Below are 72,089 nucleotides of genomic sequence, written 5' to 3' on the forward strand. Positions count from 1 at the left end.
GAAAAGCAGCAAGAAACGTAAGACAAGAAAGTCACGTAAAGAGAAAAACAGAAAGAAAAACAAGTAAGACAAGGAAGTCACGTAAAGAGAAAAACAGTAAGAGAAGCAGTAAGAAACGTAAGACAAGAAAGTCACGTAAAGAAAAAAACAGTAAGAAAAATAGTAAGACAAGAAAGTCACATAAAGAGAAAAACAGAAAGAAAAACAAGTAAGAAACACAAGTTGGAAACCCAAGAGTGGGAGGAGCCAAGAAAGAGTATAAAAGCCAAGAGAGGCACAGACAAGACAGAAGTCAAACAGACACACAAGAGAACACACATTGGGCCAGCCTGAGGAAGGCACAGATATGCCGAAACGTCGCGAGGGCCCAATGATGTACAATGCGCATACACCCAAGATGGGTAATTTTTTGAAACAGGGCAGGGGTATCACCACCCAGCCCCATCGATGGCCCGTGCACCTCAGGCTACCAGCTTGCTGGTGGCCTGTTTCTTTTCTAACACCTAACCAGCCAGTGCCTCGTGGGGTTGGGGATGCCCCTGCCCAAACCCAAGACCCTAACCCTAACCAGGGGGGGTCCCCTAAAAAACAGAAAAACCTAGAACACAAAGACAAAGAGTCACGTAAAAAACCGAGTAGGAAACAAGGAAAGGACATAAAAGGAAGGGGGTGCCAAAATCATAAACATGAATAAAGATCAAAGGACGGGATGTCAAAACAGCAGGGGGTGCCATGAAAAATAATAATAAATGAAGAAAAGTAGACAAAGAGAAAGTCACGTAAAAGAAACAGAGAAAGAAAAGTAAGAAACAAAGATAAAGAGATGAAAAGTAAGAGAAAACATAAGTACAGTAAGACAAGGAAGTCACGAAAAGAGAAAAACAGTAAGAAAAGCAGTAAGAAACGTAAGACAAGAAAGTCACGTAAAGAGAAAAACAGATAGAAAAACAAGTAAGACAAGGAAGTCACGTAAAGAGAAAAACAGTAAGAAAAGCAGCAAGAAACGTAAGACAAGAAAGTCACGTAAAGAGAAAAACAGAAAGAAAAACAAGTAAGACAAGGAAGTCACGTAAAGAGAAAAACAGTAAGAGAAGCAGTAAGAAACGTAAGACAAGAAAGTCACGTAAAGAAAAAAACAGTAAGAAAAATAGTAAGACAAGAAAGTCACATAAAGAGAAAAACAGAAAGAAAAACAAGTAAGAAACACAAGTTGGAAACCCAAGAGTGGGAGGAGCCAAGAAAGAGTATAAAAGCCAAGAGAGGCACAGACAAGACAGAAGTCAAACAGACACACAAGAGAACACACATTGGGCCAGCCTGAGGAAGGCACAGATATGCCGAAACGTCGCGAGGGCCCAATGATGTACAATGCGCATACACCCAAGATGGGTAATTTTTTGAAACAGGGCAGGGGTATCACCACCCAGCCCCATTGATGGCCCGTGCACCTCAGGCTACCAGCTTGCTGGTGGCCTGTTTCTTTTCTAACACCTAACCAGCCAGTGCCTCGTGGGGTTGGGGATGCCCCTGCCCAAACCCAAGACCCTAACCCTAACCAGGGGGGGTCCCCTAAAAAACAGAAAAACCTAGAACACAAAGACAAAGAGTCACGTAAAAAACCGAGTAGGAAACAAGGAAAGGACATAAAAGGAAGGGGGTGCCAAAATCATAAACATGAATAAAGATCAAAGGACGGGATGTCAAAACAGCAGGGGGTGCCATGAAAAATAATAATAAATGAAGAAAAGTAGACAAAGAGAAAGTCACGTAAAAGAAACAGAGAAAGAAAAGTAAGAAACAAAGATAAAGAGATGAAAAGTAAGAGAAAACATAAGTACAGTAAGACAAGGAAGTCACGAAAAGAGAAAAACAGTAAGAAAAGCAGTAAGAAACGTAAGACAAGAAAGTCACGTAAAGAGAAAAACAGATAGAAAAACAAGTAAGACAAGGAAGTCACGTAAAGAGAAAAACAGTAAGAAAAGCAGCAAGAAACGTAAGACAAGAAAGTCACGTAAAGAGAAAAACAGAAAGAAAAACAAGTAAGACAAGGAAGTCACGTAAAGAGAAAAACAGTAAGAGAAGCAGTAAGAAACGTAAGACAAGAAAGTCACGTAAAGAAAAAAACAGTAAGAAAAATAGTAAGACAAGAAAGTCACATAAAGAGAAAAACAGAAAGAAAAACAAGTAAGAAACACAAGTTGGAAACCCAAGAGTGGGAGGAGCCAAGAAAGAGTATAAAAGCCAAGAGAGGCACAGACAAGACAGAAGTCAAACAGACACACAAGAGAACACACATTGGGCCAGCCTGAGGAAGGCACAGATATGCCGAAACGTCGCGAGGGCCCAATGATGTACAATGCGCATACACCCAAGATGGGTAATTTTTTGAAACAGGGCAGGGGTATCACCACCCAGCCCCATCGATGGCCCGTGCACCTCAGGCTACCAGCTTGCTGGTGGCCTGTTTCTTTTCTAACACCTAACCAGCCAGTGCCTCGTGGGGTTGGGGATGCCCCTGCCCAAACCCAAGACCCTAACCCTAACCAGGGGGGGTCCCCTAAAAAACAGAAAAACCTAGAACACAAAGACAAAGAGTCACGTAAAAAACCGAGTAGGAAACAAGGAAAGGACATAAAAGGAAGGGGGTGCCAAAATCATAAACATGAATAAAGATCAAAGGACGGGATGTCAAAACAGCAGGGGGTGCCATGAAAAATAATAATAAATGAAGAAAAGTAGACAAAGAGAAAGTCACGTAAAAGAAACAGAGAAAGAAAAGTAAGAAACAAAGATAAAGAGATGAAAAGTAAGAGAAAACATAAGTACAGTAAGACAAGGAAGTCACGAAAAGAGAAAAACAGTAAGAAAAGCAGTAAGAAACGTAAGACAAGAAAGTCACGTAAAGAGAAAAACAGATAGAAAAACAAGTAAGACAAGGAAGTCACGTAAAGAGAAAAACAGTAAGAAAAGCAGCAAGAAACGTAAGACAAGAAAGTCACGTAAAGAGAAAAACAGAAAGAAAAACAAGTAAGACAAGGAAGTCACGTAAAGAGAAAAACAGTAAGAGAAGCAGTAAGAAACGTAAGACAAGAAAGTCACGTAAAGAAAAAAACAGTAAGAAAAATAGTAAGACAAGAAAGTCACATAAAGAGAAAAACAGAAAGAAAAACAAGTAAGAAACACAAGTTGGAAACCCAAGAGTGGGAGGAGCCAAGAAAGAGTATAAAAGCCAAGAGAGGCACAGACAAGACAGAAGTCAAACAGACACACAAGAGAACACACATTGGGCCAGCCTGAGGAAGGCACAGATATGCCGAAACGTCGCGAGGGCCCAATGATGTACAATGCGCATACACCCAAGATGGGTAATTTTTTGAAACAGGGCAGGGGTATCACCACCCAGCCCCATCGATGGCCCGTGCACCTCAGGCTACCAGCTTGCTGGTGGCCTGTTTCTTTTCTAACACCTAACCAGCCAGTGCCTCGTGGGGTTGGGGATGCCCCTGCCCAAACCCAAGACCCTAACCCTAACCAGGGGGGGTCCCCTAAAAAACAGAAAAACCTAGAACACAAAGACAAAGAGTCACGTAAAAAACCGAGTAGGAAACAAGGAAAGGACATAAAAGGAAGGGGGTGCCAAAATCATAAACATGAATAAAGATCAAAGGACGGGATGTCAAAACAGCAGGGGGTGCCATGAAAAATAATAATAAATGAAGAAAAGTAGACAAAGAGAAAGTCACGTAAAAGAAACAGAGAAAGAAAAGTAAGAAACAAAGATAAAGAGATGAAAAGTAAGAGAAAACATAAGTACAGTAAGACAAGGAAGTCACGAAAAGAGAAAAACAGTAAGAAAAGCAGTAAGAAACGTAAGACAAGAAAGTCACGTAAAGAGAAAAACAGATAGAAAAACAAGTAAGACAAGGAAGTCACGTAAAGAGAAAAACAGTAAGAAAAGCAGCAAGAAACGTAAGACAAGAAAGTCACGTAAAGAGAAAAACAGAAAGAAAAACAAGTAAGACAAGGAAGTCACGTAAAGAGAAAAACAGTAAGAGAAGCAGTAAGAAACGTAAGACAAGAAAGTCACGTAAAGAAAAAAACAGTAAGAAAAATAGTAAGACAAGAAAGTCACATAAAGAGAAAAACAGAAAGAAAAACAAGTAAGAAACACAAGTTGGAAACCCAAGAGTGGGAGGAGCCAAGAAAGAGTATAAAAGCCAAGAGAGGCACAGACAAGACAGAAGTCAAACAGACACACAAGAGAACACACATTGGGCCAGCCTGAGGAAGGCACAGATATGCCGAAACGTCGCGAGGGCCCAATGATGTACAATGCGCATACACCCAAGATGGGTAATTTTTTGAAACAGGGCAGGGGTATCACCACCCAGCCCCATCGATGGCCCGTGCACCTCAGGCTACCAGCTTGCTGGTGGCCTGTTTCTTTTCTAACACCTAACCAGCCAGTGCCTCGTGGGGTTGGGGATGCCCCTGCCCAAACCCAAGACCCTAACCCTAACCAGGGGGGGTCCCCTAAAAAACAGAAAAACCTAGAACACAAAGACAAAGAGTCACGTAAAAAACCGAGTAGGAAACAAGGAAAGGACATAAAAGGAAGGGGGTGCCAAAATCATAAACATGAATAAAGATCAAAGGACGGGATGTCAAAACAGCAGGGGGTGCCATGAAAAATAATAATAAATGAAGAAAAGTAGACAAAGAGAAAGTCACGTAAAAGAAACAGAGAAAGAAAAGTAAGAAACAAAGATAAAGAGATGAAAAGTAAGAGAAAACATAAGTACAGTAAGACAAGGAAGTCACGAAAAGAGAAAAACAGTAAGAAAAGCAGTAAGAAACGTAAGACAAGAAAGTCACGTAAAGAGAAAAACAGATAGAAAAACAAGTAAGACAAGGAAGTCACGTAAAGAGAAAAACAGTAAGAAAAGCAGCAAGAAACGTAAGACAAGAAAGTCACGTAAAGAGAAAAACAGAAAGAAAAACAAGTAAGACAAGGAAGTCACGTAAAGAGAAAAACAGTAAGAGAAGCAGTAAGAAACGTAAGACAAGAAAGTCACGTAAAGAAAAAAACAGTAAGAAAAATAGTAAGACAAGAAAGTCACATAAAGAGAAAAACAGAAAGAAAAACAAGTAAGAAACACAAGTTGGAAACCCAAGAGTGGGAGGAGCCAAGAAAGAGTATAAAAGCCAAGAGAGGCACAGACAAGACAGAAGTCAAACAGACACACAAGAGAACACACATTGGGCCAGCCTGAGGAAGGCACAGATATGCCGAAACGTCGCGAGGGCCCAATGATGTACAATGCGCATACACCCAAGATGGGTAATTTTTTGAAACAGGGCAGGGGTATCACCACCCAGCCCCATCGATGGCCCGTGCACCTCAGGCTACCAGCTTGCTGGTGGCCTGTTTCTTTTCTAACACCTAACCAGCCAGTGCCTCGTGGGGTTGGGGATGCCCCTGCCCAAACCCAAGACCCTAACCCTAACCAGGGGGGGTCCCCTAAAAAACAGAAAAACCTAGAACACAAAGACAAAGAGTCACGTAAAAAACCGAGTAGGAAACAAGGAAAGGACATAAAAGGAAGGGGGTGCCAAAATCATAAACATGAATAAAGATCAAAGGACGGGATGTCAAAACAGCAGGGGGTGCCATGAAAAATAATAATAAATGAAGAAAAGTAGACAAAGAGAAAGTCACGTAAAAGAAACAGAGAAAGAAAAGTAAGAAACAAAGATAAAGAGATGAAAAGTAAGAGAAAACATAAGTACAGTAAGACAAGGAAGTCACGAAAAGAGAAAAACAGTAAGAAAAGCAGTAAGAAACGTAAGACAAGAAAGTCACGTAAAGAGAAAAACAGATAGAAAAACAAGTAAGACAAGGAAGTCACGTAAAGAGAAAAACAGTAAGAAAAGCAGCAAGAAACGTAAGACAAGAAAGTCACGTAAAGAGAAAAACAGAAAGAAAAACAAGTAAGACAAGGAAGTCACGTAAAGAGAAAAACAGTAAGAGAAGCAGTAAGAAACGTAAGACAAGAAAGTCACGTAAAGAAAAAAACAGTAAGAAAAATAGTAAGACAAGAAAGTCACATAAAGAGAAAAACAGAAAGAAAAACAAGTAAGAAACACAAGTTGGAAACCCAAGAGTGGGAGGAGCCAAGAAAGAGTATAAAAGCCAAGAGAGGCACAGACAAGACAGAAGTCAAACAGACACACAAGAGAACACACATTGGGCCAGCCTGAGGAAGGCACAGATATGCCGAAACGTCGCGAGGGCCCAATGATGTACAATGCGCATACACCCAAGATGGGTAATTTTTTGAAACAGGGCAGGGGTATCACCACCCAGCCCCATCGATGGCCCGTGCACCTCAGGCTACCAGCTTGCTGGTGGCCTGTTTCTTTTCTAACACCTAACCAGCCAGTGCCTCGTGGGGTTGGGGATGCCCCTGCCCAAACCCAAGACCCTAACCCTAACCAGGGGGGGTCCCCTAAAAAACAGAAAAACCTAGAACACAAAGACAAAGAGTCACGTAAAAAACCGAGTAGGAAACAAGGAAAGGACATAAAAGGAAGGGGGTGCCAAAATCATAAACATGAATAAAGATCAAAGGACGGGATGTCAAAACAGCAGGGGGTGCCATGAAAAATAATAATAAATGAAGAAAAGTAGACAAAGAGAAAGTCACGTAAAAGAAACAGAGAAAGAAAAGTAAGAAACAAAGATAAAGAGATGAAAAGTAAGAGAAAACATAAGTACAGTAAGACAAGGAAGTCACGAAAAGAGAAAAACAGTAAGAAAAGCAGTAAGAAACGTAAGACAAGAAAGTCACGTAAAGAGAAAAACAGATAGAAAAACAAGTAAGACAAGGAAGTCACGTAAAGAGAAAAACAGTAAGAAAAGCAGCAAGAAACGTAAGACAAGAAAGTCACGTAAAGAGAAAAACAGAAAGAAAAACAAGTAAGACAAGGAAGTCACGTAAAGAGAAAAACAGTAAGAGAAGCAGTAAGAAACGTAAGACAAGAAAGTCACGTAAAGAAAAAAACAGTAAGAAAAATAGTAAGACAAGAAAGTCACATAAAGAGAAAAACAGAAAGAAAAACAAGTAAGAAACACAAGTTGGAAACCCAAGAGTGGGAGGAGCCAAGAAAGAGTATAAAAGCCAAGAGAGGCACAGACAAGACAGAAGTCAAACAGACACACAAGAGAACACACATTGGGCCAGCCTGAGGAAGGCACAGATATGCCGAAACGTCGCGAGGGCCCAATGATGTACAATGCGCATACACCCAAGATGGGTAATTTTTTGAAACAGGGCAGGGGTATCACCACCCAGCCCCATCGATGGCCCGTGCACCTCAGGCTACCAGCTTGCTGGTGGCCTGTTTCTTTTCTAACACCTAACCAGCCAGTGCCTCGTGGGGTTGGGGATGCCCCTGCCCAAACCCAAGACCCTAACCCTAACCAGGGGGGGTCCCCTAAAAAACAGAAAAACCTAGAACACAAAGACAAAGAGTCACGTAAAAAACCGAGTAGGAAACAAGGAAAGGACATAAAAGGAAGGGGGTGCCAAAATCATAAACATGAATAAAGATCAAAGGACGGGATGTCAAAACAGCAGGGGGTGCCATGAAAAATAATAATAAATGAAGAAAAGTAGACAAAGAGAAAGTCACGTAAAAGAAACAGAGAAAGAAAAGTAAGAAACAAAGATAAAGAGATGAAAAGTAAGAGAAAACATAAGTACAGTAAGACAAGGAAGTCACGAAAAGAGAAAAACAGTAAGAAAAGCAGTAAGAAACGTAAGACAAGAAAGTCACGTAAAGAGAAAAACAGATAGAAAAACAAGTAAGACAAGGAAGTCACGTAAAGAGAAAAACAGTAAGAAAAGCAGCAAGAAACGTAAGACAAGAAAGTCACGTAAAGAGAAAAACAGAAAGAAAAACAAGTAAGACAAGGAAGTCACGTAAAGAGAAAAACAGTAAGAGAAGCAGTAAGAAACGTAAGACAAGAAAGTCACGTAAAGAAAAAAACAGTAAGAAAAATAGTAAGACAAGAAAGTCACATAAAGAGAAAAACAGAAAGAAAAACAAGTAAGAAACACAAGTTGGAAACCCAAGAGTGGGAGGAGCCAAGAAAGAGTATAAAAGCCAAGAGAGGCACAGACAAGACAGAAGTCAAACAGACACACAAGAGAACACACATTGGGCCAGCCTGAGGAAGGCACAGATATGCCGAAACGTCGCGAGGGCCCAATGATGTACAATGCGCATACACCCAAGATGGGTAATTTTTTGAAACAGGGCAGGGGTATCACCACCCAGCCCCATCGATGGCCCGTGCACCTCAGGCTACCAGCTTGCTGGTGGCCTGTTTCTTTTCTAACACCTAACCAGCCAGTGCCTCGTGGGGTTGGGGATGCCCCTGCCCAAACCCAAGACCCTAACCCTAACCAGGGGGGGTCCCCTAAAAAACAGAAAAACCTAGAACACAAAGACAAAGAGTCACGTAAAAAACCGAGTAGGAAACAAGGAAAGGACATAAAAGGAAGGGGGTGCCAAAATCATAAACATGAATAAAGATCAAAGGACGGGATGTCAAAACAGCAGGGGGTGCCATGAAAAATAATAATAAATGAAGAAAAGTAGACAAAGAGAAAGTCACGTAAAAGAAACAGAGAAAGAAAAGTAAGAAACAAAGATAAAGAGATGAAAAGTAAGAGAAAACATAAGTACAGTAAGACAAGGAAGTCACGAAAAGAGAAAAACAGTAAGAAAAGCAGTAAGAAACGTAAGACAAGAAAGTCACGTAAAGAGAAAAACAGATAGAAAAACAAGTAAGACAAGGAAGTCACGTAAAGAGAAAAACAGTAAGAAAAGCAGCAAGAAACGTAAGACAAGAAAGTCACGTAAAGAGAAAAACAGAAAGAAAAACAAGTAAGACAAGGAAGTCACGTAAAGAGAAAAACAGTAAGAGAAGCAGTAAGAAACGTAAGACAAGAAAGTCACGTAAAGAAAAAAACAGTAAGAAAAATAGTAAGACAAGAAAGTCACATAAAGAGAAAAACAGAAAGAAAAACAAGTAAGAAACACAAGTTGGAAACCCAAGAGTGGGAGGAGCCAAGAAAGAGTATAAAAGCCAAGAGAGGCACAGACAAGACAGAAGTCAAACAGACACACAAGAGAACACACATTGGGCCAGCCTGAGGAAGGCACAGATATGCCGAAACGTCGCGAGGGCCCAATGATGTACAATGCGCATACACCCAAGATGGGTAATTTTTTGAAACAGGGCAGGGGTATCACCACCCAGCCCCATCGATGGCCCGTGCACCTCAGGCTACCAGCTTGCTGGTGGCCTGTTTCTTTTCTAACACCTAACCAGCCAGTGCCTCGTGGGGTTGGGGATGCCCCTGCCCAAACCCAAGACCCTAACCCTAACCAGGGGGGGTCCCCTAAAAAACAGAAAAACCTAGAACACAAAGACAAAGAGTCACGTAAAAAACCGAGTAGGAAACAAGGAAAGGACATAAAAGGAAGGGGGTGCCAAAATCATAAACATGAATAAAGATCAAAGGACGGGATGTCAAAACAGCAGGGGGTGCCATGAAAAATAATAATAAATGAAGAAAAGTAGACAAAGAGAAAGTCACGTAAAAGAAACAGAGAAAGAAAAGTAAGAAACAAAGATAAAGAGATGAAAAGTAAGAGAAAACATAAGTACAGTAAGACAAGGAAGTCACGAAAAGAGAAAAACAGTAAGAAAAGCAGTAAGAAACGTAAGACAAGAAAGTCACGTAAAGAGAAAAACAGATAGAAAAACAAGTAAGACAAGGAAGTCACGTAAAGAGAAAAACAGTAAGAAAAGCAGCAAGAAACGTAAGACAAGAAAGTCACGTAAAGAGAAAAACAGAAAGAAAAACAAGTAAGACAAGGAAGTCACGTAAAGAGAAAAACAGTAAGAGAAGCAGTAAGAAACGTAAGACAAGAAAGTCACGTAAAGAAAAAAACAGTAAGAAAAATAGTAAGACAAGAAAGTCACATAAAGAGAAAAACAGAAAGAAAAACAAGTAAGAAACACAAGTTGGAAACCCAAGAGTGGGAGGAGCCAAGAAAGAGTATAAAAGCCAAGAGAGGCACAGACAAGACAGAAGTCAAACAGACACACAAGAGAACACACATTGGGCCAGCCTGAGGAAGGCACAGATATGCCGAAACGTCGCGAGGGCCCAATGATGTACAATGCGCATACACCCAAGATGGGTAATTTTTTGAAACAGGGCAGGGGTATCACCACCCAGCCCCATCGATGGCCCGTGCACCTCAGGCTACCAGCTTGCTGGTGGCCTGTTTCTTTTCTAACACCTAACCAGCCAGTGCCTCGTGGGGTTGGGGATGCCCCTGCCCAAACCCAAGACCCTAACCCTAACCAGGGGGGGTCCCCTAAAAAACAGAAAAACCTAGAACACAAAGACAAAGAGTCACGTAAAAAACCGAGTAGGAAACAAGGAAAGGACATAAAAGGAAGGGGGTGCCAAAATCATAAACATGAATAAAGATCAAAGGACGGGATGTCAAAACAGCAGGGGGTGCCATGAAAAATAATAATAAATGAAGAAAAGTAGACAAAGAGAAAGTCACGTAAAAGAAACAGAGAAAGAAAAGTAAGAAACAAAGATAAAGAGATGAAAAGTAAGAGAAAACATAAGTACAGTAAGACAAGGAAGTCACGAAAAGAGAAAAACAGTAAGAAAAGCAGTAAGAAACGTAAGACAAGAAAGTCACGTAAAGAGAAAAACAGATAGAAAAACAAGTAAGACAAGGAAGTCACGTAAAGAGAAAAACAGTAAGAAAAGCAGCAAGAAACGTAAGACAAGAAAGTCACGTAAAGAGAAAAACAGAAAGAAAAACAAGTAAGACAAGGAAGTCACGTAAAGAGAAAAACAGTAAGAGAAGCAGTAAGAAACGTAAGACAAGAAAGTCACGTAAAGAAAAAAACAGTAAGAAAAATAGTAAGACAAGAAAGTCACATAAAGAGAAAAACAGAAAGAAAAACAAGTAAGAAACACAAGTTGGAAACCCAAGAGTGGGAGGAGCCAAGAAAGAGTATAAAAGCCAAGAGAGGCACAGACAAGACAGAAGTCAAACAGACACACAAGAGAACACACATTGGGCCAGCCTGAGGAAGGCACAGATATGCCGAAACGTCGCGAGGGCCCAATGATGTACAATGCGCATACACCCAAGATGGGTAATTTTTTGAAACAGGGCAGGGGTATCACCACCCAGCCCCATCGATGGCCCGTGCACCTCAGGCTACCAGCTTGCTGGTGGCCTGTTTCTTTTCTAACACCTAACCAGCCAGTGCCTCGTGGGGTTGGGGATGCCCCTGCCCAAACCCAAGACCCTAACCCTAACCAGGGGGGGTCCCCTAAAAAACAGAAAAACCTAGAACACAAAGACAAAGAGTCACGTAAAAAACCGAGTAGGAAACAAGGAAAGGACATAAAAGGAAGGGGGTGCCAAAATCATAAACATGAATAAAGATCAAAGGACGGGATGTCAAAACAGCAGGGGGTGCCATGAAAAATAATAATAAATGAAGAAAAGTAGACAAAGAGAAAGTCACGTAAAAGAAACAGAGAAAGAAAAGTAAGAAACAAAGATAAAGAGATGAAAAGTAAGAGAAAACATAAGTACAGTAAGACAAGGAAGTCACGAAAAGAGAAAAACAGTAAGAAAAGCAGTAAGAAACGTAAGACAAGAAAGTCACGTAAAGAGAAAAACAGATAGAAAAACAAGTAAGACAAGGAAGTCACGTAAAGAGAAAAACAGTAAGAAAAGCAGCAAGAAACGTAAGACAAGAAAGTCACGTAAAGAGAAAAACAGAAAGAAAAACAAGTAAGACAAGGAAGTCACGTAAAGAGAAAAACAGTAAGAGAAGCAGTAAGAAACGTAAGACAAGAAAGTCACGTAAAGAAAAAAACAGTAAGAAAAATAGTAAGACAAGAAAGTCACATAAAGAGAAAAACAGAAAGAAAAACAAGTAAGAAACACAAGTTGGAAACCCAAGAGTGGGAGGAGCCAAGAAAGAGTATAAAAGCCAAGAGAGGCACAGACAAGACAGAAGTCAAACAGACACACAAGAGAACACACATTGGGCCAGCCTGAGGAAGGCACAGATATGCCGAAACGTCGCGAGGGCCCAATGATGTACAATGCGCATACACCCAAGATGGGTAATTTTTTGAAACAGGGCAGGGGTATCACCACCCAGCCCCATCGATGGCCCGTGCACCTCAGGCTACCAGCTTGCTGGTGGCCTGTTTCTTTTCTAACACCTAACCAGCCAGTGCCTCGTGGGGTTGGGGATGCCCCTGCCCAAACCCAAGACCCTAACCCTAACCAGGGGGGGTCCCCTAAAAAACAGAAAAACCTAGAACACAAAGACAAAGAGTCACGTAAAAAACCGAGTAGGAAACAAGGAAAGGACATAAAAGGAAGGGGGTGCCAAAATCATAAACATGAATAAAGATCAAAGGACGGGATGTCAAAACAGCAGGGGGTGCCATGAAAAATAATAATAAATGAAGAAAAGTAGACAAAGAGAAAGTCACGTAAAAGAAACAGAGAAAGAAAAGTAAGAAACAAAGATAAAGAGATGAAAAGTAAGAGAAAACATAAGTACAGTAAGACAAGGAAGTCACGAAAAGAGAAAAACAGTAAGAAAAGCAGTAAGAAACGTAAGACAAGAAAGTCACGTAAAGAGAAAAACAGATAGAAAAACAAGTAAGACAAGGAAGTCACGTAAAGAGAAAAACAGTAAGAAAAGCAGCAAGAAACGTAAGACAAGAAAGTCACGTAAAGAGAAAAACAGAAAGAAAAACAAGTAAGACAAGGAAGTCACGTAAAGAGAAAAACAGTAAGAGAAGCAGTAAGAAACGTAAGACAAGAAAGTCACGTAAAGAAAAAAACAGTAAGAAAAATAGTAAGACAAGAAAGTCACATAAAGAGAAAAACAGAAAGAAAAACAAGTAAGAAACACAAGTTGGAAACCCAAGAGTGGGAGGAGCCAAGAAAGAGTATAAAAGCCAAGAGAGGCACAGACAAGACAGAAGTCAAACAGACACACAAGAGAACACACATTGGGCCAGCCTGAGGAAGGCACAGATATGCCGAAACGTCGCGAGGGCCCAATGATGTACAATGCGCATACACCCAAGATGGGTAATTTTTTGAAACAGGGCAGGGGTATCACCACCCAGCCCCATCGATGGCCCGTGCACCTCAGGCTACCAGCTTGCTGGTGGCCTGTTTCTTTTCTAACACCTAACCAGCCAGTGCCTCGTGGGGTTGGGGATGCCCCTGCCCAAACCCAAGACCCTAACCCTAACCAGGGGGGGTCCCCTAAAAAACAGAAAAACCTAGAACACAAAGACAAAGAGTCACGTAAAAAACCGAGTAGGAAACAAGGAAAGGACATAAAAGGAAGGGGGTGCCAAAATCATAAACATGAATAAAGATCAAAGGACGGGATGTCAAAACAGCAGGGGGTGCCATGAAAAATAATAATAAATGAAGAAAAGTAGACAAAGAGAAAGTCACGTAAAAGAAACAGAGAAAGAAAAGTAAGAAACAAAGATAAAGAGATGAAAAGTAAGAGAAAACATAAGTACAGTAAGACAAGGAAGTCACGAAAAGAGAAAAACAGTAAGAAAAGCAGTAAGAAACGTAAGACAAGAAAGTCACGTAAAGAGAAAAACAGATAGAAAAACAAGTAAGACAAGGAAGTCACGTAAAGAGAAAAACAGTAAGAAAAGCAGCAAGAAACGTAAGACAAGAAAGTCACGTAAAGAGAAAAACAGAAAGAAAAACAAGTAAGACAAGGAAGTCACGTAAAGAGAAAAACAGTAAGAGAAGCAGTAAGAAACGTAAGACAAGAAAGTCACGTAAAGAAAAAAACAGTAAGAAAAATAGTAAGACAAGAAAGTCACATAAAGAGAAAAACAGAAAGAAAAACAAGTAAGAAACACAAGTTGGAAACCCAAGAGTGGGAGGAGCCAAGAAAGAGTATAAAAGCCAAGAGAGGCACAGACAAGACAGAAGTCAAACAGACACACAAGAGAACACACATTGGGCCAGCCTGAGGAAGGCACAGATATGCCGAAACGTCGCGAGGGCCCAATGATGTACAATGCGCATACACCCAAGATGGGTAATTTTTTGAAACAGGGCAGGGGTATCACCACCCAGCCCCATCGATGGCCCGTGCACCTCAGGCTACCAGCTTGCTGGTGGCCTGTTTCTTTTCTAACACCTAACCAGCCAGTGCCTCGTGGGGTTGGGGATGCCCCTGCCCAAACCCAAGACCCTAACCCTAACCAGGGGGGGTCCCCTAAAAAACAGAAAAACCTAGAACACAAAGACAAAGAGTCACGTAAAAAACCGAGTAGGAAACAAGGAAAGGACATAAAAGGAAGGGGGTGCCAAAATCATAAACATGAATAAAGATCAAAGGACGGGATGTCAAAACAGCAGGGGGTGCCATGAAAAATAATAATAAATGAAGAAAAGTAGACAAAGAGAAAGTCACGTAAAAGAAACAGAGAAAGAAAAGTAAGAAACAAAGATAAAGAGATGAAAAGTAAGAGAAAACATAAGTACAGTAAGACAAGGAAGTCACGAAAAGAGAAAAACAGTAAGAAAAGCAGTAAGAAACGTAAGACAAGAAAGTCACGTAAAGAGAAAAACAGATAGAAAAACAAGTAAGACAAGGAAGTCACGTAAAGAGAAAAACAGTAAGAAAAGCAGCAAGAAACGTAAGACAAGAAAGTCACGTAAAGAGAAAAACAGAAAGAAAAACAAGTAAGACAAGGAAGTCACGTAAAGAGAAAAACAGTAAGAGAAGCAGTAAGAAACGTAAGACAAGAAAGTCACGTAAAGAAAAAAACAGTAAGAAAAATAGTAAGACAAGAAAGTCACATAAAGAGAAAAACAGAAAGAAAAACAAGTAAGAAACACAAGTTGGAAACCCAAGAGTGGGAGGAGCCAAGAAAGAGTATAAAAGCCAAGAGAGGCACAGACAAGACAGAAGTCAAACAGACACACAAGAGAACACACATTGGGCCAGCCTGAGGAAGGCACAGATATGCCGAAACGTCGCGAGGGCCCAATGATGTACAATGCGCATACACCCAAGATGGGTAATTTTTTGAAACAGGGCAGGGGTATCACCACCCAGCCCCATCGATGGCCCGTGCACCTCAGGCTACCAGCTTGCTGGTGGCCTGTTTCTTTTCTAACACCTAACCAGCCAGTGCCTCGTGGGGTTGGGGATGCCCCTGCCCAAACCCAAGACCCTAACCCTAACCAGGGGGGGTCCCCTAAAAAACAGAAAAACCTAGAACACAAAGACAAAGAGTCACGTAAAAAACCGAGTAGGAAACAAGGAAAGGACATAAAAGGAAGGGGGTGCCAAAATCATAAACATGAATAAAGATCAAAGGACGGGATGTCAAAACAGCAGGGGGTGCCATGAAAAATAATAATAAATGAAGAAAAGTAGACAAAGAGAAAGTCACGTAAAAGAAACAGAGAAAGAAAAGTAAGAAACAAAGATAAAGAGATGAAAAGTAAGAGAAAACATAAGTACAGTAAGACAAGGAAGTCACGAAAAGAGAAAAACAGTAAGAAAAGCAGTAAGAAACGTAAGACAAGAAAGTCACGTAAAGAGAAAAACAGATAGAAAAACAAGTAAGACAAGGAAGTCACGTAAAGAGAAAAACAGTAAGAAAAGCAGCAAGAAACGTAAGACAAGAAAGTCACGTAAAGAGAAAAACAGAAAGAAAAACAAGTAAGACAAGGAAGTCACGTAAAGAGAAAAACAGTAAGAGAAGCAGTAAGAAACGTAAGACAAGAAAGTCACGTAAAGAAAAAAACAGTAAGAAAAATAGTAAGACAAGAAAGTCACATAAAGAGAAAAACAGAAAGAAAAACAAGTAAGAAACACAAGTTGGAAACCCAAGAGTGGGAGGAGCCAAGAAAGAGTATAAAAGCCAAGAGAGGCACAGACAAGACAGAAGTCAAACAGACACACAAGAGAACACACATTGGGCCAGCCTGAGGAAGGCACAGATATGCCGAAACGTCGCGAGGGCCCAATGATGTACAATGCGCATACACCCAAGATGGGTAATTTTTTGAAACAGGGCAGGGGTATCACCACCCAGCCCCATCGATGGCCCGTGCACCTCAGGCTACCAGCTTGCTGGTGGCCTGTTTCTTTTCTAACACCTAACCAGCCAGTGCCTCGTGGGGTTGGGGATGCCCCTGCCCAAACCCAAGACCCTAACCCTAACCAGGGGGGGTCCCCTAAAAAACAGAAAAACCTAGAACACAAAGACAAAGAGTCACGTAAAAAACCGAGTAGGAAACAAGGAAAGGACATAAAAGGAAGGGGGTGCCAAAATCATAAACATGAATAAAGATCAAAGGACGGGATGTCAAAACAGCAGGGGGTGCCATGAAAAATAATAATAAATGAAGAAAAGTAGACAAAGAGAAAGTCACGTAAAAGAAACAGAGAAAGAAAAGTAAGAAACAAAGATAAAGAGATGAAAAGTAAGAGAAAACATAAGTACAGTAAGACAAGGAAGTCACGAAAAGAGAAAAACAGTAAGAAAAGCAGTAAGAAACGTAAGACAAGAAAGTCACGTAAAGAGAAAAACAGATAGAAAAACAAGTAAGACAAGGAAGTCACGTAAAGAGAAAAACAGTAAGAAAAGCAGCAAGAAACGTAAGACAAGAAAGTCACGTAAAGAGAAAAACAGAAAGAAAAACAAGTAAGACAAGGAAGTCACGTAAAGAGAAAAACAGTAAGAGAAGCAGTAAGAAACGTAAGACAAGAAAGTCACGTAAAAAAAAAAACAGTAAGAAAAATAGTAAGACAAGAAAGTCACATAAAGAGAAAAACAGAAAGAAAAACAAGTAAGAAACACAAGTTGGAAACCCAAGAGTGGGAGGAGCCAAGAAAGAGTATAAAAGCCAAGAGAGGCACAGACAAGACAGAAGTCAAACAGACACACAAGAGAACACACATTGGGCCAGCCTGAGGAAGGCACAGATATGCCGAAACGTCGCGAGGGCCCAATGATGTACAATGCGCATACACCCAAGATGGGTAATTTTTTGAAACAGGGCAGGGGTATCACCACCCAGCCCCATCGATGGCCCGTGCACCTCAGGCTACCAGCTTGCTGGTGGCCTGTTTCTTTTCTAACACCTAACCAGCCAGTGCCTCGTGGGGTTGGGGATGCCCCTGCCCAAACCCAAGACCCTAACCCTAACCAGGGGGGGTCCCCTAAAAAACAGAAAAACCTAGAACACAAAGACAAAGAGTCACGTAAAAAACCGAGTAGGAAACAAGGAAAGGACATAAAAGGAAGGGGGTGCCAAAATCATAAACATGAATAAAGATCAAAGGACGGGATGTCAAAACAGCAGGGGGTGCCATGAAAAATAATAATAAATGAAGAAAAGTAGACAAAGAGAAAGTCACGTAAAAGAAACAGAGAAAGAAAAGTAAGAAACAAAGATAAAGAGATGAAAAGTAAGAGAAAACATAAGTACAGTAAGACAAGGAAGTCACGAAAAGAGAAAAACAGTAAGAAAAGCAGTAAGAAACGTAAGACAAGAAAGTCACGTAAAGAGAAAAACAGATAGAAAAACAAGTAAGACAAGGAAGTCACGTAAAGAGAAAAACAGTAAGAAAAGCAGCAAGAAACGTAAGACAAGAAAGTCACGTAAAGAGAAAAACAGAAAGAAAAACAAGTAAGACAAGGAAGTCACGTAAAGAGAAAAACAGTAAGAGAAGCAGTAAGAAACGTAAGACAAGAAAGTCACGTAAAGAAAAAAACAGTAAGAAAAATAGTAAGACAAGAAAGTCACATAAAGAGAAAAACAGAAAGAAAAACAAGTAAGAAACACAAGTTGGAAACCCAAGAGTGGGAGGAGCCAAGAAAGAGTATAAAAGCCAAGAGAGGCACAGACAAGACAGAAGTCAAACAGACACACAAGAGAACACACATTGGGCCAGCCTGAGGAAGGCACAGATATGCCGAAACGTCGCGAGGGCCCAATGATGTACAATGCGCATACACCCAAGATGGGTAATTTTTTGAAACAGGGCAGGGGTATCACCACCCAGCCCCATCGATGGCCCGTGCACCTCAGGCTACCAGCTTGCTGGTGGCCTGTTTCTTTTCTAACACCTAACCAGCCAGTGCCTCGTGGGGTTGGGGATGCCCCTGCCCAAACCCAAGACCCTAACCCTAACCAGGGGGGGTCCCCTAAAAAACAGAAAAACCTAGAACACAAAGACAAAGAGTCACGTAAAAAACCGAGTAGGAAACAAGGAAAGGACATAAAAGGAAGGGGGTGCCAAAATCATAAACATGAATAAAGATCAAAGGACGGGATGTCAAAACAGCAGGGGGTGCCATGAAAAATAATAATAAATGAAGAAAAGTAGACAAAGAGAAAGTCACGTAAAAGAAACAGAGAAAGAAAAGTAAGAAACAAAGATAAAGAGATGAAAAGTAAGAGAAAACATAAGTACAGTAAGACAAGGAAGTCACGAAAAGAGAAAAACAGTAAGAAAAGCAGTAAGAAACGTAAGACAAGAAAGTCACGTAAAGAGAAAAACAGATAGAAAAACAAGTAAGACAAGGAAGTCACGTAAAGAGAAAAACAGTAAGAAAAGCAGCAAGAAACGTAAGACAAGAAAGTCACGTAAAGAGAAAAACAGAAAGAAAAACAAGTAAGACAAGGAAGTCACGTAAAGAGAAAAACAGTAAGAGAAGCAGTAAGAAACGTAAGACAAGAAAGTCACGTAAAGAAAAAAACAGTAAGAAAAATAGTAAGACAAGAAAGTCACATAAAGAGAAAAACAGAAAGAAAAACAAGTAAGAAACACAAGTTGGAAACCCAAGAGTGGGAGGAGCCAAGAAAGAGTATAAAAGCCAAGAGAGGCACAGACAAGACAGAAGTCAAACAGACACACAAGAGAACACACATTGGGCCAGCCTGAGGAAGGCACAGATATGCCGAAACGTCGCGAGGGCCCAATGATGTACAATGCGCATACACCCAAGATGGGTAATTTTTTGAAACAGGGCAGGGGTATCACCACCCAGCCCCATCGATGGCCCGTGCACCTCAGGCTACCAGCTTGCTGGTGGCCTGTTTCTTTTCTAACACCTAACCAGCCAGTGCCTCGTGGGGTTGGGGATGCCCCTGCCCAAACCCAAGACCCTAACCCTAACCAGGGGGGGTCCCCTAAAAAACAGAAAAACCTAGAACACAAAGACAAAGAGTCACGTAAAAAACCGAGTAGGAAACAAGGAAAGGACATAAAAGGAAGGGGGTGCCAAAATCATAAACATGAATAAAGATCAAAGGACGGGATGTCAAAACAGCAGGGGGTGCCATGAAAAATAATAATAAATGAAGAAAAGTAGACAAAGAGAAAGTCACGTAAAAGAAACAGAGAAAGAAAAGTAAGAAACAAAGATAAAGAGATGAAAAGTAAGAGAAAACATAAGTACAGTAAGACAAGGAAGTCACGAAAAGAGAAAAACAGTAAGAAAAGCAGTAAGAAACGTAAGACAAGAAAGTCACGTAAAGAGAAAAACAGATAGAAAAACAAGTAAGACAAGGAAGTCACGTAAAGAGAAAAACAGTAAGAAAAGCAGCAAGAAACGTAAGACAAGAAAGTCACGTAAAGAGAAAAACAGAAAGAAAAACAAGTAAGACAAGGAAGTCACGTAAAGAGAAAAACAGTAAGAGAAGCAGTAAGAAACGTAAGACAAGAAAGTCACGTAAAGAAAAAAACAGTAAGAAAAATAGTAAGACAAGAAAGTCACATAAAGAGAAAAACAGAAAGAAAAACAAGTAAGAAACACAAGTTGGAAACCCAAGAGTGGGAGGAGCCAAGAAAGAGTATAAAAGCCAAGAGAGGCACAGACAAGACAGAAGTCAAACAGACACACAAGAGAACACACATTGGGCCAGCCTGAGGAAGGCACAGATATGCCGAAACGTCGCGAGGGCCCAATGATGTACAATGCGCATACACCCAAGATGGGTAATTTTTTGAAACAGGGCAGGGGTATCACCACCCAGCCCCATCGATGGCCCGTGCACCTCAGGCTACCAGCTTGCTGGTGGCCTGTTTCTTTTCTAACACCTAACCAGCCAGTGCCTCGTGGGGTTGGGGATGCCCCTGCCCAAACCCAAGACCCTAACCCTAACCAGGGGGGGTCCCCTAAAAAACAGAAAAACCTAGAACACAAAGACAAAGAGTCACGTAAAAAACCGAGTAGGAAACAAGGAAAGGACATAAAAGGAAGGGGGTGCCAAAATCATAAACATGAATAAAGATCAAAGGACGGGATGTCAAAACAGCAGGGGGTGCCATGAAAAATAATAATAAATGAAGAAAAGTAGACAAAGAGAAAGTCACGTAAAAGAAACAGAGAAAGAAAAGTAAGAAACAAAGATAAAGAGATGAAAAGTAAGAGAAAACATAAGTACAGTAAGACAAGGAAGTCACGAAAAGAGAAAAACAGTAAGAAAAGCAGTAAGAAACGTAAGACAAGAAAGTCACGTAAAGAGAAAAACAGATAGAAAAACAAGTAAGACAAGGAAGTCACGTAAAGAGAAAAACAGTAAGAAAAGCAGCAAGAAACGTAAGACAAGAAAGTCACGTAAAGAGAAAAACAGAAAGAAAAACAAGTAAGACAAGGAAGTCACGTAAAGAGAAAAACAGTAAGAGAAGCAGTAAGAAACGTAAGACAAGAAAGTCACGTAAAGAAAAAAACAGTAAGAAAAATAGTAAGACAAGAAAGTCACATAAAGAGAAAAACAGAAAGAAAAACAAGTAAGAAACACAAGTTGGAAACCCAAGAGTGGGAGGAGCCAAGAAAGAGTATAAAAGCCAAGAGAGGCACAGACAAGACAGAAGTCAAACAGACACACAAGAGAACACACATTGGGCCAGCCTGAGGAAGGCACAGATATGCCGAAACGTCGCGAGGGCCCAATGATGTACAATGCGCATACACCCAAGATGGGTAATTTTTTGAAACAGGGCAGGGGTATCACCACCCAGCCCCATCGATGGCCCGTGCACCTCAGGCTACCAGCTTGCTGGTGGCCTGTTTCTTTTCTAACACCTAACCAGCCAGTGCCTCGTGGGGTTGGGGATGCCCCTGCCCAAACCCAAGACCCTAACCCTAACCAGGGGGGGTCCCCTAAAAAACAGAAAAACCTAGAACACAAAGACAAAGAGTCACGTAAAAAACCGAGTAGGAAACAAGGAAAGGACATAAAAGGAAGGGGGTGCCAAAATCATAAACATGAATAAAGATCAAAGGACGGGATGTCAAAACAGCAGGGGGTGCCATGAAAAATAATAATAAATGAAGAAAAGTAGACAAAGAGAAAGTCACGTAAAAGAAACAGAGAAAGAAAAGTAAGAAACAAAGATAAAGAGATGAAAAGTAAGAGAAAACATAAGTACAGTAAGACAAGGAAGTCACGAAAAGAGAAAAACAGTAAGAAAAGCAGTAAGAAACGTAAGACAAGAAAGTCACGTAAAGAGAAAAACAGATAGAAAAACAAGTAAGACAAGGAAGTCACGTAAAGAGAAAAACAGTAAGAAAAGCAGCAAGAAACGTAAGACAAGAAAGTCACGTAAAGAGAAAAACAGAAAGAAAAACAAGTAAGACAAGGAAGTCACGTAAAGAGAAAAACAGTAAGAGAAGCAGTAAGAAACGTAAGACAAGAAAGTCACGTAAAGAAAAAAACAGTAAGAAAAATAGTAAGACAAGAAAGTCACATAAAGAGAAAAACAGAAAGAAAAACAAGTAAGAAACACAAGTTGGAAACCCAAGAGTGGGAGGAGCCAAGAAAGAGTATAAAAGCCAAGAGAGGCACAGACAAGACAGAAGTCAAACAGACACACAAGAGAACACACATTGGGCCAGCCTGAGGAAGGCACAGATATGCCGAAACGTCGCGAGGGCCCAATGATGTACAATGCGCATACACCCAAGATGGGTAATTTTTTGAAACAGGGCAGGGGTATCACCACCCAGCCCCATCGATGGCCCGTGCACCTCAGGCTACCAGCTTGCTGGTGGCCTGTTTCTTTTCTAACACCTAACCAGCCAGTGCCTCGTGGGGTTGGGGATGCCCCTGCCCAAACCCAAGACCCTAACCCTAACCAGGGGGGGTCCCCTAAAAAACAGAAAAACCTAGAACACAAAGACAAAGAGTCACGTAAAAAACCGAGTAGGAAACAAGGAAAGGACATAAAAGGAAGGGGGTGCCAAAATCATAAACATGAATAAAGATCAAAGGACGGGATGTCAAAACAGCAGGGGGTGCCATGAAAAATAATAATAAATGAAGAAAAGTAGACAAAGAGAAAGTCACGTAAAAGAAACAGAGAAAGAAAAGTAAGAAACAAAGATAAAGAGATGAAAAGTAAGAGAAAACATAAGTACAGTAAGACAAGGAAGTCACGAAAAGAGAAAAACAGTAAGAAAAGCAGTAAGAAACGTAAGACAAGAAAGTCACGTAAAGAGAAAAACAGATAGAAAAACAAGTAAGACAAGGAAGTCACGTAAAGAGAAAAACAGTAAGAAAAGCAGCAAGAAACGTAAGACAAGAAAGTCACGTAAAGAGAAAAACAGAAAGAAAAACAAGTAAGACAAGGAAGTCACGTAAAGAGAAAAACAGTAAGAGAAGCAGTAAGAAACGTAAGACAAGAAAGTCACGTAAAGAAAAAAACAGTAAGAAAAATAGTAAGACAAGAAAGTCACATAAAGAGAAAAACAGAAAGAAAAACAAGTAAGAAACACAAGTTGGAAACCCAAGAGTGGGAGGAGCCAAGAAAGAGTATAAAAGCCAAGAGAGGCACAGACAAGACAGAAGTCAAACAGACACACAAGAGAACACACATTGGGCCAGCCTGAGGAAGGCACAGATATGCCGAAACGTCGCGAGGGCCCAATGATGTACAATGCGCATACACCCAAGATGGGTAATTTTTTGAAACAGGGCAGGGGTATCACCACCCAGCCCCATCGATGGCCCGTGCACCTCAGGCTACCAGCTTGCTGGTGGCCTGTTTCTTTTCTAACACCTAACCCTAACCCCTAACCCTAACCCTAACCCTAACCCTAACCCCCTAACCCTAACCCCCCCTAACCCCTAACCCTAACCCCCTAACCCTAACCCTAACCCGAAGTGGGGAGGGATCATTGCGTTTTCTTTCACAAATCCTAACCCTAACACAATCCTGACAAGATTCACCCAGCATAGGTACAATGTGTTAAGGAAAAAGAACACACACACACAACTAGTGAAACACTTCCTGTCACATAGCTGGGAATCTGTCAGAGCAACAGTAATACAGGCAAATCCCAGATGGACTACTCAGCAGAGGAGGAAGGCTGAAAGACTCTGGATTGCCAAACTGGACACTGTACACCCTAAGGGGTTAAATGAAAAAAGTTTTTAAAGGACATAATGTCCACATAATGTACATACTTGCCTATTATTTATGTCTATTATTACTGTTTTGTTATTACTGTGATCACTATGTTCCTTATCATCATCGTTGTTACCAGTACTCCGCCTGTCTGTATATGTTTACTGGAGCATCCTGACCATGAGACTTATCCTGACCCTAACCAGTCCTAACCCTGTGCTGAGTTTAATTCCATCCTTGAAGCCCAACCCTGATTTCAATCCTAAACCTAACCACATTTAACCCTATATTGGGATAACCCTCAACTCCAAACTCCACCCTCCCTCCCTCTTTCTCTCTCTCTCTCTCTCTCTCTCTCTCTCTCTCTCTCTCTCTCACACTCTTTCTCTTTCTTACCCCTTTCTCCTGCCGCCCCCCCCCCCCCTCTCATCTCGGGTTCATCACAATGGAAGTCTCATGCCCAGGATGCCAACACAATCCTTTTTAGGACACCATATTGGAGACATGGTTCCTTGAGCCGGGAGCAGGGATGGCCAGTGCATTGGTGCTCGATCGCCTGCGGCGACCGAGCCCCCATCTTATGTTCTCCTAACCGGCGAGTGCCCCCTGTCGACCCACTCCTGGAACCCTCTGCCCTTACACGGAATCACTGTGTGTATATATGTGTATGGATACTTTCAATTATTGTATATACCATCAACATAATTTTAATGGTGATAATGCCCTTTTATCTCTCATATGGAGAAGGACTTTTGTAAATACTGTATATTTCTATCCACACGTTACTGTCGTCCGGTGTGTATATATTTTTTACTGTATATATTTTTAACTGCATACTTTATCAACACTATTTTGTTCATGATCTTGTTCTTTTGACTCTCAAATGGAGAGCAACAAGTATTGAAAAATGTATTGTTCATGTGTTTCTGGGATCCAGGATGCTCCTGAATGCAGCAAACGGCCAGCAGCCAATCGTTTTAATTCTTTCGAGAGGGTCCCCTGACTCACGGAGCAGGAGCTCCTCTCATTGGCTGTCTAGGCCCGCAAAGTTTGAATGTTGACATGCGCAGTATACACACCTGTGACACGGATTGTAACGTTATTCTGTTGTACTATTTCTCACTCTTTGAGTAAGCCAGCCTGAAGAAGGTTAATATTGACCGAAACGTCGCGACTTTGGCTTATTTCTTTGTGAATTTTGTAAAATTAGTTTGTTTTTATTTTTTGCATTAAGCGAAAATAAAGCTTTTTTTCATTCTCTGAAAAAACGTGAGGATTATTATTATTATTATTTTTGGGACACACAGCAATTTTTACACTGCTAGCACGGTCCCCAGCGACCATTTGTCTAAGCTGGGACAACAAGTGTGCCTGCAAAAATGCCCACGTTTTATCCAGAAGACGACTGGACCGTCGTCCGCCATCGCAGAGGCCGGAGAGGCGACCGCGACTTCAGAGACGACCGGAGGTCTCCCAGACGGACCAGCTACCCGTCCCGTGCCGTGCGCCGCACCTACGCATCGGTGGTGAGGGGACATGACCGCCGTGAGGAGAGAGAAATTCCCCACAACGCTCACCCGGCATGGCGTCAACACCGGAGGGCAGAACAGCCAGCTCCAGTCCGCTATGCAGCCCGCTACCGTGATCGGCCGGAACAAAGGCACCGTTTTGAACAGGAGCGAGCCCGGGATCGTAGCTACCCATCCCACACTGAGCGCCGGACCTACGCTTCAGTGGTGAGTGGATGGCACCACCGGAGAGAGGAGAGAGAAATCCCCCACACATGGCGGCAGCGTCGGAGCAGAGAGCGACCAACTACGACCCGCTATGCTGCCCGTCACGGGGATCAACACGAGCAGAGGCGCCTGGCTGACCGAGGACAAGCATGGGACAGACGGTATGTGAAACGTGCCAGATTTTCACGACCTGAACCTCCCAGACACGCCGTGCCATCTGATGACACAGACTTTTCAGCTAAAGTGCGGATTATTCACAGACTGATCAAATCTGTTCATCACCTTAAAAACGTTTCAAGGGACAAATATCCGCCCTCCCTGAATAAAATTTTACAGAATTTAATGACTGTCATTAAGCCAGCTGCACCGAGCGAACAAACACAGACTCGAATAGAGGGTAATGCGAAGAACTGGGCATACACAGCACTTTTGATTCTCCGCGATCATTATTCTATGGCTATGGAGGTGGAGCTAAAACGCCTCTTTGAGTTTCCTAAACAGGACTGGGAAGGACCCTTTGAGGTGGCGTCATCCTGGGCCAAGCGCAACCTGGGCCGCCGTCTCCGACCGGAGTCACTGGACCAGACCCAGGCAGCCATCATAGCCAGACTGGCAGACCTGAGAGCGGACACCGAATCGAGAGAACAGAGCCGCGGGACCAGCGAGCCGACACCACAACCAGAGGTGAGGGATGATCTAATAACACTCGACTCGACCGAACCTCTGACAGAAGTGTTGCAGCCAGCTCCAACTGCACAGCCTGCCACGCCACAGCCCAGAGCCGGCCGAACCATAACGGTGACTGCACAGGTGCATGCTCCACCTCCAGCGCGCCCTGTCACCACGGCGACGGCGACCACCATGACCGACACCATCAGCGGTGACTGGTCACCTTTCATAGAGCGCGACGGTGAGGAGGACGACGATCCAAAACCCATCACCCCCACCCCCCATGAAGACCCTCCTGAACCCACACCAACGTCACCAAAAGACCGGAGAGTGGAGAGGGTATTCGCCGCGCTTCGCACAACCTCTGCTGAGGAGGAGCCACCCCCGCCCACTCAGTCCCCGCAACCGGAAGATGACATAATGATCGAGGTAATGGACCTCACTCAGGGGGACGAGACCATCCCCACGAGACCCATAAAAGACATTGAAACAGCGCCTGGACCGTCCACGTCTGCACATCTCGGCCTGCCACGCACCACACAGGACAGACTGAAATCCTGCGTGCAGACCCGCCTCCAGACGAGGAGAATGGAGGAATCCTCCCAGTCTCCTCCCCTTGCACCTGCTTCACCTGCTGAACAACCCGTCCTCCCCACGAGACATCCAAACACGCAGAGGAAGCTGCAGGATTGGAGCCTCCACATCAGGAAATCAGCACTCATCATCGGTGACTCAAATGTAAGCACACTCCCATCTTTTTCAGCGGAGAACGTGCAAATTGACAGCTTCCCCGGTGCAAAGTGGTGCCATGCACAGGCCCTGCTGGAAAAAGCCACTTCCAGCGTAGAAGTGGAAACAATAATTTTATCTTTTGGCCTAAATAACAGATCACAGAGGGACAAGAACACACCAATCACAGAACTGAAAAAGGCACTACTGACGGCCCAGGATGAATTTCCTGAAGCTGACATCTACGTGCCAGTGGTGAACTACTCCTCCGCTCTGCCCCAGAATGAGCAGGACACACTCCTGCACTTAAACACTTTCATTACAAGTCTGGTGAACCACATACCGGCTCTTCCTGATGACAGTTTTGAGACAGGAAGGGACAACATCCACTGGACTGACGTAACGGCTTTGCATATGTTGGAGCACTGGAATGCTTTTGTGGAGTCCCCTTGAGCCCATCTGATAAAAGGGAGGGGGTAAGTTCTGGTGTTATTAACTTGTCTAAGCATTTTAAGCCTTCCACTGCCCAGCGGAACCTCCTGAATAGGGGTCTTAATTTCATTCCTGCAATAGGTCCTGACAAAAATTTCAAATTACAATGTAAGCATGATATTCAACAATATCACAGGAGAATCAAATTGGCTATTCATTATGGGGAGAAGTCTGAAGCAGAACCCCAGCCTTTCACTCTTAAATCTGAGTGGTCTCCTCCATTAGGTCAGCTTCCACAGGAAGTGTCCACTTTAATGAAGGCTGACTATGAATATTTTAATAACCATTTCCACATCAGCCACGTTAAACCAAATTTAACGGAGGAGGAGCTCAAAGCTCTTAAAGAACTGAAAGAAAATAAATCAATAATCCTAAAACCAGCAGATAAAGGCAGCGCTGTAGTAATCTTGGACAGGGATCAATACCTACAAGAGGGCTACAGACAATTACATGATAAAACCTATTATTCTAAATTAAAGAAACCCATTTATTTGGATACGTTACCTATTGTGGAGAAAATTGTTAATAATCTACACCTAAAAAAATTCATTAATTTCAAACAAAAAACCTATTTACTGGGCTCCGCTGAGCCAAGGGGAAGGCTCTTTTATTTGTTACCTAAGATCCACAAAGACCCAGCAAAGTGGTCTATACCATTTCAGGTGCCTCCCGGGCGTCCCATTGTGTCTGATTGCGGTAGTGAAACTTACCACACTGCAGAATACCTGGACTTCTTCCTTAATCCCTTATCCATAAAGCATGAAAGTTACATTAAGGATACGTATGACTTTGTGGAAAAGGTTAAGCAGACAGAAGTCCCCATTGAATCATTTCTCTTTTCAATTGACATTGACAGCCTCTATACTAATATTGACATTAAGGAGGGAATAAACTCCATCAGGAATATTTTCCAAAAATACCCAGACAAAAAAAGACCTGAAAAGGAACTATTACAATTATTAGAAATCAACTTAACGAGAAATGACTTTGAATTCAATGGGGACTTCTTCTTGCAGATAAAAGGTACAGCCATGGGCAAAAAATTCGCACCGGCATATGCCAACATTTTCATGGCAGAATGGGAAACTGGAGCCCTGGCAAAATGTGTCAAGAAACCACTGTACTACTATCGGTTTCTTGACGACATCTGGGGCATATGGCCACACTCTGAACAAGATTTTGAAACCTTTCTAAGCACTCTGAACGGCCATAATAATTCGATCAAATTAAAATCTACAATTAATAGAACCACAATTGATTTCTTGGATACAACCACTTTCAAAGGCCCAAATTTTCCACAGACACACAAATTGGATATTAAAGTATTCTTCAAGCCCACAGACACACATGCCCTTTTATTCAAAACAAGTTTCCACCCAAAACACACATTTGCTGGTTTAATAAAGTCACAACTGTTGAGATTTCACAGAATTTGCACACAACATACTGACTTCAGAGCAGCGACCAAAATTTTATTCTCAGCTCTCACCAGTAGGGGGTATTGTCGCTCTTTCCTCAGGAAATGCTTTAATTCATTCCTGCAGACAAAACCCATTGATTTGACACCTGTCCTGCCTGTTGTTTTGACTTATGCCCCATCAATGTGCAAACTAATCAGAGTGATTAGAAACAATTTTCAGGATCTTGTCCAGAAAACCCAATTGCTGGAGGATCACAAGGTGATAGCTGCCTTTAGGAGGAATAAAAACCTGAGGGATTTCCTCATTAAGGCAAAAATCTCACCTCTCTCTGAGCCCAAACTCAGAGACCAGGGGCAATTTTTTAAGCACCAGAAATGGTTGCGTAGTTTTTCCAATGGGAATGTATTCTGCTCACAGGCTAATGGGACTCCACGCTCCAAGAACTGTGTATATATGATCACTTGCAGCAAATGTGGAATTCAGTATGTGGGTGAGACAAGTAACACAATCCTGACAAGATTCACCCAGCATAGGTACAATGTGTTAAGGAAAAAGAACACACACACACAACTAGTGAAACACTTCCTGTCACATAGCTGGGAATCTGTCAGAGCAACAGTAATACAGGCAAATCCCAGATGGACTACTCAGCAGAGGAGGAAGGCTGAAAGACTCTGGATTGCCAAACTGGACACTGTACACCCTAAGGGGTTAAATGAAAAAAGTTTTTAAAGGACATAATGTCCACATAATGTACATACTTGCCTATTATTTATGTCTATTATTACTGTTTTGTTATTACTGTGATCACTATGTTCCTTATCATCATCGTTGTTACCAGTACTCCGCCTGTCTGTATATGTTTACTGGAGCATCCTGACCATGAGACTTATCCTGACCCTAACCAGTCCTAACCCTGTGCTGAGTTTAATTCCATCCTTGAAGCCCAACCCTGATTTCAATCCTAAACCTAACCACATTTAACCCTATATTGGGATAACCCTCAACTCCAAACTCCACCCTCCCTCCCTCTTTCTCTCTCTCTCTCTCTCTCTCTCTCTCTCTCTCTCTCTCTCTCACACTCTTTCTCTTTCTTACCCCTTTCTCCTGCCGCCCCCCCCCCCCCTCTCATCTCGGGTTCATCACAATGGAAGTCTCATGCCCAGGATGCCAACACAATCCTTTTTAGGACACCATATTGGAGACATGGTTCCTTGAGCCGGGAGCAGGGATGGCCAGTGCATTGGTGCTCGATCGCCTGCGGCGACCGAGCCCCCATCTTATGTTCTCCTAACCGGCGAGTGCCCCCTGTCGACCCACTCCTGGAACCCTCTGCCCTTACACGGAATCACTGTGTATATATGTGTATGGATACTTTCAATTATTGTATATACCATCAACATAATTTTAATGGTGATAATGCCCTTTTATCTCTCATATGGAGAAGGACTTTTGTAAATACTGTATATTTCTATCCACACGTTACTGTCGTCCGGTGTGTATATATTTTTTACTGTATATATTTTTAACTGCATACTTTATCAACACTATTTTGTTCATGATCTTGTTCTTTTGACTCTCAAATGGAGAGCAACAAGTATTGAAAAATGTATTGTTCATGTGTTTCTGGGATCCAGGATGCTCCTGAATGCAGCAAACGGCCAGCAGCCAATCGTTTTAATTCTTTCGAGAGGGTCCCCTGACTCACGGAGCAGGAGCTCCTCTCATTGGCTGTCTAGGCCCGCAAAGTTTGAATGTTGACATGCGCAGTATACACACCTGTGACACGGATTGTAACGTTATTCTGTTGTACTATTTCTCACTCTTTGAGTAAGCCAGCCTGAAGAAGGTTAATATTGACCGAAACGTCGCGACTTTGGCTTATTTCTTTGTGAATTTTGTAAAATTAGTTTGTTTTTATTTTTTGCATTAAGCGAAAATAAAGCTTTTTTTCATTCTCTGAAAAAACGTGAGGATTATTATTATTATTATTTTTGGGACACACAGCAATTTTTACACTGCTAGCACGGTCCCCAGCGACCATTTGTCTAAGCTGGGACAACAAGTGTGCCTGCAAAAATGCCCACGTTTTATCCAGAAGACGACTGGACCGTCGTCCGCCATCGCAGAGGCCGGAGAGGCGACCGCGACTTCAGAGACGACCGGAGGTCTCCCAGACGGACCAGCTACCCGTCCCGTGCCGTGCGCCGCACCTACGCATCGGTGGTGAGGGGACATGACCGCCGTGAGGAGAGAGAAATTCCCCACAACGCTCACCCGGCATGGCGTCAACACCGGAGGGCAGAACAGCCAGCTCCAGTCCGCTATGCAGCCCGCTACCGTGATCGGCCGGAACAAAGGCACCGTTTTGAACAGGAGCGAGCCCGGGATCGTAGCTACCCATCCCACACTGAGCGCCGGACCTACGCTTCAGTGGTGAGTGGATGGCACCACCGGAGAGAGGAGAGAGAAATCCCCCACACATGGCGGCAGCGTCGGAGCAGAGAGCGACCAACTACGACCCGCTATGCTGCCCGTCACGGGGATCAACACGAGCAGAGGCGCCTGGCTGACCGAGGACAAGCATGGGACAGACGGTATGTGAAACGTGCCAGATTTTCACGACCTGAACCTCCCAGACACGCCGTGCCATCTGATGACACAGACTTTTCAGCTAAAGTGCGGATTATTCACAGACTGATCAAATCTGTTCATCACCTTAAAAACGTTTCAAGGGACAAATATCCGCCCTCCCTGAATAAAATTTTACAGAATTTAATGACTGTCATTAAGCCAGCTGCACCGAGCGAACAAACACAGACTCGAATAGAGGGTAATGCGAAGAACTGGGCATACACAGCACTTTTGATTCTCCGCGATCATTATTCTATGGCTATGGAGGTGGAGCTAAAACGCCTCTTTGAGTTTCCTAAACAGGACTGGGAAGGACCCTTTGAGGTGGCGTCATCCTGGGCCAAGCGCAACCTGGGCCGCCGTCTCCGACCGGAGTCACTGGACCAGACCCAGGCAGCCATCATAGCCAGACTGGCAGACCTGAGAGCGGACACCGAATCGAGAGAACAGAGCCGCGGGACCAGCGAGCCGACACCACAACCAGAGGTGAGGGATGATCTAATAACACTCGACTCGACCGAACCTCTGACAGAAGTGTTGCAGCCAGCTCCAACTGCACAGCCTGCCACGCCACAGCCCAGAGCCGGCCGAACCATAACGGTGACTGCACAGGTGCATGCTCCACCTCCAGCGCGCCCTGTCACCACGGCGACGGCGACCACCATGACCGACACCATCAGCGGTGACTGGTCACCTTTCATAGAGCGCGACGGTGAGGAGGACGACGATCCAAAACCCATCACCCCCACCCCCCATGAAGACCCTCCTGAACCCACACCAACGTCACCAAAAGACCGGAGAGTGGAGAGGGTATTCGCCGCGCTTCGCACAACCTCTGCTGAGGAGGAGCCACCCCCGCCCACTCAGTCCCCGCAACCGGAAGATGACATAATGATCGAGGTAATGGACCTCACTCAGGGGGACGAGACCATCCCCACGAGACCCATAAAAGACATTGAAACAGCGCCTGGACCGTCCACGTCTGCACATCTCGGCCTGCCACGCACCACACAGGACAGACTGAAATCCTGCGTGCAGACCCGCCTCCAGACGAGGAGAATGGAGGAATCCTCCCAGTCTCCTCCCCTTGCACCTGCTTCACCTGCTGAACAACCCGTCCTCCCCACGAGACATCCAAACACGCAGAGGAAGCTGCAGGATTGGAGCCTCCACATCAGGAAATCAGCACTCATCATCGGTGACTCAAATGTAAGCACACTCCCATCTTTTTCAGCGGAGAACGTGCAAATTGACAGCTTCCCCGGTGCAAAGTGGTGCCATGCACAGGCCCTGCTGGAAAAAGCCACTTCCAGCGTAGAAGTGGAAACAATAATTTTATCTTTTGGCCTAAATAACAGATCACAGAGGGACAAGAACACACCAATCACAGAACTGAAAAAGGCACTACTGACGGCCCAGGATGAATTTCCTGAAGCTGACATCTACGTGCCAGTGGTGAACTACTCCTCCGCTCTGCCCCAGAATGAGCAGGACACACTCCTGCACTTAAACACTTTCATTACAAGTCTGGTGAACCACATACCGGCTCTTCCTGATGACAGTTTTGAGACAGGAAGGGACAACATCCACTGGACTGACGTAACGGCTTTGCATATGTTGGAGCACTGGAATGCTTTTGTGGAGTCCCCTTGAGCCCATCTGATAAAAGGGAGGGGGTAAGTTCTGGTGTTATTAACTTGTCTAAGCATTTTAAGCCTTCCACTGCCCAGCGGAACCTCCTGAATAGGGGTCTTAATTTCATTCCTGCAATAGGTCCTGACAAAAATTTCAAATTACAATGTAAGCATGATATTCAACAATATCACAGGAGAATCAAATTGGCTATTCATTATGGGGAGAAGTCTGAAGCAGAACCCCAGCCTTTCACTCTTAAATCTGAGTGGTCTCCTCCATTAGGTCAGCTTCCACAGGAAGTGTCCACTTTAATGAAGGCTGACTATGAATATTTTAATAACCATTTCCACATCAGCCACGTTAAACCAAATTTAACGGAGGAGGAGCTCAAAGCTCTTAAAGAACTGAAAGAAAATAAATCAATAATCCTAAAACCAGCAGATAAAGGCAGCGCTGTAGTAATCTTGGACAGGGATCAATACCTACAAGAGGGCTACAGACAATTACATGATAAAACCTATTATTCTAAATTAAAGAAACCCATTTATTTGGATACGTTACCTATTGTGGAGAAAATTGTTAATAATCTACACCTAAAAAAATTCATTAATTTCAAACAAAAAACCTATTTACTGGGCTCCGCTGAGCCAAGGGGAAGGCTCTTTTATTTGTTACCTAAGATCCACAAAGACCCAGCAAAGTGGTCTATACCATTTCAGGTGCCTCCCGGGCGTCCCATTGTGTCTGATTGCGGTAGTGAAACTTACCACACTGCAGAATACCTGGACTTCTTCCTTAATCCCTTATCCATAAAGCATGAAAGTTACATTAAGGATACGTATGACTTTGTGGAAAAGGTTAAGCAGACAGAAGTCCCCATTGAATCATTTCTCTTTTCAATTGACATTGACAGCCTCTATACTAATATTGACATTAAGGAGGGAATAAACTCCATCAGGAATATTTTCCAAAAATACCCAGACACAAAAAAAGACCTGAAAAGGAACTATTACAATTATTAGAAATCAACTTAACGAGAAATGACTTTGAATTCAATGGGGACTTCTTCTTGCAGATAAAAGGTACAGCCATGGGCAAAAAATTCGCACCGGCATATGCCAACATTTTCATGGCAGAATGGGAAACTGGAGCCCTGGCAAAATGTGTCAAGAAACCACTGTACTACTATCGGTTTCTTGACGACATCTGGGGCATATGGCCACACTCTGAACAAGATTTTGAAACCTTTCTAAGCACTCTGAACGGCCATAATAATTCGATCAAATTAAAATCTACAATTAATAGAACCACAATTGATTTCTTGGATACAACCACTTTCAAAGGCCCAAATTTTCCACAGACACACAAATTGGATATTAAAGTATTCTTCAAGCCCACAGACACACATGCCCTTTTATTCAAAACAAGTTTCCACCCAAAACACACATTTGCTGGTTTAATAAAGTCACAACTGTTGAGATTTCACAGAATTTGCACACAACATACTGACTTCAGAGCAGCGACCAAAATTTTATTCTCAGCTCTCACCAGTAGGGGGTATTGTCGCTCTTTCCTCAGGAAATGCTTTAATTCATTCCTGCAGACAAAACCCATTGATTTGACACCTGTCCTGCCTGTTGTTTTGACTTATGCCCCATCAATGTGCAAACTAATCAGAGTGATTAGAAACAATTTTCAGGATCTTGTCCAGAAAACCCAATTGCTGGAGGATCACAAGGTGATAGCTGCCTTTAGGAGGAATAAAAACCTGAGGGATTTCCTCATTAAGGCAAAAATCTCACCTCTCTCTGAGCCCAAACTCAGAGACCAGGGGCAATTTTTTAAGCACCAGAAATGGTTGCGTAGTTTTTCCAATGGGAATGTATTCTGCTCACAGGCTAATGGGACTCCACGCTCCAAGAACTGTGTATATATGATCACTTGCAGCAAATGTGGAATTCAGTATGTGGGTGAGACAAGTAACACAATCCTGACAAGATTCACCCAGCATAGGTACAATGTGTTAAGGAAAAAGAACACACACACACAACTAGTGAAACACTTCCTGTCACATAGCTGGGAATCTGTCAGAGCAACAGTAATACAGGCAAATCCCAGATGGACTACTCAGCAGAGGAGGAAGGCTGAAAGACTCTGGATTGCCAAACTGGACACTGTACACCCTAAGGGGTTAAATGAAAAAAGTTTTTAAAGGACATAATGTCCACATAATGTACATACTTGCCTATTATTTATGTCTATTATTACTGTTTTGTTATTACTGTGATCACTATGTTCCTTATCATCATCGTTGTTACCAGTACTCCGCCTGTCTGTATATGTTTACTGGAGCATCCTGACCATGAGACTTATCCTGACCCTAACCAGTCCTAACCCTGTGCTGAGTTTAATTCCATCCTTGAAGCCCAACCCTGATTTCAATCCTAAACCTAACCACATTTAACCCTATATTGGGATAACCCTCAACTCCAAACTCCACCCTCCCTCCCTCTTTCTCTCTCTCTCTCTCTCTCTCTCTCTCTCTCTCTCTCTCTCTCACACTCTTTCTCTTTCTTACCCCTTTCTCCTGCCGCCCCCCCCCCCCCTCTCATCTCGGGTTCATCACAATGGAAGTCTCATGCCCAGGATGCCAACACAATCCTTTTTAGGACACCATATTGGAGACATGGTTCCTTGAGCCGGGAGCAGGGATGGCCAGTGCATTGGTGCTCGATCGCCTGCGGCGACCGAGCCCCCATCTTATGTTCTCCTAACCGGCGAGTGCCCCCTGTCGACCCACTCCTGGAACCCTCTGCCCTTACACGGAATCACTGTGTGTATATATGTGTATGGATACTTTCAATTATTGTATATACCATCAACATAATTTTAATGGTGATAATGCCCTTTTATCTCTCATATGGAGAAGGACTTTTGTAAATACTGTATATTTCTATCCACACGTTACTGTCGTCCGGTGTGTATATATTTTTTACTGTATATATTTTTAACTGCATACTTTATCAACACTATTTTGTTCATGATCTTGTTCTTTTGACTCTCAAATGGAGAGCAACAAGTATTGAAAAATGTATTGTTCATGTGTTTCTGGGATCCAGGATGCTCCTGAATGCAGCAAACGGCCAGCAGCCAATCGTTTTAATTCTTTCGAGAGGGTCCCCTGACTCACGGAGCAGGAGCTCCTCTCATTGGCTGTCTAGGCCCGCAAAGTTTGAATGTTGACATGCGCAGTATACACACCTGTGACACGGATTGTAACGTTATTCTGTTGTACTATTTCTCACTCTTTGAGTAAGCCAGCCTGAAGAAGGTTAATATTGACCGAAACGTCGCGACTTTGGCTTATTTCTTTGTGAATTTTGTAAAATTAGTTTGTTTTTATTTTTTGCATTAAGCGAAAATAAAGCTTTTTTTCATTCTCTGAAAAAACGTGAGGATTATTATTATTATTATTTTTGGGACACACAGCAATTTTTACACTGCTAGCACGGTCCCCAGCGACCATTTGTCTAAGCTGGGACAACAAGTGTGCCTGCAAAAATGCCCACGTTTTATCCAGAAGACGACTGGACCGTCGTCCGCCATCGCAGAGGCCGGAGAGGCGACCGCGACTTCAGAGACGACCGGAGGTCTCCCAGACGGACCAGCTACCCGTCCCGTGCCGTGCGCCGCACCTACGCATCGGTGGTGAGGGGACATGACCGCCGTGAGGAGAGAGAAATTCCCCACAACGCTCACCCGGCATGGCGTCAACACCGGAGGGCAGAACAGCCAGCTCCAGTCCGCTATGCAGCCCGCTACCGTGATCGGCCGGAACAAAGGCACCGTTTTGAACAGGAGCGAGCCCGGGATCGTAGCTACCCATCCCACACTGAGCGCCGGACCTACGCTTCAGTGGTGAGTGGATGGCACCACCGGAGAGAGGAGAGAGAAATCCCCCACACATGGCGGCAGCGTCGGAGCAGAGAGCGACCAACTACGACCCGCTATGCTGCCCGTCACGGGGATCAACACGAGCAGAGGCGCCTGGCTGACCGAGGACAAGCATGGGACAGACGGTATGTGAAACGTGCCAGATTTTCACGACCTGAACCTCCCAGACACGCCGTGCCATCTGATGACACAGACTTTTCAGCTAAAGTGCGGATTATTCACAGACTGATCAAATCTGTTCATCACCTTAAAAACGTTTCAAGGGACAAATATCCGCCCTCCCTGAATAAAATTTTACAGAATTTAATGACTGTCATTAAGCCAGCTGCACCGAGCGAACAAACACAGACTCGAATAGAGGGTAATGCGAAGAACTGGGCATACACAGCACTTTTGATTCTCCGCGATCATTATTCTATGGCTATGGAGGTGGAGCTAAAACGCCTCTTTGAGTTTCCTAAACAGGACTGGGAAGGACCCTTTGAGGTGGCGTCATCCTGGGCCAAGCGCAACCTGGGCCGCCGTCTCCGACCGGAGTCACTGGACCAGACCCAGGCAGCCATCATAGCCAGACTGGCAGACCTGAGAGCGGACACCGAATCGAGAGAACAGAGCCGCGGGACCAGCGAGCCGACACCACAACCAGAGGTGAGGGATGATCTAATAACACTCGACTCGACCGAACCTCTGACAGAAGTGTTGCAGCCAGCTCCAACTGCACAGCCTGCCACGCCACAGCCCAGAGCCGGCCGAACCATAACGGTGACTGCACAGGTGCATGCTCCACCTCCAGCGCGCCCTGTCACCACGGCGACGGCGACCACCATGACCGACACCATCAGCGGTGACTGGTCACCTTTCATAGAGCGCGACGGTGAGGAGGACGACGATCCAAAACCCATCACCCCCACCCCCCATGAAGACCCTCCTGAACCCACACCAACGTCACCAAAAGACCGGAGAGTGGAGAGGGTATTCGCCGCGCTTCGCACAACCTCTGCTGAGGAGGAGCCACCCCCGCCCACTCAGTCCCCGCAACCGGAAGATGACATAATGATCGAGGTAATGGACCTCACTCAGGGGGACGAGACCATCCCCACGAGACCCATAAAAGACATTGAAACAGCGCCTGGACCGTCCACGTCTGCACATCTCGGCCTGCCACGCACCACACAGGACAGACTGAAATCCTGCGTGCAGACCCGCCTCCAGACGAGGAGAATGGAGGAATCCTCCCAGTCTCCTCCCCTTGCACCTGCTTCACCTGCTGAACAACCCGTCCTCCCCACGAGACATCCAAACACGCAGAGGAAGCTGCAGGATTGGAGCCTCCACATCAGGAAATCAGCACTCATCATCGGTGACTCAAATGTAAGCACACTCCCATCTTTTTCAGCGGAGAACGTGCAAATTGACAGCTTCCCCGGTGCAAAGTGGTGCCATGCACAGGCCCTGCTGGAAAAAGCCACTTCCAGCGTAGAAGTGGAAACAATAATTTTATCTTTTGGCCTAAATAACAGATCACAGAGGGACAAGAACACACCAATCACAGAACTGAAAAAGGCACTACTGACGGCCCAGGATGAATTTCCTGAAGCTGACATCTACGTGCCAGTGGTGAACTACTCCTCCGCTCTGCCCCAGAATGAGCAGGACACACTCCTGCACTTAAACACTTTCATTACAAGTCTGGTGAACCACATACCGGCTCTTCCTGATGACAGTTTTGAGACAGGAAGGGACAACATCCACTGGACTGACGTAACGGCTTTGCATATGTTGGAGCACTGGAATGCTTTTGTGGAGTCCCCTTGAGCCCATCTGATAAAAGGGAGGGGGTAAGTTCTGGTGTTATTAACTTGTCTAAGCATTTTAAGCCTTCCACTGCCCAGCGGAACCTCCTGAATAGGGGTCTTAATTTCATTCCTGCAATAGGTCCTGACAAAAATTTCAAATTACAATGTAAGCATGATATTCAACAATATCACAGGAGAATCAAATTGGCTATTCATTATGGGGAGAAGTCTGAAGCAGAACCCCAGCCTTTCACTCTTAAATCTGAGTGGTCTCCTCCATTAGGTCAGCTTCCACAGGAAGTGTCCACTTTAATGAAGGCTGACTATGAATATTTTAATAACCATTTCCACATCAGCCACGTTAAACCAAATTTAACGGAGGAGGAGCTCAAAGCTCTTAAAGAACTGAAAGAAAATAAATCAATAATCCTAAAACCAGCAGATAAAGGCAGCGCTGTAGTAATCTTGGACAGGGATCAATACCTACAAGAGGGCTACAGACAATTACATGATAAAACCTATTATTCTAAATTAAAGAAACCCATTTATTTGGATACGTTACCTATTGTGGAGAAAATTGTTAATAATCTACACCTAAAAAAATTCATTAATTTCAAACAAAAAACCTATTTACTGGGCTCCGCTGAGCCAAGGGGAAGGCTCTTTTATTTGTTACCTAAGATCCACAAAGACCCAGCAAAGTGGTCTATACCATTTCAGGTGCCTCCCGGGCGTCCCATTGTGTCTGATTGCGGTAGTGAAACTTACCACACTGCAGAATACCTGGACTTCTTCCTTAATCCCTTATCCATAAAGCATGAAAGTTACATTAAGGATACGTATGACTTTGTGGAAAAGGTTAAGCAGACAGAAGTCCCCATTGAATCATTTCTCTTTTCAATTGACATTGACAGCCTCTATACTAATATTGACATTAAGGAGGGAATAAACTCCATCAGGAATATTTTCCAAAAATACCCAGACAAAAAAAGACCTGAAAAGGAACTATTACAATTATTAGAAATCAACTTAACGAGAAATGACTTTGAATTCAATGGGGACTTCTTCTTGCAGATAAAAGGTACAGCCATGGGCAAAAAATTCGCACCGGCATATGCCAACATTTTCATGGCAGAATGGGAAACTGGAGCCCTGGCAAAATGTGTCAAGAAACCACTGTACTACTATCGGTTTCTTGACGACATCTGGGGCATATGGCCACACTCTGAACAAGATTTTGAAACCTTTCTAAGCACTCTGAACGGCCATAATAATTCGATCAAATTAAAATCTACAATTAATAGAACCACAATTGATTTCTTGGATACAACCACTTTCAAAGGCCCAAATTTTCCACAGACACACAAATTGGATATTAAAGTATTCTTCAAGCCCACAGACACACATGCCCTTTTATTCAAAACAAGTTTCCACCCAAAACACACATTTGCTGGTTTAATAAAGTCACAACTGTTGAGATTTCACAGAATTTGCACACAACATACTGACTTCAGAGCAGCGACCAAAATTTTATTCTCAGCTCTCACCAGTAGGGGGTATTGTCGCTCTTTCCTCAGGAAATGCTTTAATTCATTCCTGCAGACAAAACCCATTGATTTGACACCTGTCCTGCCTGTTGTTTTGACTTATGCCCCATCAATGTGCAAACTAATCAGAGTGATTAGAAACAATTTTCAGGATCTTGTCCAGAAAACCCAATTGCTGGAGGATCACAAGGTGATAGCTGCCTTTAGGAGGAATAAAAACCTGAGGGATTTCCTCATTAAGGCAAAAATCTCACCTCTCTCTGAGCCCAAACTCAGAGACCAGGGGCAATTTTTTAAGCACCAGAAATGGTTGCGTAGTTTTTCCAATGGGAATGTATTCTGCTCACAGGCTAATGGGACTCCACGCTCCAAGAACTGTGTATATATGATCACTTGCAGCAAATGTGGAATTCAGTATGTGGGTGAGACAAGTAACACAATCCTGACAAGATTCACCCAGCATAGGTACAATGTGTTAAGGAAAAAGAACACACACACACAACTAGTGAAACACTTCCTGTCACATAGCTGGGAATCTGTCAGAGCAACAGTAATACAGGCAAATCCCAGATGGACTACTCAGCAGAGGAGGAAGGCTGAAAGACTCTGGATTGCCAAACTGGACACTGTACACCCTAAGGGGTTAAATGAAAAAAGTTTTTAAAGGACATAATGTCCACATAATGTACATACTTGCCTATTATTTATGTCTATTATTACTGTTTTGTTATTACTGTGATCACTATGTTCCTTATCATCATCGTTGTTACCAGTACTCCGCCTGTCTGTATATGTTTACTGGAGCATCCTGACCATGAGACTTATCCTGACCCTAACCAGTCCTAACCCTGTGCTGAGTTTAATTCCATCCTTGAAGCCCAACCCTGATTTCAATCCTAAACCTAACCACATTTAACCCTATATTGGGATAACCCTCAACTCCAAACTCCACCCTCCCTCCCTCTTTCTCTCTCTCTCTCTCTCTCTCTCTCTCTCTCTCTCTCTCTCTCACACTCTTTCTCTTTCTTACCCCTTTCTCCTGCCGCCCCCCCCCCCCCTCTCATCTCGGGTTCATCACAATGGAAGTCTCATGCCCAGGATGCCAACACAATCCTTTTTAGGACACCATATTGGAGACATGGTTCCTTGAGCCGGGAGCAGGGATGGCCAGTGCATTGGTGCTCGATCGCCTGCGGCGACCGAGCCCCCATCTTATGTTCTCCTAACCGGCGAGTGCCCCCTGTCGACCCACTCCTGGAACCCTCTGCCCTTACACGGAATCACTGTGTGTATATATGTGTATGGATACTTTCAATTATTGTATATACCATCAACATAATTTTAATGGTGATAATGCCCTTTTATCTCTCATATGGAGAAGGACTTTTGTAAATACTGTATATTTCTATCCACACGTTACTGTCGTCCGGTGTGTATATATTTTTTACTGTATATATTTTTAACTGCATACTTTATCAACACTATTTTGTTCATGATCTTGTTCTTTTGACTCTCAAATGGAGAGCAACAAGTATTGAAAAATGTATTGTTCATGTGTTTCTGGGATCCAGGATGCTCCTGAATGCAGCAAACGGCCAGCAGCCAATCGTTTTAATTCTTTCGAGAGGGTCCCCTGACTCACGGAGCAGGAGCTCCTCTCATTGGCTGTCTAGGCCCGCAAAGTTTGAATGTTGACATGCGCAGTATACACACCTGTGACACGGATTGTAACGTTATTCTGTTGTACTATTTCTCACTCTTTGAGTAAGCCAGCCTGAAGAAGGTTAATATTGACCGAAACGTCGCGACTTTGGCTTATTTCTTTGTGAATTTTGTAAAATTAGTTTGTTTTTATTTTTTGCATTAAGCGAAAATAAAGCTTTTTTTCATTCTCTGAAAAAACGTGAGGATTATTATTATTATTATTTTTGGGACACACAGCAATTTTTACACTGCTAGCACGGTCCCCAGCGACCATTTGTCTAAGCTGGGACAACAAGTGTGCCTGCAAAAATGCCCACGTTTTATCCAGAAGACGACTGGACCGTCGTCCGCCATCGCAGAGGCCGGAGAGGCGACCGCGACTTCAGAGACGACCGGAGGTCTCCCAGACGGACCAGCTACCCGTCCCGTGCCGTGCGCCGCACCTACGCATCGGTGGTGAGGGGACATGACCGCCGTGAGGAGAGAGAAATTCCCCACAACGCTCACCCGGCATGGCGTCAACACCGGAGGGCAGAACAGCCAGCTCCAGTCCGCTATGCAGCCCGCTACCGTGATCGGCCGGAACAAAGGCACCGTTTTGAACAGGAGCGAGCCCGGGATCGTAGCTACCCATCCCACACTGAGCGCCGGACCTACGCTTCAGTGGTGAGTGGATGGCACCACCGGAGAGAGGAGAGAGAAATCCCCCACACATGGCGGCAGCGTCGGAGCAGAGAGCGACCAACTACGACCCGCTATGCTGCCCGTCACGGGGATCAACACGAGCAGAGGCGCCTGGCTGACCGAGGACAAGCATGGGACAGACGGTATGTGAAACGTGCCAGATTTTCACGACCTGAACCTCCCAGACACGCCGTGCCATCTGATGACACAGACTTTTCAGCTAAAGTGCGGATTATTCACAGACTGATCAAATCTGTTCATCACCTTAAAAACGTTTCAAGGGACAAATATCCGCCCTCCCTGAATAAAATTTTACAGAATTTAATGACTGTCATTAAGCCAGCTGCACCGAGCGAACAAACACAGACTCGAATAGAGGGTAATGCGAAGAACTGGGCATACACAGCACTTTTGATTCTCCGCGATCATTATTCTATGGCTATGGAGGTGGAGCTAAAACGCCTCTTTGAGTTTCCTAAACAGGACTGGGAAGGACCCTTTGAGGTGGCGTCATCCTGGGCCAAGCGCAACCTGGGCCGCCGTCTCCGACCGGAGTCACTGGACCAGACCCAGGCAGCCATCATAGCCAGACTGGCAGACCTGAGAGCGGACACCGAATCGAGAGAACAGAGCCGCGGGACCAGCGAGCCGACACCACAACCAGAGGTGAGGGATGATCTAATAACACTCGACTCGACCGAACCTCTGACAGAAGTGTTGCAGCCAGCTCCAACTGCACAGCCTGCCACGCCACAGCCCAGAGCCGGCCGAACCATAACGGTGACTGCACAGGTGCATGCTCCACCTCCAGCGCGCCCTGTCACCACGGCGACGGCGACCACCATGACCGACACCATCAGCGGTGACTGGTCACCTTTCATAGAGCGCGACGGTGAGGAGGACGACGATCCAAAACCCATCACCCCCACCCCCCATGAAGACCCTCCTGAACCCACACCAACGTCACCAAAAGACCGGAGAGTGGAGAGGGTATTCGCCGCGCTTCGCACAACCTCTGCTGAGGAGGAGCCACCCCCGCCCACTCAGTCCCCGCAACCGGAAGATGACATAATGATCGAGGTAATGGACCTCACTCAGGGGGACGAGACCATCCCCACGAGACCCATAAAAGACATTGAAACAGCGCCTGGACCGTCCACGTCTGCACATCTCGGCCTGCCACGCACCACACAGGACAGACTGAAATCCTGCGTGCAGACCCGCCTCCAGACGAGGAGAATGGAGGAATCCTCCCAGTCTCCTCCCCTTGCACCTGCTTCACCTGCTGAACAACCCGTCCTCCCCACGAGACATCCAAACACGCAGAGGAAGCTGCAGGATTGGAGCCTCCACATCAGGAAATCAGCACTCATCATCGGTGACTCAAATGTAAGCACACTCCCATCTTTTTCAGCGGAGAACGTGCAAATTGACAGCTTCCCCGGTGCAAAGTGGTGCCATGCACAGGCCCTGCTGGAAAAAGCCACTTCCAGCGTAGAAGTGGAAACAATAATTTTATCTTTTGGCCTAAATAACAGATCACAGAGGGACAAGAACACACCAATCACAGAACTGAAAAAGGCACTACTGACGGCCCAGGATGAATTTCCTGAAGCTGACATCTACGTGCCAGTGGTGAACTACTCCTCCGCTCTGCCCCAGAATGAGCAGGACACACTCCTGCACTTAAACACTTTCATTACAAGTCTGGTGAACCACATACCGGCTCTTCCTGATGACAGTTTTGAGACAGGAAGGGACAACATCCACTGGACTGACGTAACGGCTTTGCATATGTTGGAGCACTGGAATGCTTTTGTGGAGTCCCCTTGAGCCCATCTGATAAAAGGGAGGGGGTAAGTTCTGGTGTTATTAACTTGTCTAAGCATTTTAAGCCTTCCACTGCCCAGCGGAACCTCCTGAATAGGGGTCTTAATTTCATTCCTGCAATAGGTCCTGACAAAAATTTCAAATTACAATGTAAGCATGATATTCAACAATATCACAGGAGAATCAAATTGGCTATTCATTATGGGGAGAAGTCTGAAGCAGAACCCCAGCCTTTCACTCTTAAATCTGAGTGGTCTCCTCCATTAGGTCAGCTTCCACAGGAAGTGTCCACTTTAATGAAGGCTGACTATGAATATTTTAATAACCATTTCCACATCAGCCACGTTAAACCAAATTTAACGGAGGAGGAGCTCAAAGCTCTTAAAGAACTGAAAGAAAATAAATCAATAATCCTAAAACCAGCAGATAAAGGCAGCGCTGTAGTAATCTTGGACAGGGATCAATACCTACAAGAGGGCTACAGACAATTACATGATAAAACCTATTATTCTAAATTAAAGAAACCCATTTATTTGGATACGTTACCTATTGTGGAGAAAATTGTTAATAATCTACACCTAAAAAAATTCATTAATTTCAAACAAAAAACCTATTTACTGGGCTCCGCTGAGCCAAGGGGAAGGCTCTTTTATTTGTTACCTAAGATCCACAAAGACCCAGCAAAGTGGTCTATACCATTTCAGGTGCCTCCCGGGCGTCCCATTGTGTCTGATTGCGGTAGTGAAACTTACCACACTGCAGAATACCTGGACTTCTTCCTTAATCCCTTATCCATAAAGCATGAAAGTTACATTAAGGATACGTATGACTTTGTGGAAAAGGTTAAGCAGACAGAAGTCCCCATTGAATCATTTCTCTTTTCAATTGACATTGACAGCCTCTATACTAATATTGACATTAAGGAGGGAATAAACTCCATCAGGAATATTTTCCAAAAATACCCAGACACAAAAAAGACCTGAAAAGGAACTATTACAATTATTAGAAATCAACTTAACGAGAAATGACTTTGAATTCAATGGGGACTTCTTCTTGCAGATAAAAGGTACAGCCATGGGCAAAAAATTCGCACCGGCATATGCCAACATTTTCATGGCAGAATGGGAAACTGGAGCCCTGGCAAAATGTGTCAAGAAACCACTGTACTACTATCGGTTTCTTGACGACATCTGGGGCATATGGCCACACTCTGAACAAGATTTTGAAACCTTTCTAAGCACTCTGAACGGCCATAATAATTCGATCAAATTAAAATCTACAATTAATAGAACCACAATTGATTTCTTGGATACAACCACTTTCAAAGGCCCAAATTTTCCACAGACACACAAATTGGATATTAAAGTATTCTTCAAGCCCACAGACACACATGCCCTTTTATTCAAAACAAGTTTCCACCCAAAACACACATTTGCTGGTTTAATAAAGTCACAACTGTTGAGATTTCACAGAATTTGCACACAACATACTGACTTCAGAGCAGCGACCAAAATTTTATTCTCAGCTCTCACCAGTAGGGGGTATTGTCGCTCTTTCCTCAGGAAATGCTTTAATTCATTCCTGCAGACAAAACCCATTGATTTGACACCTGTCCTGCCTGTTGTTTTGACTTATGCCCCATCAATGTGCAAACTAATCAGAGTGATTAGAAACAATTTTCAGGATCTTGTCCAGAAAACCCAATTGCTGGAGGATCACAAGGTGATAGCTGCCTTTAGGAGGAATAAAAACCTGAGGGATTTCCTCATTAAGGCAAAAATCTCACCTCTCTCTGAGCCCAAACTCAGAGACCAGGGGCAATTTTTTAAGCACCAGAAATGGTTGCGTAGTTTTTCCAATGGGAATGTATTCTGCTCACAGGCTAATGGGACTCCACGCTCCAAGAACTGTGTATATATGATCACTTGCAGCAAATGTGGAATTCAGTATGTGGGTGAGACAAGTAACACAATCCTGACAAGATTCACCCAGCATAGGTACAATGTGTTAAGGAAAAAGAACACACACACACAACTAGTGAAACACTTCCTGTCACATAGCTGGGAATCTGTCAGAGCAACAGTAATACAGGCAAATCCCAGATGGACTACTCAGCAGAGGAGGAAGGCTGAAAGACTCTGGATTGCCAAACTGGACACTGTACACCCTAAGGGGTTAAATGAAAAAAGTTTTTAAAGGACATAATGTCCACATAATGTACATACTTGCCTATTATTTATGTCTATTATTACTGTTTTGTTATTACTGTGATCACTATGTTCCTTATCATCATCGTTGTTACCAGTACTCCGCCTGTCTGTATATGTTTACTGGAGCATCCTGACCATGAGACTTATCCTGACCCTAACCAGTCCTAACCCTGTGCTGAGTTTAATTCCATCCTTGAAGCCCAACCCTGATTTCAATCCTAAACCTAACCACATTTAACCCTATATTGGGATAACCCTCAACTCCAAACTCCACCCTCCCTCCCTCTTTCTCTCTCTCTCTCTCTCTCTCTCTCTCTCTCTCTCTCTCTCTCACACTCTTTCTCTTTCTTACCCCTTTCTCCTGCCGCCCCCCCCCCCCCTCTCATCTCGGGTTCATCACAATGGAAGTCTCATGCCCAGGATGCCAACACAATCCTTTTTAGGACACCATATTGGAGACATGGTTCCTTGAGCCGGGAGCAGGGATGGCCAGTGCATTGGTGCTCGATCGCCTGCGGCGACCGAGCCCCCATCTTATGTTCTCCTAACCGGCGAGTGCCCCCTGTCGACCCACTCCTGGAACCCTCTGCCCTTACACGGAATCACTGTGTGTATATATGTGTATGGATACTTTCAATTATTGTATATACCATCAACATAATTTTAATGGTGATAATGCCCTTTTATCTCTCATATGGAGAAGGACTTTTGTAAATACTGTATATTTCTATCCACACGTTACTGTCGTCCGGTGTGTATATATTTTTTACTGTATATATTTTTAACTGCATACTTTATCAACACTATTTTGTTCATGATCTTGTTCTTTTGACTCTCAAATGGAGAGCAACAAGTATTGAAAAATGTATTGTTCATGTGTTTCTGGGATCCAGGATGCTCCTGAATGCAGCAAACGGCCAGCAGCCAATCGTTTTAATTCTTTCGAGAGGGTCCCCTGACTCACGGAGCAGGAGCTCCTCTCATTGGCTGTCTAGGCCCGCAAAGTTTGAATGTTGACATGCGCAGTATACACACCTGTGACACGGATTGTAACGTTATTCTGTTGTACTATTTCTCACTCTTTGAGTAAGCCAGCCTGAAGAAGGTTAATATTGACCGAAACGTCGCGACTTTGGCTTATTTCTTTGTGAATTTTGTAAAATTAGTTTGTTTTTATTTTTTGCATTAAGCGAAAATAAAGCTTTTTTTCATTCTCTGAAAAAACGTGAGGATTATTATTATTATTATTTTTGGGACACACAGCAATTTTTACACTGCTAGCACGGTCCCCAGCGACCATTTGTCTAAGCTGGGACAACAAGTGTGCCTGCAAAAATGCCCACGTTTTATCCAGAAGACGACTGGACCGTCGTCCGCCATCGCAGAGGCCGGAGAGGCGACCGCGACTTCAGAGACGACCGGAGGTCTCCCAGACGGACCAGCTACCCGTCCCGTGCCGTGCGCCGCACCTACGCATCGGTGGTGAGGGGACATGACCGCCGTGAGGAGAGAGAAATTCCCCACAACGCTCACCCGGCATGGCGTCAACACCGGAGGGCAGAACAGCCAGCTCCAGTCCGCTATGCAGCCCGCTACCGTGATCGGCCGGAACAAAGGCACCGTTTTGAACAGGAGCGAGCCCGGGATCGTAGCTACCCATCCCACACTGAGCGCCGGACCTACGCTTCAGTGGTGAGTGGATGGCACCACCGGAGAGAGGAGAGAGAAATCCCCCACACATGGCGGCAGCGTCGGAGCAGAGAGCGACCAACTACGACCCGCTATGCTGCCCGTCACGGGGATCAACACGAGCAGAGGCGCCTGGCTGACCGAGGACAAGCATGGGACAGACGGTATGTGAAACGTGCCAGATTTTCACGACCTGAACCTCCCAGACACGCCGTGCCATCTGATGACACAGACTTTTCAGCTAAAGTGCGGATTATTCACAGACTGATCAAATCTGTTCATCACCTTAAAAACGTTTCAAGGGACAAATATCCGCCCTCCCTGAATAAAATTTTACAGAATTTAATGACTGTCATTAAGCCAGCTGCACCGAGCGAACAAACACAGACTCGAATAGAGGGTAATGCGAAGAACTGGGCATACACAGCACTTTTGATTCTCCGCGATCATTATTCTATGGCTATGGAGGTGGAGCTAAAACGCCTCTTTGAGTTTCCTAAACAGGACTGGGAAGGACCCTTTGAGGTGGCGTCATCCTGGGCCAAGCGCAACCTGGGCCGCCGTCTCCGACCGGAGTCACTGGACCAGACCCAGGCAGCCATCATAGCCAGACTGGCAGACCTGAGAGCGGACACCGAATCGAGAGAACAGAGCCGCGGGACCAGCGAGCCGACACCACAACCAGAGGTGAGGGATGATCTAATAACACTCGACTCGACCGAACCTCTGACAGAAGTGTTGCAGCCAGCTCCAACTGCACAGCCTGCCACGCCACAGCCCAGAGCCGGCCGAACCATAACGGTGACTGCACAGGTGCATGCTCCACCTCCAGCGCGCCCTGTCACCACGGCGACGGCGACCACCATGACCGACACCATCAGCGGTGACTGGTCACCTTTCATAGAGCGCGACGGTGAGGAGGACGACGATCCAAAACCCATCACCCCCACCCCCCATGAAGACCCTCCTGAACCCACACCAACGTCACCAAAAGACCGGAGAGTGGAGAGGGTATTCGCCGCGCTTCGCACAACCTCTGCTGAGGAGGAGCCACCCCCGCCCACTCAGTCCCCGCAACCGGAAGATGACATAATGATCGAGGTAATGGACCTCACTCAGGGGGACGAGACCATCCCCACGAGACCCATAAAAGACATTGAAACAGCGCCTGGACCGTCCACGTCTGCACATCTCGGCCTGCCACGCACCACACAGGACAGACTGAAATCCTGCGTGCAGACCCGCCTCCAGACGAGGAGAATGGAGGAATCCTCCCAGTCTCCTCCCCTTGCACCTGCTTCACCTGCTGAACAACCCGTCCTCCCCACGAGACATCCAAACACGCAGAGGAAGCTGCAGGATTGGAGCCTCCACATCAGGAAATCAGCACTCATCATCGGTGACTCAAATGTAAGCACACTCCCATCTTTTTCAGCGGAGAACGTGCAAATTGACAGCTTCCCCGGTGCAAAGTGGTGCCATGCACAGGCCCTGCTGGAAAAAGCCACTTCCAGCGTAGAAGTGGAAACAATAATTTTATCTTTTGGCCTAAATAACAGATCACAGAGGGACAAGAACACACCAATCACAGAACTGAAAAAGGCACTACTGACGGCCCAGGATGAATTTCCTGAAGCTGACATCTACGTGCCAGTGGTGAACTACTCCTCCGCTCTGCCCCAGAATGAGCAGGACACACTCCTGCACTTAAACACTTTCATTACAAGTCTGGTGAACCACATACCGGCTCTTCCTGATGACAGTTTTGAGACAGGAAGGGACAACATCCACTGGACTGACGTAACGGCTTTGCATATGTTGGAGCACTGGAATGCTTTTGTGGAGTCCCCTTGAGCCCATCTGATAAAAGGGAGGGGGTAAGTTCTGGTGTTATTAACTTGTCTAAGCATTTTAAGCCTTCCACTGCCCAGCGGAACCTCCTGAATAGGGGTCTTAATTTCATTCCTGCAATAGGTCCTGACAAAAATTTCAAATTACAATGTAAGCATGATATTCAACAATATCACAGGAGAATCAAATTGGCTATTCATTATGGGGAGAAGTCTGAAGCAGAACCCCAGCCTTTCACTCTTAAATCTGAGTGGTCTCCTCCATTAGGTCAGCTTCCACAGGAAGTGTCCACTTTAATGAAGGCTGACTATGAATATTTTAATAACCATTTCCACATCAGCCACGTTAAACCAAATTTAACGGAGGAGGAGCTCAAAGCTCTTAAAGAACTGAAAGAAAATAAATCAATAATCCTAAAACCAGCAGATAAAGGCAGCGCTGTAGTAATCTTGGACAGGGATCAATACCTACAAGAGGGCTACAGACAATTACATGATAAAACCTATTATTCTAAATTAAAGAAACCCATTTATTTGGATACGTTACCTATTGTGGAGAAAATTGTTAATAATCTACACCTAAAAAAATTCATTAATTTCAAACAAAAAACCTATTTACTGGGCTCCGCTGAGCCAAGGGGAAGGCTCTTTTATTTGTTACCTAAGATCCACAAAGACCCAGCAAAGTGGTCTATACCATTTCAGGTGCCTCCCGGGCGTCCCATTGTGTCTGATTGCGGTAGTGAAACTTACCACACTGCAGAATACCTGGACTTCTTCCTTAATCCCTTATCCATAAAGCATGAAAGTTACATTAAGGATACGTATGACTTTGTGGAAAAGGTTAAGCAGACAGAAGTCCCCATTGAATCATTTCTCTTTTCAATTGACATTGACAGCCTCTATACTAATATTGACATTAAGGAGGGAATAAACTCCATCAGGAATATTTTCCAAAAATACCCAGACAAAAAAAGACCTGAAAAGGAACTATTACAATTATTAGAAATCAACTTAACGAGAAATGACTTTGAATTCAATGGGGACTTCTTCTTGCAGATAAAAGGTACAGCCATGGGCAAAAAATTCGCACCGGCATATGCCAACATTTTCATGGCAGAATGGGAAACTGGAGCCCTGGCAAAATGTGTCAAGAAACCACTGTACTACTATCGGTTTCTTGACGACATCTGGGGCATATGGCCACACTCTGAACAAGATTTTGAAACCTTTCTAAGCACTCTGAACGGCCATAATAATTCGATCAAATTAAAATCTACAATTAATAGAACCACAATTGATTTCTTGGATACAACCACTTTCAAAGGCCCAAATTTTCCACAGACACACAAATTGGATATTAAAGTATTCTTCAAGCCCACAGACACACATGCCCTTTTATTCAAAACAAGTTTCCACCCAAAACACACATTTGCTGGTTTAATAAAGTCACAACTGTTGAGATTTCACAGAATTTGCACACAACATACTGACTTCAGAGCAGCGACCAAAATTTTATTCTCAGCTCTCACCAGTAGGGGGTATTGTCGCTCTTTCCTCAGGAAATGCTTTAATTCATTCCTGCAGACAAAACCCATTGATTTGACACCTGTCCTGCCTGTTGTTTTGACTTATGCCCCATCAATGTGCAAACTAATCAGAGTGATTAGAAACAATTTTCAGGATCTTGTCCAGAAAACCCAATTGCTGGAGGATCACAAGGTGATAGCTGCCTTTAGGAGGAATAAAAACCTGAGGGATTTCCTCATTAAGGCAAAAATCTCACCTCTCTCTGAGCCCAAACTCAGAGACCAGGGGCAATTTTTTAAGCACCAGAAATGGTTGCGTAGTTTTTCCAATGGGAATGTATTCTGCTCACAGGCTAATGGGACTCCACGCTCCAAGAACTGTGTATATATGATCACTTGCAGCAAATGTGGAATTCAGTATGTGGGTGAGACAAGTAACACAATCCTGACAAGATTCACCCAGCATAGGTACAATGTGTTAAGGAAAAAGAACACACACACACAACTAGTGAAACACTTCCTGTCACATAGCTGGGAATCTGTCAGAGCAACAGTAATACAGGCAAATCCCAGATGGACTACTCAGCAGAGGAGGAAGGCTGAAAGACTCTGGATTGCCAAACTGGACACTGTACACCCTAAGGGGTTAAATGAAAAAAGTTTTTAAAGGACATAATGTCCACATAATGTACATACTTGCCTATTATTTATGTCTATTATTACTGTTTTGTTATTACTGTGATCACTATGTTCCTTATCATCATCGTTGTTACCAGTACTCCGCCTGTCTGTATATGTTTACTGGAGCATCCTGACCATGAGACTTATCCTGACCCTAACCAGTCCTAACCCTGTGCTGAGTTTAATTCCATCCTTGAAGCCCAACCCTGATTTCAATCCTAAACCTAACCACATTTAACCCTATATTGGGATAACCCTCAACTCCAAACTCCACCCTCCCTCCCTCTTTCTCTCTCTCTCTCTCTCTCTCTCTCTCTCTCTCTCTCTCTCTCACACTCTTTCTCTTTCTTACCCCTTTCTCCTGCCGCCCCCCCCCCCCCTCTCATCTCGGGTTCATCACAATGGAAGTCTCATGCCCAGGATGCCAACACAATCCTTTTTAGGACACCATATTGGAGACATGGTTCCTTGAGCCGGGAGCAGGGATGGCCAGTGCATTGGTGCTCGATCGCCTGCGGCGACCGAGCCCCCATCTTATGTTCTCCTAACCCCTAACCCCCCCCCCCTAACCCCCTAACCCTTTTCAACACCCTAACCCCTAACCCTAACCCTAACCCTAACCCAATTTTCTTTATACAGCGCCAAATCACAACAAAAGTCGCCTCAAGGCGCTTTATATTGTACAGTAGATCGCACAATAATAGATACAGAGAAAAACCCAGCAATCATATGACCCCCTATGAGCAAGCACTTTGGTGACGGTGGGAAGGAAAAACTCCCTTTTAACAGGAAGAAGCCTCCAGCAGAACCAGGCTCAGGGAGGGGCGGGGCCATCTGCTGTGATTGGTTGGGGTGAGAGAAGGAAGACAGGATAAAGACATGCTGTGGAAGAGAGACAGAGGTTAATAACAGATATGATTCAATGCAGAGAGGGCTGTTAATACATAGTGAGTGAGAAAGGTGACTGGAAAGGAAAAAGTCAGTGCATCATGGGAATCCCCCGGCAGCCTATGTCTATTGCAGCATAACTAAGGGAGGATCCAGGGTCACCTGGTCCAGCCCTAACTATATGCTTTAGCAAAAAGGAAAGTTTGAAGCCTAATCTTGAAAGTAGAGATAGTGTCTGTCTCCTGAATCCAAACTGGAAGCTGGTTCCACAGAAGAGGGGCCTGAAAACTGAAGGCTCTCCCTCCCATTCTACTTTTAAATACTCTAGGAACAACAAGTAGGCCTGCAGAGCGAGAGCGAAGTGCTCTAATAGGGTGATATGGTACTACAAGGTCATTAAGATAAGATGGGGCCTGATTATTTAAGACCTTGTATGTGAGCAGCAGGATTTTGAATTCTGGATTTAACAGGAAGCCAAGGAAGGGAAGCCAAAACAAGAGAAATCTGCTCTCTCTTTCTAGTCCCTGTCAGGACTCTTGCTGCAGAATTTTGGATTAGCTGTTAATGTTAGCGGCCATCCAGGTCTTTATGTCTTTAAGACATTCCTGCAGTTTAACTAATTGGTGTGTGTTATCTGGCTTCATGGACAGATAGAGCTGGGTGTCATCTGCATAGCAGTGTAAATGCATGCTATGTCTTCTAATGACGCTGCCTAAGGGAAGCATGTATAGTGTAAACAGAATTGGTCCTAGCACTGAACCCTGTGGAACTCCATAATTGACCTTAGTGTCTCCTGAAGTCCTTCTGAATATTTGAACATGACAGTTTCCGTGTGAAGTATTCCTAGCTCCTTAGTTCTTTAGTATTTTCTGAGTTCCAGTTCTTAGGTTTTGTTTTGTGTTTCCCATTATTGCATAATGTGGTAATATACTCCAGACTGTGGTGTATAAAGAGGGACAGTGTTGATATGCGTAGCACTGTGGCCTCACAGCACTTCAAACTAGGGATGCACCAATACCTATACCGGTATCTGGTATCGGCCTCGATACCACATTTTCTAAAGTACTCGTACTCGTTAAAAGTCCCCCGATACCAGGGACCGATAACACGGTCTGAGAAATGTCTATGTTTGAGCGGCGTGTAAGGGGTTAATCACAGGCGCAGAGTTCCCGCCCCCATGCCCCGGCTGCAGCTCAGAGCGGGGGAGAAGGGGAGGCGATACATGTCAGCCATGTGGAACTATTTCAAAGTGAATGACGACAACAAAACAAAGGCGGATTGCAAATTGTGCTCAGCGAAATTGTCCAGAGGAGGCTCAAAAGGTAGCGCATTTAACACAAGCAATTGAATTAAGCACCTAAAATCCCAACACGAGTACAAGGAGTTTACCCCCGCTTCTAAACCAACACAACCCACGCTGCAGCAAACTCTTGCAAGACGAGAGAAAATGTCCAGAGACAATCTACGTGCTGTGAAAATAACACAGGCAATTATCGAGTACATTGCATTGAGTGACCAGCCACTCTCGGAGGTAGAAAATGTTGGATTCCTGCGTCTCCTCCATGTTCTGGAGCCCAGATATGATGTCTCAAGCCGCCACTACATGACTGACACGGAGCTGCCTAAACTACACGAGTCCATGAAAAAACATATCCACAGCAAGCCTCCTCTGCGTTTAGTTTCACCACGGATATTTGGACAAGCAGTGTTAGCCCCGTGTCGCTGATTAGCCTAACCTCCCAGTGGATATACGAGTTTCACGCCGCAACGAACCATTACATGCCAAACAATTCCGCGGCTCACACACCAGCCAGGCTATATCACATGTGTTTGAGGAAATGCTCCAGACATGGGGTATACCTAAGACATCAGTACATGTTCTGCTTTGTGACAATGCCAAAAACATGATTAAAGCCATGAATGATGCAGGGCTCCCAAGTCTGCCATATGTCGCGCACACGCTCCAACTGGCTGTTTACGAGGGCTTATTAGCACAGAGGAGCATAGCTGATGCTATAGCAGTGGGGCGGAAAATAGTTGGGCATTTTAACATTCCGCCTTAGCCTACTCCCGCCTCGAGGACATTCAGGGACAGCTCAACCAGCCAATAAAGAGACTGCAGCAGGAAGTACAGACGCGCTGGAACAGCACGTTTTACATGCTCCAGTCCCTCATTGAGCAAAAGCGAGGGCACGAACTCCCTGACTATCTCACCGCTCACCAATGGGCTCTTATGGAGACGACTGTTGCCATCCTCGCCCCCTTTGAGGAACTAACTAAAAAAGTGAGCAGCTACGACGCACTAGCCTCTGATGTCATCCCAGCTGTGACTGTGCTAGCGTGACTTCTAAACAGAGAAACAGACGAACAAATTTAAAATTAAATTTTGTTTTTTTATAATTATTTATTCTGTAATATGTTGCATACAACATGCTTTTCATTTTAAATAAATGTTCTTAATTCCAAACTAGTCCCTTGTTTGTTTGTTTTTTGTTAAATTATAGGACTAAGGCTGTTACCTGTAAATTTAAATCGCGTTTATATTAAGTACTCGGTATTGGTATCGGCGAGTACTGAAATGCAAGTACTCGTACTCATTTTCAAAAAAGTGGTATCGGTGCATCCCTACTTCAAACCCTTGACGTGTCAGGTCAGGCATCCATAGAATAAAACCTGCACACATGCAGCTATGGCACATTCCTAAGTTAAAATGTGCTGAAAGATCTGATGAGTTCTTTCAGTCCCTATCTCAACGCCAGCGTGACTGCGATGGTGCCCTAAAGTTTCCAGTACACACTCCTATTTAGATCACACTTCCCAAACTGAAAGTTCATGTTGATGAACCAGTAAGACTAGCAGGTACGGTAATACGTGCCTTTGCCTCTATTCCCAGACACTAGCAGGAATTCAAAAATAGACCTCCTTACTAAAATATGCGGTCCTTTGTTATTTTTATTGTCTGGTGAGCCAGCTTTGAGGTGTTTTTTTTTCTTGTTACACATGAGCTACTTTAGTTGTTGACAGCTTTACTTCCTCATTTTTGAATCATCCACCTGCAACTGTTTTCTGTGTATAAATAAAAATAAGAATTCCAAGAAAAAAGTGGATCAATTGTAATGAAGAGATAACTAAATAAATAGTTTTTTAAGAAATAAAATGAACATTTAAACTCTGTTTCTCCATTTACTGATTTATATCTTATCTTTTATGTAATCATTTTAAGCACAGCTTGTGGTTTTATCAGGTTGTACCCAAGGAAGCTGCATTTACAAAAACTCATTTTAAAAACCTGTTTCCTGGTTTGTCTGATGTATCACTGAGTCTTTTGTCATTTGAGATTTCTCATCTATTCATACATAATCTTCTTTCATGCATGTCTTGCTTACTGAGAATTGAACGAGAAAGTTCTCCTTACTCAGGAGCCAAAAACATAGACTTTGGTCAAAAAAGCTATTGTTAATAGCAAAACTCTGTGATTGACCCAGCCAGCCTTTTTGTTTTCAGGAGCGAGCCAAGCGCCTGAGGAAGACCCCTAGAGGGGTCCAAACATTGTGCAGACGTCACACTATTTTTTGCTTGTAAAAAATTATACATTTCTTTTGTTTGTTTTCTTTTTTATGTTTGTTTTTTCTGTTTTTTCTTTCCGTTCTATAGTATTATTTTGCATTTGATTATGACATAGTTTGGAGTTATTAGAAATTTTATTGCCATTTATATAACAAAAGCCAAACCAAAAAATAACCCCTATCAAAATACATACAGTTCACAATAACTAAAGAATTAAATAATAAATAAATTGCAGTCTTACACGCCTCTCTGCAGCTTCTCTCCTCCTGCTACCCCCCCCCCAAAAAAACCCCCATCTCCATAGAGACTGTGTCAGCTCCCAAAAAGACAAAAAACAAACTAAAATCCAGCAACAAACAACTTGAACATAAACAATCACAAAGAAAGAACAATACAGTATCCACATCTGAACCAAAGAGTAAAACAGTGAAATGTGGATTATTAAATATTAGGTCTCTCTCCTCCAAGTCTCTGTTAGTACATGACTTAATAATTGATCAACAAATCGATTTACTCTGCCTTACAGAAACCTGGTTGCAGCAGGATGATTATGTTAGTTTAAATGAATCAACACCCCCGAGTCATTCTAACTACCAGAAACCTCGAAGCACAGGCCGAGGGGGCGGTGTGGCAGCAATTTTTCACACCAGCCTATTAATTAATGAAAGACCAAGACAGACTTTTAATTCATTTGAAAGCCTGATGCTTAGCCTCGTCCACCCCAGCTGTAATTCAATTCAATTTTCTTTATACAGCGCCAAATCACAACAAAAGTCGCCTCAAGGCGCTTTATATTGTACAGTAGATCGCACAATAATAGATACAGAGAAAAACCCAGCAATCATATGACCCCCTATGAGCAAGCACTTTGGTGACGGTGGGAAGGAAAAACTCCCTTTTAACAGGAAGAAGCCTCCAGCAGAACCAGGCTCAGGGAGGGGCGGGGCCATCTGCTGTGATTGGTTGGGGTGAGAGAAGGAAGACAGGATAAAGACATGCTGTGGAAGAGAGACAGAGGTTAATAACAGATATGATTCAATGCAGAGAGGGCTGTTAATACATAGTGAGTGAGAAAGGTGACTGGAAAGGAAAAAGTCAGTGCATCATGGGAATCCCCCGGCAGCCTATGTCTATTGCAGCATAACTAAGGGAGGATCCAGGGTCACCTGGTCCAGCCCTAACTATATGCTTTAGCAAAAAGGAAAGTTTGAAGCCTAATCTTGAAAGTAGAGATAGTGTCTGTCTCCTGAATCCAAACTGGAAGCTGGTTCCACAGAAGAGGGGCCTGAAAACTGAAGGCTCTCCCTCCCATTCTACTTTTAAATACTCTAGGAACAACAAGTAGGCCTGCAGAGCGAGAGCGAAGTGCTCTAATAGGGTGATATGGTACTACAAGGTCATTAAGATAAGATGGGGCCTGATTATTTAAGACCTTGTATGTGAGGAGCAGGATTTTGAATTCAATTCTGGACTTAACAGGAAGCCAATGAAGGGAAGCCAAAACAGGAGAAATATGCTCTCTCTTTCTGGTCCCTGTCAGGACTCTTGCTGCAGCATTTTGGATCAGCTGAAGGCTTTTCAGGGAGTTTTTAGGACTTCTTGATAATAATGAATTACAGTCGTCCAGCCTGGAAGTAATAAATGCATGAACTAGGTTTTTCAGCGTCACTCTGAGACAGGATATTTCTAATTTTAGAGATGTTGCACAAATGGAAGAACGCAGTCTTACATATTTGTTTAATATGTGCATTGAAGGACATGTCCTGGTCAAAAATGACTCCAAGGTTCCTCACAGTGTTACTGGAGGCCAAGGTAATGCCATCCAGGGTAAGAATCTGCTTAGATACCATATTTCTAAGATTTTCAGGGCCGAGTACAATAACCTCAGTTTGATCTGAATTAAGAAGCAGAAAGTTAGCGGCCATCCAGGTCTTTATGTCTTTAAGACCTTCCTGCAGTTTAACTAATTGGTGTGTGTTATCTGGCTTCATGGACAGATAGAGCTGGGTGTCATCAGCATAGCAGTGTAAATGCATGCTATGTCTTCTAATGACGCTGCCTAAGGGAAGCATGTATAGTGTAAACAGAATTGGTCCTAGCACTGAACCCTGTGGAACTCCATAATTGACCTTAGTGTCTCCTGAAGTCCTTCTGAATATTTGAACATGACAGTTTCCGTGTGAAGTATTCCTAGCTCCTTAGTTCTTTAGTATTTTCTGAGTTCCAGTTCTTAGGTTTTGTTTTGTGTTTCCCATTATTGCATAATGTGGTAATATACTCCAGACTATGGTGTATAAAGAGGGACAGTGTTGATATGGGTAGCACTGTGGCCCCACAGCACTTCAAACCCTTGACGTGTCAGGTCAGGCATCCATAGAATAAAACCTGCACACATGCAGCTATGGCACATTCCTAAGTTAAACTGTGCTGAAAGATCTGATAAGTTCTTTCAGTCCCTATCTCAAAGCCAGCATGACTGCGATGGTGCCCTAAAGCTTCCAGTAAACACTCCTATTTAGATCACACCTCCCAAACTGAAAGTTCATGTTGATGAATAGGGATGGGTATCATTTAGGTTTTATCCGATACCGGTGCCAAATCGGTACTTTTGAAACGGTGCCGGTGCTCAAACCGGTGCTTAAAGAATGGAGAACACAAAATTGGTCCAAAAACCTCTCATGGTCAGCTGTTTTTTTGTAAAAAGATAACAATGTTAGCCTTTTCTGCAGCTATGGGGCATATATGGTATCACTCTTGGCTGGAAGCAGTGCTTAAACAATGGAAAAAACACAAACTTTGTCCAAAAACCTCTCATGTTTAACTGTTTTCCACTTTTTCTTTGGTCATTTTAGCCTTTTTGGCCAGGGTGAAGGGAGTATCTGCCATCAAACAAGAAGACAGCTAGGGAAATAAACGGAATCAGGTGAAATTGTATTTAGGGACGAGATGCTAAAAAGAGCCGTCAGCGGGGCGGCGTGCTGCGGGGCGGCGTGCTGCGGGGCGGCGTGCTGCGGGGCGGCGTGCTGACGGCTCTTTGCACGTTTGGTGGACGGGGGATGACGGGGGATGACGGGGGGAGGTTCGTTCTCAGGAGTTGGGCTTACTGCTCGTAGTAAGCCCAACTTTTGTGCAGTCATGTTGGAACATGACTGCATGAGTAATTTCTTCATGTACATCTGTGCTGTATGTTAATAAAAGTGCCTGTGTGACATCTGGGACACAGTGTGACTAGAACTCTCTTTTTGTTCTTAACTTATGGCTTTAAAAAAATATCGAGATATGAATCTTGGGTCATATCGCCGAGTCCTGGCTCTTACTAGTGAAATGTTTCTGCCACTAAATTGTTCCTGCTGAGATTCAAACTTTTTCCTGAACCGTACGATGTATTTTCATGTATTTTCATTCTTTCCATTGGTATCCATGGTGTCATCATTATTATTAGAGATGATAGTGATGTGAAAAATACATGCGAGTCATTAAACCATCATGTCCAACCAGCCTGTGAAGTCACAACAACAAACCTGACCTGCTTCAGTTGGATCGCTCCAACATAGTTATTCACACGACAAAGAGCCTCGGTTCAAATATGGAGGAGATGCAAATCCGTGGGTTGCATCACGACGGGCATCCAAATCTAATACGTGGGATTTGATTTTATAGACTTTGTGTGAAGGTAACCAAACTATTCATGTCGTTAATGGTTGTTGTAGCCAACCGATGACAGGAAGAGAGGATGTCGGGCATTTTTTAAACGTATCGTATAAATAAAGAGATAACTGCAGGATTAGCTCAGAGCTGACTGGCGCCTGGTAAAAGTCTAAATGCACTTTGAGACTTAACATGAATGGCTTCAGCAGAAAGATATTAGTCTCTAAATGTAGAGCTCAACAGAGAAACCAGAGTAATAACAGCTGCTCGTTTAGGTCAAAATGTCCAACCCAGTTATGCCTGTAGCCATGGAAACATCGTGGTACCGTAACAGAGGACTGGACGAGCTACATGTTTACATGTACACAGTCTACACGGTTACATTTGGCCTCATGTGATTGTCACAGCTCATCAAAGGCACAAATGCACAGCTAGTCTTCATTATACATCAAACTTTATTTGCAGCAGTTCATTCTGGGCACACAAAGTTAAACAGCTTGTTTTTCCTGTACTGGCTTTTAAACAACTCGTGTAATGAACGTGTGAAAGAAAACAGAGCTTTGCTTTATAGTAGCATCTATTTTTAGCCGTCTCCTCCTCTGCTGCTCATGCAAATGTGTCCAGATTATGCCCGGCTCATTCAAATAGGAGCCTGTCTATTGCAGCAGCAGCAGCATTAGGTGGTGGTCAGGGAGACGCGTACTTCTGTTCCACTGCAGAAATAAATGTTTGTATTAATCAAAACATGTTTTTAAAAGATGAATGAGATTTCAAAGGAGGGATGTGGACGTGTCAGAGACATGTTTGTGTGGTTGGATCCCAATATCACAGTCACATGCAGGACTGTGGCAGCAGCATATTACTGGACACAGTTTCAGATGAATTGAAGGCAAACGTGTGAACTGAGCACAGAAAGATGGAAAAAATGAAATTGAACGGGAACATTCGACTTTAAAAATGACCATCAAGTGTATTTAGTGTGCTTCTGGCCTCCTGTCACATAATGCTTGAGCAGTGACAGACTTCAGTAGTTTTCACTGCACGACTCACAGGTTTGATGCATAAGAAATCAACGTGGACACATCCTCTACTGTCTGCTCCCAGCCTCTAACAGCAGCTGTACCAGTAGTGCGGTTGTTGCATTATTGCTGTGTTTTCGTAGAAACGCTTTCATTGATTCTCAAAAACTCAAACACAACATTTCTTCTCAGTGTCCTGTTGCTTGGAAAGAAGAGAAGTTATTGAACGGTGACTAAGTACCATGTTGTAAGGTACTGGTTGGCCACAAGCCACCATCAGACTCTGTGTTCAGCTCAGAGCAATCAGCTGTCAGTGTGTTCGTGTTAGCACCACCAGGACTCGCCATGGCAACAGGCAGATAAGTGCAGGGCCTCCTTTTTAATGTTAAAGTTTTAATTCAGTCTGGAGGAATATCTGCGTCTGTCACTGCTGACTGTGATACTGAAAGAAGCGTCGTTTTAGTCGTTTTTTAGCATGAGATCTCTGATGCTCGGCAGTGTAAGCGTTTCTCCTGGGATCTGACATCGGTCTTCACTGATTGGGTGGTTGCTCTTTCACTCAGTTACTGTTAACAGGAAGACTGGCCAATAAAAAATGTCACCTTCAAAGTCTGTGATGAAGATAAGGTTTGTATCAGGCAAACGTGCTATGAGAGATTGCAGAGATGTTGAACATTTTGGTGTCACTTTGGGAGGATGAGCGTGTTTAAAAGTAACTCTGATCAAGTCGGGACAAAGCAAACCCCTATAAATGGATCTGAAACAGACCGAACTGGACCGTGACTGGAGCGCAGCTAGATCCAGTCTGAATCCGTGACCCTTATCTGGCGTGGTGGTTTGTCCTGCTTGCCTCCGTAGCCTGGTTACGCTGTGTTTTTGGCCCAAGTGCTGAAACGTTTTCTTGCATTTTGTGCGTAGCAGTGTGTGTATAGCATGTGTTAGAAAAGCTCAGTTTTTGTGACTAAGTTGTCGTTTGACACGGACAGACTGCATTTGCTCTCTGCTTGTGCAGTAGACATGGTGCACAGACTTGCTGTCGTTGTACACAACAGGTCGTGACAGGAACGTTTGTAATGTGACAGCAACCTCCACGAAAAGCTGGGTGGAACAGCTGCCAGCCAGTCGCTGAGCAGCACATTCCTGCAGTCTCTGGGAGTCCGTGCAAGCCCGTACCTGCTTGGGCACATGTGCAGTAGCTCTAATTGCTCCAGAAAATGCAAACAACTGGGTGTGATGCCAAACCCTTAGAAACTCTTGCAAAACAGAAGGAAAGAAAAGCTGTATGCACACCACACTGTCTCTGCAAATATGAACCTGCAGAGAGATGAAAGCTTGTCACCCTGCGATGAGTGCTTACATCAGCCAGGGTAGAAGACCAGCAGAAGGCTCGAACTAACCGAACCCTGGCCTTTGAAGGTTCGACCCATCATTTTCACGTCTGCATGTGTAACATTGTAAATGCACACGATTCTATTTCGTACTTAATCCTAGTGTAGACAAAAACAAATCAACGCTCCAAGGAATCTCCTGCCTTCTCTGCTGTACGCCGGTCTCTGCAGCCATCCAACACATGCATAACTCGGCACACAGCATAATGTCAGGCAAGCTGGAACAGATCTGTCAAAACGACAAAGTCTATACCAGCGGGGGCATTGAGGGTGGTCGCAGAGCCGTCGCGGGGGGGCCAGCAAAGGAAGTGTGGGAACCACTGCTGTACACCAACATGAGCACACACTTCACTACTGTACTTGAAGCCTTCATGGCAGTAAGCAGGGCAGCATTCCCCAGAGGGGGACGATCCAAACCCTCAGTATGTGACCCTGCGACCAGAGTACCTTTGATAAGCAGGAGCCTGAAACAGAAGGATTCCTGCCGAGCGTCAAACCTGCGCTGGATCCTCAGCTGTAATTATGCAACAGAGCTGCTTTGTGACCTCCGCAGTGAGAAGCCCCTGAATGGTGTCTAAAGACATATTACCTGCATCATCTGCTGGCTTTGAGAGCGATTGTGCAGCTGCTGTGATGAAGCAGCCAAACTGCTGAATAACAAGACTAACAGGCCTCAGGACTGCAGTGGAAGCGGCACCAGGTGGGACTTTAGAGCTTTTGTCGACTGTAGTTTAGGACTGAAGGTAATTTGGGACCTTGTGACAATTATCTCTTCACTTTTACAGACACAAGTGCTGCTTTCTCTGCTGGGGACATGTTAGCTGTGGAAACAGGTTTGAAATATCCATACAGAGCATTTAGTTCGTCCTTGCCCAGCCTGTACAGCACACTGAAGGCTGTCTATCAGTCCTGCATCGAGTCAGCGGATCTAAGGCAGACTCTATTATTACTGTCAGTTTATCCTCTTTTCATTGTTTTGGTGTGGCGTCACACACAGGATCAGTTTCCCTGGATAGATCTGTTAGTTGGTAGACCATGCTCAGGCACACTTCCCTCTGTCCTGGTCTTTGCTGCTGTAGCTCCCCGACAGGTGGAAAATGTAAAAATATCATTTTTATTGAAAGGTGATTGGAAAGAAATTGAATTCTCAGCTGAAACTGTGTCGAAGCTTCTGACTCTTCCCCCTCGTTAGTGAGACTGAACAGTCACTGTGAATGGCCGAGTGCAGACGAGTGCATTCTGCTGATGGAAACTGACCCTGGATCAGAACAGTGATGTGGGGTGTATATTGTGTTGGATGTTTCTGTCGTACTTGAAACTCTGAGCCTTTGGTCGCACGGTTCTTATTCGTCTCTGATTCCTGACTGATGTTGTTTATCAGTCATTCATGGTCACATGGTCAGAGCTGACTGATGACCAGGTTCACCTGTTTGCAGTCAGACAGACGCAGTGATTGTTCATTCTTCTTCTGTGGTGGATGACCAGCAGCAGTGATGTTTCATCAGAAGATGGGGTCACCGTTATCCGTCCCACGCGTTGTCTGAGGCCTCTGGTGGTGGTTTCCTCTTCTCTTCCCTGAGGCCGAGCTTCCTTTGACCCTCTGGCAGCACTCACCACCTGCTTTGGGCTTTTTGTTGTTGCTGTGCGACCGTAGACAGGATGCTGTTCGTAGTCTACACTTTTTAAAGAAAATTAGACTCGCAGGACGACGCGTAAATGTTTACCTCAGAAATATGTGCTCTCCAGTGGACCTGCGACCTTCTTCCACCCTCTCACACTCACCCGACAGTGACTCACTCAAATGTGCGTCACTGTTGGCACAGTAAACAGTTTTTATGAGTCAGCTGCACAGCGACTCTGTTACAAGCTTCCATTAAGTTAACACGCCCGAGGTGTCCGAGGCTCAGTTGTTCCTGAAAACAGACGCCAGCGCTTTCCTTACCTGGTGCCAGGGGCGCTTCTAGGATCAGAGCTTTGGGGTGCCGAGCACCCAGAGAGCTGCCCAGCCAGGCAATGTAACCTTTACTCGTCACGATGAGACGTCTTCCCCGTCTCTGTCAGTCCCTGCATCCCTACATGTCTCCAGGTGTCCCGAGTTCCCTCTGACTGTGTCCTCGGTGCATTTAAACCTGTTCCTCTCTGTCCTCGTCGTCTGCTGTCCTCGTCTCCGCTATCAGGCATCATTATTTTACCATCTCTGTGCAAGTCTGCAAATTTCTTTATTAAATCATGAGATTCCTAAATTCATCAAGTCTCTCTGTGCCTGGGTCACAGAACATGACATCACTGTTTTCTACATTTGAACAATTTAATCCCACATGTGTGAAAGAAAAACACTTTTTTAAAGTCTGTAACTGTCACGGTTTGCGGGGGCAAGCCGTGTGGAATATATATAGGACCAAAAGGCGGCAGCTCTGGTGCAGGTGAGTGTTTATTAACAACAAAAATGCAAACAACAAAGGCGCTAGGAACATGAAACTGAAACCTAAACTGGGTAAACTAACACACAAACCAGGAATGACGGTGCAGGGAGGTCCGGGGAAATACATGCAGGGAGACCGAGGGGAAACAACACAGACGAACCAGCAACGAGGACACGGTAACACACACTATAAATACACATGCCAGGAATCAGGGGATGGGAAACAGGAGGGGAACACACCTGGAATACATGATAACTGACAAGGCAGGGGAACGTAAACAGAACACACTGACATAAGACAGAGCCCTTCAAAGTAAAACAGGAAACACATACACGTAATGACACAGACTCAAAGACGCGGACTAAACACAGAGACTTACTACACTAAGGAAATGCACAAGCAGGGAAGACATCAACCAGAGGGAACACCACTAAATGCTAGAAAATACAAAACTATCAAAAGTACATAACCAAAAACACTGGGTCACCGACCCAGGACCATGACAGTACCCCCCCCCTCAAAGGCTGGCTCCAGACAGCCCAACAAGAAAAAAAAAAAAAAAAAAAAACAGCCAGAAAAAACAGAAAACAACCCGACCAGGGCGGGCGGCGGGGGCCCAGGAAGGAGGGCTCGAAGCAAAACAAAACCGGAGCACCAGAAGGCCAAAAGACAAAAACAAAAAACGAGTCCAAAACCAAAAGAAACGAAGCACACCAAAACACAGGAAAAAAAAAACAGTCCAAAACAGAAGAGTCCAGGGGGCCGACAGCACAGGAGTCCAAAACAGTTCAGGGGGCCGGCCAGGGGGCCGACAGCACAGGAGTCCAAAACGGTTCGGGGGGGCCGGCCAGGGGGCCGACAGCACAGGAGTCCAAAACAGTTCGGGGGGGCCGGCCGTGCGGACGGCAACGGCGGCCACTCAGGCGATGGCGGTCCGGGGGCCGGCCGTGCGGAAGGCAGCGGCGGCCACTCAGGCGATGGCGGTCCGGGGGCCGGCCGTGCGGAAGGCAGCGGCGGCCACTCAGGCGATGGCGATCAGGGGGCTGGCCGCGCGGAAGGCAGCGGCGGCGCCCAAGTGTCAGGCGCACCGGCCGAGGCTTGGAGGGCACAGGACCAGGCGACGCTGAAGCAGAGGCAGGACCAGGCGTAACAGGAGCACAGGCAGAGGCTGGACCAGGCGTAGCAGAAGCACAGGCAGAGGCTGGACCAGGCGTAGCAGAAGCACAGGCAGAGGCTGGACCAGGCGTAGCAGAAGCACAGGCAGAGGCAGGTGGGCCAGGCGTAGCAGAAGCACAGGCAGAGGCAGCTGGACCAGGCGTGGACGAAGACTCTGATGAGGCCGGACCAGACGAGGACGAAGACTCTGATGAGGCCGGACCAGACGAGGACGAAGGCTCTGAGGCCGCAGCTGACGAAGGCTCTGAGGCCGCAGCTGACGAAGGCTCTGAGGCCGCAGCTGACGAAGGCTCTGAGGCCGCAGCTGACGAAGGCGGCTCTGAGGCCGCAGCTGACGAAGGCTCTGAGGCCGCAGCTGACGAAGGCTCTGAGGCCGCAGCTGACGAAGGCTCTGAGGCCGCAGCTGACGAAGCACAGGCTGGAGCTGCAGCTGACGAAGCACAGGCTGGAGCTGCAGCTGACGAAGCACAGGCTGGAGCTGCAGCTGACGAAGCACAGGCTGGAGCTGCAGCTGACGAAGCACAGGCTGGAGCTGCAGCTGACGAAGCACAGGCTGGAGCTGCAGCTGACGAAGCACAGGCTGGAGCTGGCGTAGCAGATGGTGGCTGGATGGGCTCCTCGGGCCCTCCAGCTGATGTGGCATGGTGCTGGTGCGGTTCTCCTGAACCCCCAGCTGACGAGGAAGGTTGCTGAACGGGCCCCTCGGACCCTCCAGCGGAGACAGGAGGCTGAACGGGCCCCTCGGACCCTCCAGCCGACGAGGCATGAGGCTGGTGTGGTTCTCCGGAACCACCAGCTGACGAGGAAGGCTGCTGGACGGGCTCCTCGGGCCCCCCAGCGGAAACAGGAAACAAAGACCGGAGCGGTCCGTCGGACCCTCCAGCGGAGATACGAGACGAAGGCTGGACGGGCCCCTTGGACCCTCCAGCAGAAGCCATCACAAAGCCAGCAGGCATGGAGTCCACTGGCAGACATGAAGGAAATGGGTGCTGTGCTGAGCACTGGCCCTGCTCAGACAGCACTGACACGGGGCACTTCCCAGGTGGCTGCTTAAACTCCAGGGGTCCAGAATCAGCTGAGGACTGGGACCTAGCCTCTGGGGAAGCCCTGGAGCGGCAAACAGTGCCAATGGCGGCTGAATCATGAAAAGCACCTTGAGTAGGACTTAGGCTTTCTCCCTGCACGGAGTGAACGGGTGGAACCGGTAATGCTGGAGCCAGAGCTACTGGGGCCTGCGCTACGGGCGGCACTGGAGCTACTGGGGCCTGCGCTACGGGCGGCACTGGAGCTACTGGGGCCTGCGCTACGGGCGGCACTGGAGCTACTGGGGCCTGCGCTACGGGCGGCACTGGAGCTACTGGGGCCTGCGCTACGGGCGGCACTGGAGCTACTGGAGCCTGCGCTACGGGCGGCACTGGAGCTACTGGGGCCTGCGCTACGGGCGGCACGGGAGCTACTGGGGCCTGCACTACAGGCGGCACTGGAGACTGAGCTGAGGGTGGCACTGGAGACTGAGCTGAGGGTGGCACTGGAGACTGAGCTGAGGGTGGCACTGGAGACTGAGCTGAGGGTGGCACTGGAGACTGAGCTGAGGGTGGCACTGGCTGCGGGGGAGCTGACTGGGCTAAGAGTGGCTGCGGGGGAGCTGATATGCTGTTCACAAAGTCATCTGCCGCACAGAACACCGCCCCTGAATGAACAGTCATACAGTCCGCAAATGGAAAACAGTCCTCATTCACCACAGCCGGCGAATTAGATGTCCGAACATCCAGCTGTGGGGTGGCGCGCTTGCGGCGCGATCGGCGTCTCCTCCCCGCAGACGGCTCCGACGGGCCGGGCAAGATCACATCCGGCGAGTCGGGCAGCGAGGCAGGAGTGGCTGAGAGAAGGTGGGGTGTGTGCCGGAGAAAAGCCTGTATGGTCGGAGGAAGTGAATTTAGTAGCCATGGCAGGCCGGAAAAGAGCCGTTGTAGCCGACCTTCCACGGCGAGGCGAAGCTCGTGCGGAGGATTCTCCAGCCACAGCCCGAGGAGGATCTCCACATTGTAGCCGATGTCATCCTGGAGCTCCTCGGACGGATTGACTGCCGCTGGGTCCATGGTGGCTGGTTCGTTCTGTCACGGTTTGCGGGGGCAAGCCGTGTGGAATATATATAGGACCAAAAGGCGGCAGCTCTGGTGCAGGTGAGTGTTTATTAACAACAAAAATGCAAACAACAAAGGCGCTAGGAACATGAAACTGAAACCTAAACTGGGTAAACTAACACACAAACCAGGAATGACGGTGCAGGGAGGTCCGGGGAAATACATGCAGGGAGACCGAGGGGAAACAACACAGACGAACCAGCAACGAGGACACGGTAACACACACTATAAATACACATGCCAGGAATCAGGGGATGGGAAACAGGAGGGGAACACACCTGGAATACATGATAACTGACAAGGCAGGGGAACGTAAACAGAACACACTGACATAAGACAGAGCCCTTCAAAGTAAAATAGGAAACACATACACGTAATGACACAGACTCAAAGACGCGGACTAAACACAGAGACTTACTACACTAAGGAAATGCACAAGCAGGGAAGACATCAACCAGAGGGAACACCACTAAATGCTAGAAAATACAAAACTATCAAAAGTACATAACCAAAAACACTGGGTCACCGACCCAGGACCATGACAGTAACAAAACCATCAAATCTGATCAAGGTTATTTAAACGCTGCTAAAGAAGAATGGACTGGAATAAAAATGCATATCCTGACCTTCATTACTGGTTTATTAATAATGAATGATGCTCACAGTGAGGAAGGAGTAAACTGAGTGCAGTTTATGGACAGATTCACTTTTAATGTGTGTGTTTAATATAATACAGACACATAAAAATGATCCTGATGGCTGCAAATCAAAGGTCCCCCTGATTTAAGTGTAGATGTGTGGAGTTCACAGCAGCACGTGTGGGGTGATACTGACACACTGGGGACAGACTGCAGCTGTGGTTGGATGGAAACCTGCAGGTCAGAGGTCACTGTACATGGTCTCGGATTACCTTTCTAAGAACTACAGCTGATTACATCAACTAGCAAAAATCTGCTTTTCCTCAAAATATTTTCACAATAAAAGAAAACAGTAAAGTTTCCCTGAAGTGCTGTAAGTTACAGGATCTCCTGTCAGATAACTGGAGAAGCCCTCTGTGCCAGGAGGGGCTGGATGGCCTCGACCCTCCATGCAGTAATGTGCTGGGTCACTGGGGACCAGTATGGTGACCAGTACTGGCAATGCTGTGTTAGGAACGTCTGAAAGGTTGCATTGTACGTTGAGAAAAGTCATTTTTGCAACCCATAAATATACATATAAGACTTCTAAGAGCTGACTGTGGGAAACATCAGCCTAAATCTGGCTCTTTAAGGGAAATCCAAACGCTTCATCCCCTCAGCTCGAGCAGGCTCTGTGCAGCACACGGTCTCACTTAGCTAGCTGCATTGTGACAGGTCATGTATTAAACTGCTTCCAATCACACCTGCACACGAGAGCCTGGCAGCGTCTGCAGCTCCACCACGACATGAAGCCACGGTCATCATGAGCGCTGCTAAAGGATCTGCCACTGGAGCAGACTGAGACAGCCGCACGATCGGCTCACTGACGGCGACTGTTTGTATCGCTCACGTTCTCATGGCGAGCCTGTGCGGGCTCCTCGCCGTGCACGCAGGAAATGTGCTGGAAATGCTTTGTGAAGAGGAAGCCTTGTCTTTGTCCCCAAGCCTTCTTTCATTTGCAGCTCCCTCCCCCAGGCTGCTGGGCTCCTCGGGGGTTACTCTCTGTGATACCAGCATGGGGCCTGTTGCTGTTTTGTTCTTTGCTAAATGCATGGGGCAAAGATAAATAATCACGTCTTTTGACGAGATTTAATGAACCACAGGTGTTTCTCTGTGGAGGAAAGGTCAGAGGTCATGGACTGCAACCCGCTCTCTCACTGCAGCGATGCTGCTGTGGCCGGATCGTCTGTTTGGGGACCAGATGTGCTTCACAGAGCTGTGGAGGCGGCTCCTTCCATCCAGTGGACACGTTGAAAATAGCTGTCGGCCTCATTCTGGCGCCTGATGACGCTGTTCAGAGGCTCATCGGGGGTTTGTAAATGGGCCAGTGTCACAGCGCGGCCTCACAACTTTGTTCGTTTCATGAAAAGTGTCACTGTTACAGGACTCCAGGGCTTTATTCTTACAGCTCGTGTGGTCTCTTATAACACAGGTACAGAGACAGACAGAGCTGAGGACTGACGTACAGGACGTCCATCTTCATGCTTTGTCACATGTGATTTTGAATGGATGAGTTTGTCTTTGATGGTGGAAGCAGCCGGCAGCTCTTAGAGGAAGCGTGCACCGATGAGGCTTTGGGGTCGGCGTTGCCTCCATGAGCAGCTCCAGCATATCGCTGAGGTTGATGGTGCAACCAGGAGAAAAATGTAAACATGAAGACGCACAAACCTGTTTGTGTCGCCGTGTTTGATTACAGACCCGCAAATACAACTGTTATTTACTCAACACGCGGTGCACTGTTAGCACTGGACATGCCAAGGCATCCTTTTACACTCGTGTGTGTTACGGAGCTGAACTGAGCAGAGTCAGTCTGCTCGTCCAAGCAAACGTGGACGGTGGATGAGGACAAGACAACAACCGTCCCTGTTCTGAGTTTGTTGCTGCTGAGGCTGCTGTGACATCAGTGTCTGCTTCACACTGTGCGTTGTGTTTGTGTGTTTTTAGCTTCACATTTCTTACACGTGGTTCAGCTCGTCGTCACATTTTGATCTCAGACGAACCTGATTGGATCCAAAATGTTCAAATGCTGATTTCATGTATCCAGAGGAGGAGCTGTCCAACCCTGTGTCAACAACATCCTCGCCCCTAAACTGACACCCGGCTGGAGACGGTCACGTCTTAATTCAGTCAGTGTTTCTGAGGATGATGGGCACAAGTCTGATATCTCTGTGATTTTACAGGAAACCTGTCAAATCTCTAAAACCCTGAGAAATGAGGAAGCTGAAGATGCTGTCACAGCACCGTAAGACCTCACATTGTGCTAAATTAATGTTGAACCATTGCACGTTAAACACTTTCAGTCGACTTGGATGTTTTTCTTACTCCAACCTCTCCACGTTGGCTTTGGCGTGACTCAGTGAGGTTGTCCGTCTCTTGGCCATGTGACGGCCTGACCACGGCCGTGTGGCAGCTGGACTCGGTGGCATTGATGGATCGGTGCTAATATTAAAGAGCTGTTTCATATTGGTCCACATAAAAAGAACAGGACTGAGCCTCCAGTGTTCGGAGGTGCTGATGCTCAGCGCAGCACTCATGCTGCTAATCCTGTTACGTCACAGATTAGCGGCGTGCAGCCACACGGAGAGAGTGGGTGATGTCGGGACAAGAACATCCCCCAGTGAGCACCGGTCCCTGCAAAAGCACGGCCCATTGGTCCGATTAGGAGCTGAGGAGACGAGGTGTGATTGGAACATACAGCAGCTGCTACACAACATCTGCACTAGTCTGTGGTCTCTCTAGATTAGGATCAGTGTGGAGTATAGACGACAGCATGTGGTTGCATGTGCAGTTTGCT

This window comes from Maylandia zebra, unplaced genomic scaffold, assembly GCF_041146795.1.
Source record: "Maylandia zebra isolate NMK-2024a unplaced genomic scaffold, Mzebra_GT3a scaffold11, whole genome shotgun sequence".
In the NCBI taxonomy this organism is placed as follows: Eukaryota; Metazoa; Chordata; class Actinopteri; order Cichliformes; family Cichlidae; genus Maylandia; species Maylandia zebra.